At 43.7% G+C, this 72,089-nt stretch overlaps 2 long non-coding RNA genes across 2 annotated transcripts; one reads left to right on the forward strand and one right to left on the reverse strand.

Moving 5' to 3' along the window:
• Positions 1-27,219: 27,219 nt before the first annotated feature.
• On the reverse strand, positions 27,220-34,800 carry LOC117082578. The gene is made up of 3 exons (XR_004436683.1): positions 34,058-34,800; positions 33,100-33,201; positions 27,220-27,589 (listed from the first exon to the last, which is right to left on the reverse strand). It is a non-coding gene; the product is annotated as an uncharacterized LOC117082578 (long non-coding RNA).
• Positions 34,801-36,625: 1,825 nt separating this feature from the next.
• LOC117082355 lies at positions 36,626-48,306 on the forward strand. The gene is made up of 3 exons (XR_004436563.1): positions 36,626-36,717; positions 47,443-47,889; positions 48,021-48,306. It is a non-coding gene; the product is annotated as an uncharacterized LOC117082355 (long non-coding RNA).
• Positions 48,307-72,089: the final 23,783 nt, after the last annotated feature.

Genomic DNA, 72,089 nt, shown 5'->3' on the forward strand with positions numbered 1-72,089 from the left:
TAGAAGGATCAGCAGGGCTGTGAAGACACCTGCTTGAGGTCTTGAGGGGGACCACACAGGGGTCGGTGATAAGGGCAGAATTAGAACCCTTACGGTGATCACACAGCACACACCAACATAGTCTCCCAGTTGCTCACTCCAGACACCCTGGGAGATCTCTGTGGTCTGCTTTCTCTTCTCCTTCATATCAAACCCAACCAACCTCTGTCAGTTCCTTTTCCCCAGTGCATCCGCCTTTGGTTTTCTTCCCTTCATGCTGGTGTCACCGCATAGCCAGCTGGCGGCACAGCTTCCCAGTTGCCTGCATGGCCCTGGGTCTCCACTCCAGCAGGCTGTATGAGCTTTCAACACTCATACATGGCCTGGATTGTGTCATCCCCCACTAAACTCTTCAATAACTTCCTGTTGAACTTGGAAGAACGTCCAGATTGCTTCCCATGGGGCTTGCATCCATGTTCTAGCGTGTCCCACCCCTACTGGCCCCCACACTCCAGCCACTCTGTTCTGGGACACTCAGCATGCCCCCACCTGGGCTCTGTGCTTGTTCTTCCCTCTGCCAGGGTCACATGCCTCCCAGATCTTGCGTGGATGGTTCCTTGTCATTCAGGATAAGGGCTGGTGGGTCTTGATGCCTGCTGTGTGCATGCATGCGTGTGCACCTGTGTGCAAGCCTGTGGGATTGGAGTGGGCAAGAGAAGCACAAGGAATGGTGGGGCTGGAGGAGACAGCCCAGGCTGGGAATGAGAACACACAGCAGATATCTGGTGAAAAGGAAGCCATGCTGAAAGGCAAGCTGTGTGGTTGGATGGACTTGGATTCCAGCCCTCATTTCAGCCCTAAATGGCTGTGGGACCTCAGCCAAATTACTTTCTCCCCCAAGCCTCAGTTTCTCTATCTGGAATAATGAGATCCTCATCACAGCAATCCTTCAGGGCCATTGTGAAGGCAGCAATAACTTAGGTGAAGGATCGCAGGCAGTGCCTGGCACAGCATCAGGACTTAATAAATAGTAATGTTTTAATTTTAAGTAGAAATCAATGTAACAGAGATAATTGAGCTGGGGCACAGAAGACTAGCATTCATGCTTCTGACTATTGTGTGACCTTAGGTAGCCAGCTGCCCCTCTCTGACTTCCGCCATCACCAACAACCCACAATTTGGAGGGAATGGGTATGTTTTTTTCCCACTGAATCTTTCTGGCAAGTGGGACCAGAACAGCTCTCAGTATCACAAGAGGACCACAGAAGATTCATAATAGGGTTCTAGACTTAGGCTGGGAGATTCGACAGTCTCTGTGGTGAAGACACACATGATAAGAAGTATTATTTAGGGGATATTCACTATGAATCGTGCATGGTGCCAGGAGTTTTATACATAGATATAAAGTCTGTCCTGCTGTTTAGGGGTGCTCATCCTCATTTTACCAATGAGCAAAATGCCAAGACTGGTGATTTGCCAAAAGCCATTAGGATAGCAATTGGAAGCATTGCTAACTGACTTTAAGATTTAAAGTCTATTTTCTTTACAGAAACCACAATATAGAAGTGTCCTCTAAAGCTTTCTTTTTTTTTTTCCTCTCAATTCTTTTGGGAATATATGAAGCTTGCTTGCTGATATGGTAGCCTCTAGCCAGGTGTGGCTGGTCACATTATAGTAATTAAAATGTAATGAGAGAACAAATTCAGTTGCTCTGTCTTACCAGCTGCATCTCAAGTGCTCAATAGCCACGTAGCTAGTGGCTGCCATATTGGTAGGTGAGGAAATGCAACAATTCCATCGCCACAGCAAGGCTTATTGGACAATGCTGCCCCAAAGATAAGAGAGCATCATGCTCTGTCTATGCAAGGCCAGGTCCTTGACTGGGGACTTTAATGAATGGCACAGGTGGTTGCACACCACTGGATGTAGATTATGGTACTCAGGGGCAAGCAAAGCTCACCATAGGACAGGGAGATGAGTTTGCCTTTAGAGGTACAGGAATGTCTCCTTTCCCAAGCTACCTACTGCTCTGGTCTTACGTGTTCTCTGGAGTTCTGGAGTAGCACTGTGTTAAACTGCTTGCTTCTCAGAGTGTGGCTCACCAACAAATAGCATCAACAAACCTGGAAGTTCATTAGAAATGCAGAATCTCATGTCCCACTCCAGATCTGCTGAATCATAATCTGCATTTTAATGAAATTCCCTACGTGACTCATGTGCCCATTGCATTTGAGAAGCAGAGGGCTACACCACACTCTGCAATGTTTACTATGGCATTTAGTGTCAGCTCTTCCAGGAGATGTCTTCTAAGCTCTATGAAGTCTGTGTATTTAGAACCATCCAGTCGGCCACAAGGCTCTGGTGGGGAAGCGTTTTCTTTAGAGTGTAACACAGGTCATTGTTTATTTCTTTTAGATTGTACATATCTAAGGTCAAAACTAGAGCCTTAGAGAAAATCTAGCCCCAAGTGTTCATCTCAGAGATGGAGAAACTGAACCTCAGAAAAGAAAAACAGCTTATCCAAGATCATACAGCAGTGCTGGAGCCTACACCACGTGACATGGTACAGCATTTCAGTGACACATCATACTGGACAAGAGAAAAGCACAGTGGTATAGTGGGAGGACCTGGAACTGATGTCCGTTAATACCAAATGTGGGGAGTGTCTATTATTGTCCCAACCCTGTCCAAGAAAGTGCTACTGGTCACCATTGTTGCCATTTACAGGGCACTCACTGTGTACCAGGCACTTTCCTGGGTGTTTGCGCTTGTTATTTCATTGCATCCTCATGGCAGTTCTCTGATGTAGTCATTGCTACTTTCTCCTCTTTAAAGACGAGGAAACTGTGGTATAGCAAAGTTAAGGAGCTCACCCAACATCACACAGATAGCAGACAGTGGAGCCAGAATTCAAACCCAGGACATCAGGCTCCAGAGCCCATGCTCCTCCCTCCCCTATACAATGTAGAGAATTCACAGGTGAAGCAGTTCCCTGGACACATGAGGCTGCACAAGGCAAGGGAAAGGCTACTGTGGACACTCAGTCATCTACCCCAGATGTCCCACTCGGAAGGAAAGATGGAATCCCCAAAACGCTCATTTTAGAACACATGCTGTTAGGAAGTAACATGTAGAATCATTGGCTTTAGAACTTTGATTTTAGAACGTGAAATAAATTGTGGTGAGATGAAAGGATTAGTTATCATCTTAACACCAGAGGCAAAAGTTTATCTTAGGGAAAGAACCGTGTTTGTTAAAAAAAAAAAAGAAAGTAATAAATTGCTTGATTGAAGAAGGTAAAACCTTAAGAGCAAGAGTGGGAAAGAGAGGAAGAAACAAAAAGAAGCTAAACAGGTGCACAGGAAAAGGATGATCAGACATTTGAATGTTGGGCAGAGAAGAGAGGCGAGAAGAAACAAAGATGAGAGGAGGCAAAGCAATATATTTCCAGAAAAGATCAAGGCACTCTTTTAAAAGCAGTATCTAATATTTGATTTTTTTTTCTTGCATTAGTTTGATATCCTGACATCCTGTGCCCTTTTTTTCCTCTTAATTTCAGTCATGTCTGCTTTGTGCCCAAGGGGGCGTGTGTGTGTGTGTGTGTGTGTACACACATACATGCCCATGTGCATGTACACACTGATATGTATCAAGTATCAAGGGAGGGAGTTTAATTTCTCTCTAGATGGCAATATCCATGCCGAGTCTAATTAAAGGGAAGCAAAATCTTCCATGCGGATATGACTAACAAAAATATTGGCCACCAGTGGTGAGCATTTGTTGTTTTTGCCTGCCCATTCATTGAATAATTCTTCCAAGAAATATTTACTGAGCAACTATTATGTGGTAAGTAACAGATGAGGTCAGAGCAGGACAAAAGGTGGGGGGCAGGTGGTATAGGGCTGTGTGTAGTTTCACCAAGACTTGTTCCTGGGTGAACTGAAGAACTACTGCTGCATTTTGAGCAGAGGAGGGAGCTGATTCTGCAGTTGTCAAGGCTCTTTCTGAATCCTAGGATGATAATAGATTGTGAGGAAGGTGAGGGTGGTAGCAAACGGACCAATTAGGAGACTGCTTCTATAGTTCTAGCAACCCTTGAAGATGAGTTGGATGGGAGCAGCAGTAGAGACAGTGAGGATTTCTGTTATGAAATGTGAAGGAGGCAGTTGGCATAGAGGTCTGGAATTTAGGGAGAAAAGTTCAGGTGGAAATATGAATTTGGGAATCATCAACCTATAGATGGAATCTAAAGCCCTAAGACAAAGGCCTTTCTCAATTCCATCTCTGAGATTTTCAAGGTAACGAGAGTAGATTGAGGATAAGAGAGACCAAGGACAGAGTTCTGGAGGATTTCATTCAGTCTTTTGTTCACACCTCTCAACTGAAGCCACTTTGTTAAGGTCACCAATGATCTCGCTAAATCCAAAGGCCCTTTCTCAGTACTCATAGTATTTGGCCCATGTTTGAATTAAGTTTTTTTCATATGTGAACCAAAGAATCATGATTAATACACCCTTCCTTCAGAATTCCTAGAGATATTAAGATAAATGCATGGGACACTGTATGTGTGAAAAAATTTCTGCCAAATTTATTTGGATCTCAAAGGACAGCAGGCCACCTCATCTGATTTCAGGGATACAAGCAAATCATATATCTTAGAATATACACTGGGGAGAATTAGGCTATAACATTATGAAGTATTGAGCCTAGATGATGCAAAGGAATTCTTGAGATTGCTGTGTTTTATTAATTTCAAAATTCAGTATTCATTGCTGGTATATAAGACAGCAATTGACTTTTGCATATTGACCTTGTGTCCTGTGACTTTACCTTGCTCACTTATTTGTTCAGGGAGTTTTTTTGTAGCTCATTTGGGATATTCTACAGACAATCATGTCATCTGTGAATAAAGGCAGTTTAATTTCTTCCATTCCAATGTGTCTACCTCTCATTTCTTTTTCTTGTCTTATTAAATCAGATAGACAAGTACAGTAAATAAATAATAAATCAGATTATTATCGTGTCTTATTAAACCAGGTAGGATCAGTACAATAAATAAATAAACCAGTACAATATTGAGTAGGACTGCTGACAAAGAACATTCTTATCTTGTTCCAAATCTTAAGAAGAAAGTGTACATTATTAAATATGATGTTTGCTATAGGTTTTTTATAGATATTCTTTACGAAGTTTAGAAATTTTTGCCAATATTTCTAGTTTGCTGGAGTTATAGTTTCTAGTTTGCTATGAGTTTTTTTTTTTAAATCATGAATGTGTGTTAACTTTTGTAAAATCCTTTTTGTATCAATTAATATGCTATAAATGGTCTTCTTTAGCCTGTTGATGTGGTTAATAAATTACATGGAATGGTATTTTAAATACTGAAGCAGCCTTGCATACTTGAATTACTTGGTAGTGGCATGTACTTCTTTTATACATTGTTGGCTCTGATTTGCTAATACTATGTGGACTTCTACGCAGAATGTTTGTGAAACATATTGGTCTGTAGTTTTCTTTACATATAACGTATTTATCTGGTTTTGGTACTGGAGCAGTGCTAGCCTGTAGAATGAGTTAGGAAGTGTTCCATCTGCTTTTAGTTTCAGGAAGAGATTGTAGACAATTGGTATTACTTCTTCATTAAGTGTTTGGTAGAATTAACCAGTAAAACCCTCTGGGCTTGGAGCTTACTCATTTGGAAAGATTTAATTTCTTTAATAAATAGAGGGCTCTTCAGGTTATCTGTTTCTCTTTATGTGCATTTTGGTAATTTATGTCTTTAAACAATTTGCCGATTTCATCTAAGTTATTAAATTTATGGGCATAGAGGTGTTTTTGAAATTGTTCCTATTATCCTTTTAATGTCCATGGGATCAGTAGTGATAGACCTTCTTTCATTTCTCATGTTGGTAATTCGTGTCTTCTGTCTTTTATTCTCAATTAGCCTGGCTATAGGTTTATTAATATTACCGATATTTTCAAAGAAACAGCTTTTGGTTTTGTTGATTTTCTTTATTGCTTTTCTGTCTTCAATTTTATTGATTCTTGCTCTAGTATTTATTATGTCATTTCTTCTGCTTACTTTAGGTTAAATTTGCTCTTTCTCTAGTTTTATAAGGCGGAAGCTTAGATTATTCATTTCAGATCTTTTTTCTTTTCTAATATATGCATTTAATGCCATTTATTTCACTCTAAGCAGTGCTTTCACTGCATTCCACAAATTTTGGTAAGTTGTATTTTCATTTTTATTTAGTTGAAAATATGCCTTAAGTTTCTCTTGAGAATTCTTCATTGACACATGGATTATTTACAACTGAATTGTTTGATTTCTAAATACATGAGGATGAGTCCACTGGTTTTTGGGATGCACTGTGCAGATTTCTAGAGTTCTCTAGAGCTGCCTTAGGGTTGCTGGGAGGTGGAGAAGATGCTGAAGGCTAGAGGAACAGGTCAGGCTGTGGCACTTCTGCCTTCACCTTGCTGCATGCGGAAATTCACAGTATCGACGTGTTTCGTTAATTGGCTAGGTTATACTGTGGTGTGCTGGTAAGAACCTGCTGGTTAGCACAGCAGAGACTTATTCCTGACTCCTGCCACTGGTCAATAGAGGGTTGTAGGGAGGCTCTGCTCCATGTGGTCACTTTGGAACTCAGGCTGACAGCATTGTTACCATCTGGAAGCTGCAGCATCTGGAGCATGTGGGGACCATGCTCCATGACCATGGTAGGGGAAGAAACAGCTGGAGGGGGCTCGCACACTGGCTATTCTAGCACTTAGTCCAGAACAACTGTCACACCCACAGATATCAGAGTCCTTTGGCCAGAAGTAGTCATGTGGTACTACCTAACTGCAAAGGAGCTGTCAAATGTAGAGGATTAGATGGAGTTTTCAGTAAACTCTACTGTCTCAACCACAATTGGTGTTCTCCCTAAGACTTCTTTGAAATACAGTTTTGCTGCTAAGATATCCACTCCCCTTGCTGAGCAGACAAGAGTGCTTTTTCAACATTCATTTCCAAGGAATAGATGAACCATGAGCATTTCACAACCCTTTGACCTTGTCTCAGGTCACATTCTCTCCATGTATATCACTCAGCATGTATTAGCTGGAATTCTGGACTCCTCAGTGTGGGACTTTAACAGGTAAGAAGGGTGAATAAGCTTCAAGCGCATGTGTGTTAGAAACTTTATAAAACTCCTTTTCTGTCACGTGCAGACAGTTAGAGAAAGAAAATGTGCAAAAAATACTTTGGTGATTGCCAAGACTGAAAAGATTTGAGAGTAATTCCAATTCACATATATTTATTGCTCCACTGTTTTGCCAGGTATAGGAATATTTGTAAAAATGAAGAAAGTAACAGGAAGAATTGCTCAAGTTAGACTAAGATGCAGGATTCTGAATGCAAGCAAATGACAAGACAGTAGACAGTGGCTGCTGGCCATTACTGTGTATTATTATTATTATTATTATTATTATTATTAGTTTGAGGCAGAGTCTTGCTCTGTCGCCCAGGCTGGAGTGCAGTGGCGTGATCTTGGCTCACTGCAAGCTCTGCCTCCCGGGTTCATGCCATTCTCCTGCCTCAGGCTCCCAAGTAGCTGGGACTACAGGTGCCTGCCACCACACCCGGCTAATTTTTTTGTATTTTCAGTAGAGACGGGGTTTCACCATGTCAGCCAGGATGATCGCGATCTCCTGACCTCGTGATCTGCCCACCTAGGCCTCCAAAAGTGCTGGGATTAGAGTCGTGAGCCACTGTGCCCGGCCACTATGTATTATTAAGTGTAGCTGTTGAGGCATTTTCCCTCATGGGGGAAACATGTGTGGTGTATGCAGGCTTTCATTTTTGCCTGTTCTGATCTCTTCTCTCTCTCTTTCTCTTCCTCTTTTGCTCTCTCTCTCTCTATAGTTTATCTGTGTGTCTCTCTGTGTGTAGGGGGGGTGCCAACCCCCTGTGCAGTCAAAAATGTGCATATAATTTTTACTCCCACACAGCTTAACTCCTAATAGTCTACTGTCAACCAGAAGTCTTACCAATAATATAAACAGTTGATTAGCACATATTTTGCATTTTATTTGTATTATAGACTGTATTCTTACAATAAAGTAAACTTTAAAAAAGAAAATGTTATTAAGAAAATCATGGCCAGGTGCGGTGGCTTACACCTGTAATTCCAGCACTTTGGGAGACTGACGCAGGTGGATCACCGGAGGTCAGGAGTTCGAGACCAGCCTGACCAATATGGTGAAACCCTGTCTCTACTAAAAAAAAATACAAAAAATTAGCCAGGCCTGGTGGCATGCACCTGTAGTCCCAGCAAATCGGGAGGCTGAGACAGGAGAATGGCTTGAATCTGGGAAGTGGAGATTGCAGTGAGCCGAGATCGCGCCACTGCACTCCAGCCTGGGACACAGAGCAGGACTCCATCTCAAAAAAAAAAAAAAAAGTCCTAAGCAAGAGAAAATATATTAGCCGATTCAACATGAAGACAACGAGGACAAAAACCTTTATGATGATCCACTTCCACTAAATGAGTTGCAAAGAGGAGGGGCTTGTCTTCCTGTCTCAGGGGTAGCAGAGGTGGGAGAAAATCCATGTATAAGTGAACCTGCACAGTTCAACCCTATGTTGTCCAAGGGTCAACTGTATTTATACTAATATGTTCATGATATCTAGTTTAGTTTTTATTGAAAGAGTAATTCAAATAGTCCTAAAAAGTATGTGATCAAAAGTAGGCCTCCCTTTTATGCCTGGTCCCCAAGTCCTCCTCCCTAGAGGCAACAATTCTCATAAACTTCTTGGATGTACTTTCAGAAATAATCTATGAATGTGCTTACCAAAATAAATAGCACTACTTACTAAAACAAATAGCATTTTTCTTCAATACCAGCAACAAACAATGAAACAAAATGATAGAAAATATTATAATTTTCACAATAGCCATGAAAACTACAAAATGCCTAAAATTTGGCCTAAAAATATTGCAGGATGACTTTATGGAGAAAAAGTTTACAACCCTAGTGGAGTGCACAAGTGAACGTACACAATTCTATATGTGAGCCATATTCATGGATTGAACAGCTTTATAGCTATGTCAATGCTCCTCAAATAAATCCATGCATTCAGTGCAATTCCAAATAAAAAGTACTCATCACAAATTTGTGAGAAACTTAGTAATATTACTCTAAAATTTATGTGGAAGAGTATCATTATACAAAGAACTAAGTTTTGAGCAATTTTGAATACTAAAAACAAAGAGGCAGAATTTATCCTACCATGTAGTAGGTACATTACAATGCTATGGTAACAGGAAGCAAAAAGGTAGTGACATATTATAGAACAGAGGAGTGAACAGAACAGAGGGCTCAGAAATAGACCCATGTATATGAAATTATACATGATAAAACTGTTTACAAATTAGAGGGCAGATTTTTGTTTATTGGAGGACTGTGGGGAAAATTATTTATTATGTGAGTAAAACCAAAATTGGATCTCTATCTCACAGCATGAACAAAGGTGAGTTCAAAATGAATTAAAAACTTAAATGCAAAAGATAAAATATAAATATAAGTGGATGAAGAGACAGGCAAATATCTTTGTGTCTTTTGAGGAAGAGGAAGATGTTCTGAACAAGACTGAAAAAGCACAAGCCCCAAGGGAAAAATAATCCGTGGATCTCATCAGATCGAAATCAAGGATTTCTACTCAGTAAAGGTCACCATAGACAAAATTAACAAAACCTGAGAAGTAATCAATAGCAAGACTGTACAAGGAAATTTTTGCCTATGAGTGAGAAAAAGATAGGAAATACAAGAGGGAATAATGGCCAAAGACTGTGAGTAGGCAGAGCACAAAAGGAGAAACCCAGGGGACAAAGAATTGTGGATCACTCTGCAATGGAGCAATACACATTTGACCAACGTGCGACTTCATTCACATTAGCTGGCCAAAAAGTCAAAAGTTGGTGAACACAAAATTTGACCCAAAATGTAGAAAACCGGGAATGCTTATCCACTGTTCTTGGGAAGTATAGATGGTCTGCTTGTACATACGAAAATTCGGTGATGATTAGATACTCCATGATCCAGAATCTACTCTCATCTTTCTATCAATCCTAGAAGCCATTCACTGAATCATGTTTGTGGGAGTAGAGAGATAGCGGCTATTTAGGGGTCTATGCCGGGGCCTTGAGTAGACTTATTAGAAAATGCTATGCAGCCACGTATGTTTATTGCGGCACTATTCACAATAGCAAAGACTTGGAATCAACCCAAATGTCCATCAGTGACAGACTGGATTAAGAAAATGTGGCTCATATACACCATGGAATACTATGCAGCCATAAAAAAGGATGAGTTTTTGTCCTTTGTAGGCACATGGATGCAACTGGAAACCATCATTCTCAGCAAACTATTGCAAGAACAGAAAACCAAACACCGCATGTTCTCACTCATAGGTGGGAACTGAACAATGAGATCACTTGGACTCGGGAAGGGGAACATCACACACCGGGGCCTATTATGGGGAGGGGGGAGGGAGGAGGGATGGCACTGGGAGTTATACCTGATGTAAATGACGAGTTGATGGGTGCTGATGAGTTGATGGGTGCAGCACACCAACATGGCACAAGTATACATATGTAACAAACCTGCGCGTTATGCACATGTACCCTAGAACTTAAAGTATAATAATAATTAAAAAAAATACAAAAGGAAAAAAATACAAAAGAAAAAAAAAGAAAGAAAGAAAATGCTGTGCAGCAGTTAGAAGCAAGAAAAAAAAAAAAAAAGGACATGGAGAAACGTGATCCCAAACAAAATCATGTTGAATGAATAAAAATCATAGAATGAGATATGTAATATGCTTTTATGTAAATTTAAAGCCCATACAATCACAAAATTTACTATATAAAGAAGAGTGATACATCAGACACATTAGAAGTGTTCCTACCATGGGAGGAGGAAAGGGACCGAGAACCATGCATGGTGAAGAATAAACAAAACAAGAGAAGGCAGAATGGGAGAGTCTCCCTGGAATGGTCAGGTATGATCAACTCCAGCCTCTGTCCTAAGGAATAAGAAATCAATAAATAGATCAAGAATTCATTTTATTCCTTAAATTTTACCACAAAGTTGAGTTGTACTTTGTTGACACATTATATTTCATGGACAATTGAACCTTCTTTAATTTTTGAGTTTGCAGTTTTCTTTTTAAATTTAGGAAACTTTTTTCCAGGTGTCACATGTTTTCTTGTGCCGTTTGAAGACATGCTAGGATTCAGGCACTGAGCCTATACCATTAGAAAGCCTAATTGTATACATAGTGTCAGATTTCATGGTAATATTACAATATATTCCAATATATCCAGTAGTCAGATTTTGCTGGATATTTGGATTGTTTACAGTGTTCTTTTTTCTTATAAACAATGTTGTAATGAACATCATTGATATTCATCTTTGCACTGATGATGTATATCAGCAGGTTAAATTGCTAAAAGGAGCATTGCCAAGGTGATATTTATATATTTACTTGAAAAGAAACTGACAAATTACCCTTGTACCAATTTATACTCTCACCCTTGCGAACATTAGGTATTATAAAACTTTTTAATTTTTACTGTTAATTAATGAAATATTTTATTCATTATTTAGATTTTTATTTACTTAGAAATGGCTTTGCATAATTTTTTCATATTGTCACAATCCATTCATATTATCATGGTTGGTCTTTTTCTTATTAATTTACCAGTATACTTTATTTATTAAGAATGTTAATTCTTTTTCATATGTTCTACAAATTTAAAGCTAGTTAGATACATGTTTATCTCTATCTTTGTGTGCTGTGTCTAATTGCGATTTTTGCAATAACTTGATGGCAAAAACAGCAATTACTTTTGCACCAACCTAATATATCTAAATCACTTATTTTTATTGTATAACTTTTGTGGTTTTATTTTTAGTTTAATTTAGTCTACCTGGAATTTACTTTGGAGTAAGAAGTAACATAGGGACAAAGAGCTTAATTTTTTCCCCTATATTTAGTCAATTGTCCTAACATTATTTATTGAATCACCCATATTTTCCCATTAATTTAAGATATCACCTTTGTCATACACTAAATATACTAAATTATTTGGAAGCTTTTTAAAAAATTAGAACTTTTTCCCATTGATTTGGATATTGTTAATATGCCAATATATAATACTTAGTCATTCTAGATTTATGGGATAATTGGAATCACTCCTTCTTAGCACTCCTATTTTCATAATTTTTGTGCTGCAAAGTTTCTTGTAAGTTTATTTTGCATATATAATGTAGAATCATATTGTCTAGCTTTAGAAAAAGTGAGAAGGGCATCTGTGCAAGGGGATGGCCTGCCATGGGGAAGCAGAGCACAGGCCAGGAGAGGAGCACGTCCATGCAGGGAGGAGGCTGTGGCCAGAACGAGAGATTGGCTACATACAGGTCAAATAAGTAAATCTCTTAAGTATAATGGAAACCAGGTTTCTGGCTGTGAGAGAAGAAAATTGCAACTATGGAAAAGGAGAAAACCAGAATGGATTTTGTGATACTGGATAGGAACAGAAAGTTTTGTGGTGAACTCACGGTTAAGTGGTTAAGTACAAATGTATAAATGTAAGTGTGTATATGTGCATGTATGTGAGATGAGTATATTCTAGCTCTGCTCACTGAAAGAGCCTGGGCGTCGTGACACCCCAGTGGCAATGAGCACACCTAGCAGCAGTTCTTGGCTTCTACATAGCATCTGTATTATGCACCAACATAATAGTTTCCTGTTGTTGCTGTAACAAATCACCACACACTAAGTGAGTTGAAACAACTAATTTATTATCTCACAGTTATGGAGGTTAAAAATCCAAAATGGGCCCCACAGCGTTAAAAATCAAGATATTGGTAGAGGTAGGGAACATCAGTTCAACCTGGAGGTTCTAGCCATGAAAGAAATGGATTTTCTAGCCAGGAAAGAAAATACATTTTCTTTCCTTATTCCAGCTTCTAGAGGCCACCACATTCCTTGGCTTGTGGTCCCTTCCATCTTCACTGCCTACAGAGGCCTCACTCTGATGTCTGCTTTCTTCCTCACATCTCTGATTGACTTTCTAGGCTCCTTCTTTCACTGATAAGGACTCTTCTGGTAACACTGAGCCCATCTGGGTAATCCAGAATAAACTACCCATTTCAAGATAAACTCCTCTTAACTTAATAACATCTGCAAAGTCCCTTTGCCATGTAAGATAACATATTCACAGGTTCTGATGACTAGGATGTGGACGTCTTTGGAGGCTGTTATTCTGCCCACCATTGCCTTCTCCATTAAAGGGGCCTAGGAGCAATGGCTGATTCTAGGGCTGAAACATCTTGCTGTGCCAGAAAATAAGAAAGGATTCAAAGAATGAAAGAGGCCTTTCTAAAGGACACAAAAGCCAAAGACCAGATCAAGAGCAAGATACATAATGACAGTTACAAATTCCAAGTTAGAACAAAATAGGAATCCAGGAGTTCATATGGATATAAATAAATTAATGAATAAATTTCGAGCTTCAGGATGGGCGCTGGTCACCAGAAAGACCAAGGCATGATTTGAGAGTTGAAACTTTCAAACCTTCCAGGAGAAGCAAGGAGGGACAGATAGGGCCCAATTACCAATGGTCAATGATGTTATCAGTCATGCCTCTGTAATGGAATCTTTACAGAAACCCCTTAATGAGAGGGCTAGAGAGCTTCTGAATTGGTGAACACATGGAGGTGCTGGGAGGGTTGCTTACTTGGAGAAGGCCTGGAAGCTCCGTGTCACTGTCTATCTTCATACTTTGCCCTATGCATGTCTTCTCATTTGGCTGTTTCTGAGTTACACCCTTTATAATAACTGGAATACATAAGTAAAGGGTTTTCCTGAATTCCGTAAGTCATTCTAGTGAATGATCGCATTGGGACCAGATATGTCGTGGAAATCTCTGAATTTATAGCTGTCTGTCAAAACTACAGGAGACCCAGGGCTTGCAACTGGTGTTTGCAGTGGGGGCAGTCTTGTGGGACTAAGTCCTTAATCCCTGGGGTCTTTACTAACCCTGGGTAGTTTGTATGAGAAATGAATTGAATTGTTGGACATCCAGCTGGTGTCAGAGAATCAGAGAGTTGATGGTTGGGAAAGACACCCCATATATGCTGTCAAGAGAGTTGACTGAGGAGAAGCACTCTCACCTGGAGAACTAACTATTCCCAAGAAACAAGGGTAAATTAGAGGTAGACCAAATCATACCACAGCTGAAATCCTGCCTTTACCCTGGATTGGAGTAAAAAATCAGTCACTACTTTATTGATCATTGGAAGAAGGGTGAGTTCTCTCAGGCAAAACTAATCTATTGTATGAGAAGTCAAAAGAAGGGTCACTCTTGAGGAGAGGACTGTGGTAGTTAAAAGGGGCACAAGACAAACTCATGGGGCTGCCAGTCATGATGAGTTTGGAACTGGGTGCTAGGTACACAGATGTGTTCAGTATGTGAAAAATCATCAAGCAGACATTGACAATCTGTACCTTTTTTCCATAAGTATATTATACTTTCAAAAAGAAGTATACATTTAAAAAATTCCAAGTTTCGGTTCTGCTAAGATGGAGTAGCCCCATTCCTCCCAGGCTGTCCTTCTTACAGCTAAAGAACAACTGCCATAAGCACAGTAAACAAGCACAGGAAGACCCAGACGGGTGGGAAGAGGAAGGGTCCTTAGCACCTGAGGAGCAGCCTGGTAGTGAGTTCCTCAGGTTTCCTTGTAGCCTCCCATATGTCCCAGCCAGGGTGCTGCAGAAGCTTCCAATCCAGAACTTCCAACAGGCACAGAAAAAAATAAAAGGCTCCAAGAAAACCTATTACCCCAGGAATAGGACCAGGACAGGAGCGACCTGAGAAGAGAAAACCTTGTTGGCAATACACGCCTTACTCCAGCTGAATGCCAGTGGAAACAGCTCACCCACCCACACCCTGGGTTTTAGCAGGACAGAGCCAGAAATTGAGCCTGCACCTTCCTTCTTATGTCCCCCTCCACATCACTGAAGCAGACGTGCTTTAATTTCTCCCTCAGGGAGATGCCAAGTGGAGAGGTAACCTTCCATTTTCCCCAGTGGAACTAAGCAGTGCTCTCGCTTCCTGCCAAGCTAGTGCTAGCTGGGCTGAGTAGGAAGCCCATCATCGATTCTCTGCCCAGTGGAAGCAGTCAGTGCTCTAGCTCTTGACCAGCATAGCATCAGTAGGTTCCACTGGGGAGCTGATCCTCCACCCACAACAAGGGGGTATGAGGTGGTACAAGGGGAAATAGCCAACACCTCACTTTTCTCCTATCCTGGAGTAGTATGTCCTGGAGAGGTGCTGAGCCTCCAGCCCCACCTAGCATCATGAGAGGAAATGACGTCGGGTGGGCAGGGCTAGATGGCACTTCAGTGGCTTCCTTTCCCTTCCCTGCTATCATGGTGTCAGCAGGACCCGATGGGTAGCTGAGCTTCCTCCCACAACCTGCAGCAATAAAAGAGTGTGAGTCAGCCCTATGCTTTGGCCCTCCTTGTGGCATCAAAGCCCCACAGGAAGCTGAATATAACACCCACACAGCCCTCTGTTACACCTCAAAGGGAATTGTATTATTTCGTCCTTAATTCCTGAAGAATGATGAAAAAAATTAATTGAGATAAAGAGTCTTATAACATAATGTCCAAAATGTCCAGCATACAATAAAAAATTACTCAGGAAAACTATACCATGCATAAGAATAGACAATCAACACTGAGATGAATCACATGTTAGAATTATCTGCCAAGGACTTTAAAGCAGCCATCATAAAGATTATGAATTCCCTTAAAGCAAATAAAAAAAGTTGAAACTCTCGGCAGAGAAATAGAACTTATAAAAAAAGAACCAAATGAAAATTATAGAAATGAAAAATACAATAACACTAAAAATTCTAGCTGGATGGGTGCAATAGTACAGCAGAAATGACAGAACATAGAATTAGAGAACTTGAAGACACATCAATAGAATTTACCCAACCTGGTAAACAGAGAGAAAGTAGACTGAGCAATTTAACAGAGTCTCAGGATCTGGGCAACAATAACAGAAGAATTAACATGTGTATAATTGGAGTTCTAGAAAGAGGAAGCAGAGACTGGGCCCCAACAACACTGAAAAAGTAAAAACTGAAAACTTCCTAAATTTGGCAAAAGATATAAACCTACAGATTCAAGAAGCAGAGTGAATCCCAAATAGGATAAAGCCAAAGAAATTCATGACAGACACATCATAATTAAACTTGTGAAAACTAAAGATAAAAAAAATCTTAAAAGTATCGAGAAGCAACACATTATCTCTAGGAAACACCAGTTTAAACAACAGAGAATGTCCTCATCAGAAATCACAGAGGCAAGGAGGAAGTATCACAACATTTTTCAAAAACTGTAAGAAAATAATTGTCAACTGCAAATTATATAGGCAAAGAAAATATTCTTCAGGAATTAAGGGGGAAATAATAAAATTCTCAAATGAGGGAAAAGCAAGAGAACTTTTGTCAGCAAACTTACCCTTAAGAATGGTTTAAGAAATTGCTCTAAATAGGAAGTGATAACATAACAAGTGTTGGAACTTCAGAAAAGAAAAACAAACAATGTAATGAGTAAAGATAACAGATGATCCCCCTTCTCATGAGTTTCTTAAATAATATGTGATGGTTGAAGCAAAAATTATAACACCATCTAATGCGGTGCTCAATGTATGTAGGGAAAATACTTACAAAAATAGTAGGAATGGTAAATAAACCAAAATGTAAGTAAGATTTCTAAACTTCACTCATGTAGTAAAATGTCAATATTAGTAGACAGTGATAAACCATGCATGTATATTGAAATACCTAGAGCAACCACTAAAACAATTATACACAGCCATATACTAAAAATCACTAAAACAAATCAAGATGGAGTTCTAAAAAATATTTAACCCACAAGAAGGTGAGAAAGTGAAAGAGAGAAATGAGAAGCATAGGAAATGGACAGAAAACAAATTAATAAAATAGCAGACTTAAGCTCTAATGTATCTACAGTTACCCTAAATGTAAATGGTCTAAATAGACCAGATAAAAGAAAGAGATTGAAATTGGCAGAGTAGATTTAGAAAATGAGCAAAGAGTTCTTGCCTACGAGAAATTTGTTGCAAATACAAAAACACAGATAAGCTGCAAGTAAAAGGGTTGAAAAATTATACCATAAAAAAATTTATTGAAAGGCAGGACTGGCTCTACTAATATCAGATAAATTAACTTGAAAGCAAGAAAATGCATTACAGACAGACGGACATTAAATAATAATAAAATGATCAATCTATCAGGAAGACACAACAGTCATAAAAGTGTATGCACCAAACAAGAGAGCTTCAAAATACAGAGACAAAAACTGATAAAGCTTAAAGGAGAAATAGATAAATCCACAATTATAGTTGGGGACTTCAACATCCCAAGCTCAGCAAGTGATAGAACTACTACACAAAAAATCAACAATGATATAAAAACACTCAACACAATCAGTCAACAGGATTTTATGGACATACATAAAATACTCCACCCAACAACAGAAAAATAAACATTTATTTCAAATGCCCATGGCATCTTCACTAAGATAGACCATATCCTGGGACATAAAACAAACCTCAACAAATTTAAAATAATTAAAATTATACAATATGATTTCTGATTATAATGGACTCTAATGAGAAATCAGTAAGAGACAGATAATTTTTAAAGTCTTTAAACAGTTGGAAATTAAACCACAAACTTCTAAATAACCCATGAGTCAAAGAGGAAGTCTCAAAAGAAGTTTTAAAAATATATGGAATGGAATTGAAAATAAAGCATATCAAAGGCTGTGGGATGCAGCTAAAGCAGGGTTTAGAGAGAGATTTTATATCACAGAAATGCTTAAATTATACAAAAAAAAAAAAACCTCAAGTAAATAGTCTAAGTTCCCACTTCAAGAAGTGAGAATAAAATAGAAATATAAACTAACTGAAAGCAAGCAGAAGGAAATAAAAATCAGAACAGAAAGCAATGAAACTGAAAATATAAAAACAGTAGAAAGAAATCAATAAAACCAAAAGCTAGTCTTCTAAAAAAAATAATAAAATTGATAAACCTTTAGGCATACTGATAAGCCATAAATCACCAATACAGAAAAAAACAGGGGCTATCACCACAAATACTGCAACCATTAAAACTATGAGGACATATAAATTCACACTGATAAATTTGTTCACTTTGAATAACCGATTCCTCTGAAACTACAAACTGATACACTGAGCCAAGAAGAAATAAATAATACAAATAGTCCTACAACCATTAAAAAAATTAAATATGGCTGGGTGCGGTGGCTCACTCCTGTAATCCCAGCACTTTGGGAGGCCGAGGCAGGCAGATCACTTGAGGTCAGGAGTTTGAGACAAGCCTGGTCAACATGGTGAAACCCTATCTCTACTAAAAATACAAAAATTAGCCAGCCCTGGTGGCGGGGCCCTGTAATGAGAGCTACTAGAGAGGCTGAGGCAGGAGAAACACTTGAGCCCAGGAGGCGGAGATTGCAGTGAGCTGAGATTGTGCTACTGCACTCCAGCCGGGCAACAGAGCAAGACTCTATTTCAAACGAAATAATAAATAATAAATAATAAAATAAAAAATTAAATATATAACCTAAAATCTCCTAAAATATATCTCCAGGTCCGGATGCCTTCACTGGTGAATTCTGCCAAATATTTAAGTAGAAGAGGAGAGAACACTTTTCATTGTATCAGACTAATATATTACCCAGAAAAAGAGAGTACATTGAGAAGTACAGACCAATATCTCTCATGAACGTAGACCCCAAAATTTGTGACAAAATGTTAACAAATTAGGCTGGTGCAGTGACTCATGCCTGTAATCCCAGCACTTTGGGAGGCAGAGGCTGGCGGATCACTTGAGGCCAGGAGTTCAAGACCAGCGTGGCCAACATGATGAAACCCTGTCTCTACTAAAAATACAAAAGTTAACCAGGTGTGGTGGTGCATGCCTGTAATCCCAGCTTCTTGGGAGGCTGAGGCACGAGAATTGCTTGAACCCAGGAGGCTGAGGTTATAGTGAACCAAGATCATGCCACTGCACTTCAGCATGGGCAACAGAGTGAGACTCCATCTCAAAAAAAAAAAAGAAAGAAAGAAAAGTTAGCAAATTAAGTCTTAAAAAGTATACATAGAAGTGAATAACATAATCAAGTGAGGTTTATTTTAGGTGTGTAAGGCTGGTTCAATACTTAAAGATCAATCAGTGTAAGCCATCATAAAAACAGGCTGAAGAATAAAATCAGATGATCGTATCAGTTGATATAAAGTAATTTATAAAAATCTAACATTCATTCATGACAAATTAAAAACTCAGGGGTGGAGAAGTAAAGCAGGAAGAAAGGACAACTTTCTCAACTTGATAAAGAGCATTTACAAAAACCTCCAGCTAAAATCATACTTAGCAGTGAAGGCTTGAATCATTTCCCTCTAATATTAAGAGAAAGGGAGAAGTAGTTAATATATGCTCTCACCACTCTTATTCAACATATTACTGGAAGTCCTACTCATTGCAATAAAGCAAGAAAAAGAAATAAAAGACAGAAAGAAAACTGTCCCTAATTGTAGATATATGATAATTTACATATAAAATCCTAAGAAATGTAAAAACAAAAAACAAAAACAGAAACAAAAGACAAAACACCAAAACCTGCTAGAGATAAGTGAGTTCAAAAGGTCCTAGGCTGCAAAATGAACACACAAAATCAGTCACTTTTTTGCCTACTAGCAATGGACATCTGAAAACCAAAATTTAAAACACAATACTATTTATAATTACTTCCAAAAAATGAAATACTTAGGTGTAAACTTAATAAAACATGTACAGGATCTGTATACTCAAAATTACAATGTGCCACTAAAAGTTGTTAAGTTAAAGAAGGCTTAATTAAATGAAGAGACATATTGTTTTCTCTCTACTTAATTAATGAACATTTATTGAAAGACATGAACATACATTTCACTGAAGAGTATGTGTAAATTGCAAATAAGCCGATGGAAAGAGTTTCAATGTCATTAGCCATTAGGGAAATGCATGTTAAAACCAAAATGAGCGATCACTGTACACCTATCAGAAGGCTCAAATAAAAATAGTGAAACACCAAAGACTGATGAGGACACAGAAAAACTAGATCACTCCTGCATTGCTGGTGGGAGTGAAAAACGGAAAACAACTTGACAATTTCTCACAAAATTAAATGTTCAACTATCATAATACCCAGAAATTGCTCTCTTGGGCATTTATTCCAGAGAAATGAAAATGTGTTTACACAAAAACTGCATATAAATGTTCTTCACAGCTTTATTCATAATAGCCAAAAACTAGACACAGCTCATGTATTCCTTCATGGGTTAAATGAAGTTTGATACATATAATATAATATAATTAATATAACATTGGTAATATAATAAAGCAATAGATTATTGACACATGCAACAACATGGATGAATCTCCAGGGAATTGCACTGCGTGAGAAAATACAATCCCAAATAGTTACGTATGGCATGATTCCATTTATATAACACTATTGAGATAACAGAATTATAGAAATGGAGAAAGGATTAGTGGTTTCAGGGGTTAATGTGGGAATGGGGGCAAAGAAGAGTAGGTTTGCCTGTAAAAGGGCAGCAAGAAGGATCTTTATAGTGATGAAAATGCTCTATATTGTTTTGATTGTATCTTGATTGTAGCACTGTTAATATCCTGATTGTGATACTGTACTAGATTTTGCAAGATGTTACTATGGTGGAAAACTGGGTAAAGGGTATAGGGAATCCTTCTGTATTATATTTCTACAACTGCAGGCAAGCCCACTGTTATCTCAAGAAGTTTAATTTAAAAATAAGTAATAACACAGGAATAAAATGATTAATGTTACAAAGTTTAAAAATTTCCTATGAAACTTCTGGATTTGGTACTCTGGAGAGTGGAATAATAGCTCTTTGACATTTTCCCAATTTATTCTCTGATAATTAGTCTCATTATATTTTCTAACTCTAACTCTATAAATTATACTTACATAGCAAATTACTCATTTCACACAGGTTTTCAGGTTTATTTTTAGTGTTGACTTCATCTCTTATGGTTTGTTTATTTTTCTTTGTGATTATGTCTGCATTTTCATTACTCCTTTTGTGTATTTGTGATTTCACCAATTCTTTTCTTTATTACTCTGCCTAGTTTTATTTTTTTCAAAAAAACCAAAGATTTGGGGTTTTTCAGTTTTTTTGTTTTTTTTAATAGAAAATAAGATTTTGGGTTTTTCCCCCAAAGGATCTGCTTTTGAATGTACTAATTCCTCTGTCTCTTATTTTATAATTAATTTACTTCTGCTCTTATCCTTACTAATTCCTTCCTTCTGCTTTTCTTATGTTTAATATATTGTTCTTTGTGTACTTTTCAATTGAATTATTTTCATTTGTTCCTACTTAATGAAATAAACTAAGGCTGTGAAGTTTCTTCCGCGCACTGCCTTAGCTGTACCCATGAGTAATCACAGGCAGTGTTCTTATTGTTGCTGTTTCCTGGATGTTCACTGTTAATTTTTTTGTTTGGACCACAGGTGCTGACATGTGGCGTAGCCATACCACATGATTGATCCATGCATGGAGCTTTTCTATTCTTTATTTATTTGTTGGTTGTTTGCTTTTAATACTAAACAAAAGGCTGTGAACCTACCACACAATGAGTCACTAGAACTCCAGTAGAAACTCGAGTCTATCTTGGGGATCCTGTCTTACTCCAGTCCCCTGTTGCTTTTCACCTCATTTGAGCTCATTAGAAATCTTGTGCTGATGCTTTACTTCCCCAACCCTGTTTTAAAAACAATTTGAGGTAAAATTCATATACCCTACAGTTCACCAATTTAAAGTGTACAATTCAATGATTTTCATACATTCACAACCAGTTGTGCAACCATCACCAACATCTAATTTTAGACCAATTTGGAGAATATTGTCATATTAACTGTATTATGTCTGCCAGTCCACGAACATGAGATTTCTCCCCATTTACATTTTTTTCAACAATGTCTTAAAGTTTCAGTTGGTAAGTCTTGCACATCTTTTGTTTAATTTATTGTTAGATATTTTCTTTCTGGTGGAATTGTAAATGGAATTATTTTCCTAATCTCATTTTTAGATTGTTTATTGCTAGTTTAAAGAGATATTATTGATTCTTGTATTGATCTTGTATCCTACAATTTTTCTAGAGTCATTTATTAATTCTAATAGATTGTTACCGGCTTCTTTAGGATTTTTTCTCTACAAGATCATGTCATCTGCATATGGAGATAGTTTTACTTCTTCCTTTCCAATCTGGATGCCTTTTTTTTTCTTGCTTAATTGCTCTGGCTTGCACTTCCAGTACAACATTGAAATTTATTTTATTTTATTTTATTTATTTTTTTAGACAGTCTCACTCTGTTCCCCAGACTGGAGTGCAGTGGCACAATCTTGGTTCACTGCAACCTCCACCTCCCAGGTTCAAGTGATTCTCTTGCCTCAGCCTCCCAAGTAGCTGGATTACAGGAGCACACCACCACACCCTGCTAATTTTTGTATTTTTTTGTAGAGATGGTTTTTCACCATGTTTGCCAGGCTGGTCTTGAACTCTTGGCCTCAAGCGGTCTGCCTGCCTCAGCCTCCCAAAGTGCTAGAATTACAGGTGTGAGCCACTGCGCCTGGCTTCCAGTGTTGAAGTGTTGAAAGTATACATCCTTGTCTTGTTTCTAATCTTGAGTCTTAAGTCTTTCACCATTAAGTATAATTTGAGCTGTCCCACGTCTGTTTTGAATGTAGTTTTGTTGCATCTGTCATTATTCTTCTAAAACTTATTTTTTTAGCATTTGCTTTTAATAATTTTAATAAAAATTTATTATGTTTCTATCAGTATATCATCTAGTACTTACTTTCTCCACTCAAGATGACATTTTGTAGATATGGCTGTATTGTTAGATGTGACCATGGTTTATTCATTTTGACTGTTACATAATATTTCATTGTATAAACATGCTACAACTTACTTAGCCTTTATTTTGTTTATGGATATCTTGATTGTTTTTATGGTTTTGCTATTATAAAGAATGCTTCCATGAATATACTCACCAATTCTCCCTTAGTACATTTGCAAGAATATCTCTTGGAATGACATTGAAGCATAAACTTGCTATGAGAATTGTATTAGTCCATTCTCCTGCTGCTATCAAAGACATAACCAAGACTGGGTAATTTATAAAGGAAAGACGTTTAATTGAATCACAGTTCAGCATGGCTGGGGAGGCCTCAGGAAACTTACAATCATGGCAGAAGGGGAAATAAACATATCCTTCTTTACATGGCAGCAGCGAGGAGAAGTGCAAAACAAAAGTGGGGAAAGTCCCTTATAAAACCATCAGATGTCTTGAGAACTCACTCTCTATCATGAGAACAGCAGCATAAGGGTAACAGCACTCATGATTCAATTACCTCCCACTGGGTCCTTATGGGACCTACAACTCAAGATGAGATTTGGGTGACAACACAGTCAAACCATATTCCAGCACTTTGGGAGGCCAAGGCGGGCAGATCACGAGGTCAGGAGTTCAAGACCAGCATGGTCAACATGGCAAAACCCTGTTACTATTTAAAATACAAAAATTAGCCAGGCCTGGTGGTGGGCGCCTGTAATCCCAGCTACTTGGGAGGCTGAGGCAGAATTGCTTGAACCTGGGAGGCAGAGGTTGCAGTGAGCCAAGATTGCACCACTGCACTCCAGCCTGGAATGTCCAATTTTGTAGGATAATGCCAAGTGGTTATCATGGCCCTACAAATTTGTATTTCCACTGGTAACATATAAAAGACTTTGTTGATCCATAATCTCTCCATTCTTTTACATAGACTGTCTCTGATTTTTGCCCCTACAATGAGTATACACCAGTATCATAACTTGGGGCTTGGTTTGCATTTCCCTAATGACACAATGGGGCTGAGCATCTCATCATAGATGGGTTTCATTCAACATTGGTTGTTTCCTCTGGGGAGTGTTAGTTTCCCTGCACTTCTAAGCTGCACACATGTGTGGACCCTGAGAGCTCCCACTTGTACCAGTGGAGCCCAGGAGTGGAGGGAAAAAATGCACATGATTGTTGCATGCAGGTGCCATTGCCTTGAAGTTAGTCCAAGCCCTAGGGAGCTATCTATCCCAGCGTGGTAGAAATCAGGGGTAAGGATGAGAAGATTTAATTGAGAAATAAGAGGTATCTTCTACAAGCCTATATTTGTTGTTTCCCTCTTTGATTCAAAAATAAGAATTTTTTAAAAAAATAATAGAGTTTATCCTATTATATTTAATGATAAAAACAGCATAGATTTGGTTTCAGTTCTATCACACTTTACATTATGCATTTTTGTTTTAATGCTTCCTTTAAAAATCCTGTATTCATGGTCCATATTTTCATAGTTTGCTTTATGTATTGGTTTTCCCTCTAATAAGAAGGTTTATGGAGTATTTTTAGTTCCTTTAGTGGTTGCCTTGTAACTACATACAATATTCTTTTATGTCTTATTTATTGAATTATGACTAAAGAGACGCTCACCAAGAACAAAGGGAAGTCAGTTTACTTCCTCTACCTCACTTTCTCCAATGTCTTATTTAGGTATATTATAATTTATTCTTTTATATTTTAAATACTATTCTTCTCCATTGATTGCTTGATTTCTCGGCTTCTTATATGTTGATTTCCTTCTTCAATGTTAGTATTTGTTGATACTTACCTTGCTTGGAACTCAAGCCACAGTTTTGATATAAGAGCGAATGTATTTCTTCAATTCTGGAGGACCATCAGCTGATAACTCTTCAAATAACTTCAAATAACTCTTCTCTCCACCTTCTCTATTTCTACCTTGAGAACTTCTGTTAGACATAGTTGGAAACCCTTGTTCTGGGTTCCACTTGCCTCTACTGCTTGGTTGTTTTTTACTCCGAGGTCATGTTCAGAAGGTACTGTTTTCCACCTGTGAGGTGCAGGTTTCACATTCACCTCTGCCACAGCTAGAAAGGTTTCCCTACCCAGGCGGGTTTTATTGTAATTATTTTCTTTGGGGTCTCATACCTGGGTCCCTGTGAGTAGCATGGCTTTAGAGACCTCTGATGTTTTGACTATTTTTATGGCTTTGCTATTATGAAGAGTGCTTCCATGAATATACTCACCACTTCTCCCTGTGTACATTTGTAGTACAGATTTAGAGTCCAGGTTTCTCTCTGATGTCTCCTCTCTCACTCATGGCCTGGGGAGGTAGGCCCACTTTTGTGAGTGGTGGGTGGTCGTTTTCTGTTTTCATTTTACTGAAGGGACAGCTTTTCCAGGCTCCTGCCTCTAAGCAGAAAGATCACTGCTATCCACTTTTGTGCTCAGGGCCTGTTGTGTAGGCCCCCTGTTCCTCGTGGATACTAAACCAGGAGCATTTTATCCAGCTCTTGTACCTCTGTGGGCCTTTGGTGTTAGCTCCTGCTCACTGCTCTGGCTTTGAGAGTTTTGCTTGTTTGTTTCTGGCATGGGAGAGTGTTTCCTTTCTGCTTTTGAGTTCACCAATGTGGTCATAAATCTGCTTGGGTTATATGTTAGCCGGCAACTCACCATGTTTGTGGTGGGCATGATGGTATTGGTGGAGGTGGGGAGGGTGCTTCCCCAGCAGCTTAGTGCTGCAGGGACAGCAGAGTGGATGGTGATTCTGGCTGGAGAGGCTGCCCTTGGGCCTGAGCAGCTAGCAAGACTGCTGAATTGCACGAGTCCAGGAGAAGAGAGGCCTGGGAGGATAATCCCAAGGAACAGAGGTGAGCAGCATGATAGCACTGGGGGACTTCAGAGGCATGTGGCCAAGAGGACTTCTGTGGGGGGTGGCTAATACTCAAACCCAAGTGACCCAGCAGACTGGGCTGTCCTTGCCATGGCATTCAGGAACAGCCCTGGTATGTCCAACTGCCTTCTTTGAAAATATTTTGGGGAAATAAATGAAAAGGGTCTATCTTCCACATTAGAGGCCATCCAAAATGCAAAGATAAAAGTAGGGATACTGACAATTTTTCAGAAACAAGAAACTGAAACAAGAAATGACCTTGAATGCCAACTCTCAAGAATTTTCAGAAATCTTGGAGAGGACATTGAACCTCCTACAGGGTGGAAGGTAGGTTTGAGCTAATTTTACTACTCAAGGGGTGGGTGACCCAGATGACCTCTAGGTTATGAATAACTGTCACATCCCTTTCCTTGTTTAGTATACATGGCAGTGCTGTGAACAAATTACATTATCCCTATCTTCTGCAGCAGTGCTTCTCAACCAGGGATGATTTTGTTCCTCATGCGATATTTGGCAATATATGGAGGCATTTTTGATTGTCACAACTAGGGAGAGGTGAGAATGTTACTGGCACCTGGTGGATAGAGGCCAGGGATGTTGCTAAACATCTTACAAGTCACAGAACAGCCTCTCACAGCAAGGCATTATCTGGCCCCAAGTGTTAATAGTGCCCATGTTGAGAAACCCTTATCTAGGTTCAGGTAACTATGGCTCAGTCTTCAAATAACCTGTGTTAAGTCGCAAAGCTAGAACATTTGCAAGAATAATTATAGCTCCCTTTAGTTAACTGCTGTTTCTGTGCAGGGAATTGTTCTAAGTATGTTCTGAGTACTGCTACTATCACTCTGTTGCACAGATGTGGAAACCAAGAAGCAGAAAGAGTCAGTGTCACCAGGTACCACACAGGTGCATGGGTCAAACTGGAACACACACCCAGCAGAAGTCTTCAGAGGCTGTGCTCCCACCCACTGGGCTGCACTTCTCAGAAGGGCTTGAATGTGAGTCTAGGTTTTCTGCTCTGTCCTAAGCTCTATTCTGTACCTCACCTCCATTTACAAGTTTACAGCTCAAGACATAGGCTCAGAACACATAAAGCTCTGCATCAACTCAAACACGGGCAAAAAGTTTTTTTGAATGTAATGAAAGGGGAACTTTGTGTCTTTCTGTCTTCCCTAGGGGAACCCTTGAGCCCCATGGCAGATGTCACAGACTAGCTTGCTCAGCAATATCTTAGCCTCCTGGAGGCAGTGAGGTCCTGCAGCTAGCACCTGGGATAACAGCATCCATCTAATCTCCAGGTTATAGCAGAAACAATGCAGTTCTTGGAAACAGCAGTTGGGTCCCCCAGCTTTCTGATTATGGTGGAGGGAGCAGCTTCTCTGGCAAGCAAGTTTGGCAGTGACATTCTGGGACTCGTTCTTGGAAGCTGAGCCTGCAGCCTCCTCCCCCAGCCCTTCCATGGGGTCATAATCCCCTAATTCCCTGCATTGAATCTCTTTCTGGTGAAGCCAGCCAGCGTGGTGTCTGTGACCTGCTGCTGCACACGGACTGATACGTGGCCCAATGAGGAAAGGGAATTAAGGCCATTGGAGAAGATTCCTCTTCAGGGGCGGGTTGCTAGGCAGGAATCTGGGATCCTGGGGAAAGCAAGGAATGCCATCAGTGTTTTCCTCTTGAGAGCCACAGAGGAAAGGATGTGGAGATAGGCATGGGTGATCGGGGTTTCTAATGGCACGTGATACATGCACATTGGCTATTCTGTGCCCCTTCCTTAGACTCAGGCATCCCCATCAGTCCCAGTCTCATCTCTGACATTCTGTGGCATCGAGTCTCCAATAACCAAGGGAGCTTGTCGATAGTAGAGATGCAGGCTGAGATTTAGAGCAGAGCCCTCTTTAAATGTCACCATGCAGTGCTTTCCTGTTTAAAGGGAGATTGACAGCCACAAGCAACCTAATGAGATTGCCGCTCTGCCCCTTCTCTTAGCAGATAGAGAATCTCGCAGGAAAGCAAGAGGTGCCTCGGGGAAAAGAGGCAGGAGCAAGTGGTACCGTTTACCAACTAGTCCCAGGTCTGCACTCGACAGGAGGCAATTTATTCACGCCAACACTTCTGAAGAAAGTGGCACTTGAGCTGGGGGGCCCTAGTGAAGCTTCCTGATGGCTCCCCAGGAGAAGGGGTGGACCTCTATGGTGTTCCTTGCAGGCTACCTCCCTTTCTCTCTGGCCCACTGTGGCTCTGAGAGAATGACCAGTAGAAAGAGTGGCTGCTGAAAGGGTAGAAAGATCTCAGGACTGGGGCAGGGACCTGGTTCTAGTCTTTGCTCTATCGCTGGCTTGCTGTGTGATCTGGGGCAGCCCATTCATCTCTATGGGCCTGTGTTACCTTTACAAAGTAAGGAAAATGGGTAAAGGGCAGGACATATCTGCTTTGTTTAACCCTTTATTCCCAGCACCTGGAAGAGTGCCTGGCACATAGCAAGTCTTCAATCGGTGTTAGTGGAAAGAATGAAATGGAATCTGCAGCAATGGGAAGACAGGGGGATGATTTTAAGCACAAAGGAAGGCCAAGTTCTGGCAGTTGCTTTTTTAGATAAACCATGTGGAGGATGAGATTGAGATACTAGAGCCAGGACAACTAGTAAGGAAGCTCCTGCAGGGAAATCTATTTAAAACGAGACAGTGAGCTGAGTGCTATGGGATTTGCAGGTTGGGGTTTACACCTTGCAAATACTTTTGCATACTTTGGTGCATACACACACATTACCTGATGCCATCTTTACAAAGGTCTGGAGAAGTAGAGAGGGCAGGGATTGGTACTCAGCTTTTCCAGACATGGAAATTAAGATCCAGAGTCGTAGAGTGCCTTGTGCAAGCATGAAACTGAAAAGTGGCAGACTCAAGACTCAGACTGGGACGTGAGAAGACACTGAACATCACTAGTCACCAAGGAAATGCAAGTCAAAACCACAGTGAAACACTCCCTATAGAATGATTCAAATTAAAAATACTGACTATGTGCCATATTGGCAAGAATGTGTAGGAACTGGAGCTCTCATACACTGCTTTTGGGGATGTAGAATGGTACAACCACTTTGGAAAACAGACTGGCAGTTTCTTACAGATTTAAACATCCATGTACCACGTGATCCAGAAATGTCATTCTGTATATTTACCCAAGAAAAATTAAAATGTGTGTTCACACAAAGCCTTGTGTGTAAATGTTCATATAGCCACTTTAGTTTTAAAAATCCAAAGAGCAATAAACAACCTGGTTGTCTATCAACAGGTGAATGAATAAACAAATTGTGGTATGGCTGCACAATAGAATATTACTCAGCAATTAAAAAGAGTGCATATAGTCAGTCCATAAGGAGGAATCTCAGAAATAGAATTCTGAGCCTACCTAAGAAACCAGGCCCCAATGAATAGAAGCAATATCCTATGATTCCATGTACATGAAACCAGAAAAGTCCAATCTAATCCATAGTGACAGAAAGCAGAGTATGGTTGTCTGGGGCCAGAGGTGGAGAGAGAGATTGAATGCAAGGGGGAAGGAGGGAGCTTCAGGGAGAGAGATGCAGGAAATGTTCTGAATTCTAATTGTAGTGGGAGGTGCATAGGTGTTTACCTTTATTTGAGCTTGTCAAAGTATGCTTTTTGTGGTTCGTCATATTAAAATGATAAAACTTGACTTAAGAAAGCAACTGACTCCTCCTCCAGGGCCTTTGTGGCTTATCCTGGTTCCCTCAGAATCAGGAAGATATACAAGGCCCATGGCCACTCACCTAACCAGGGCCAGAGAGCCTGACCCAGGGCACCTGCAGGGCTCTCCCTGAGGATGAGAACTGCTGAGCCAGAGGGCATCAAGGCTGCTTCCTTAGCCCGTTCCTATTTACACTGCCACATCCACATGTCCACCTTGGTGGGGAGGCCTTGCAGAATGGAATAGCTGTGCCATCTACTCAGAGACAGCACTCTGGCTCCAGGCTCAGAGATGGCCACCTGTCCCTGAAATAACCTGGTGGTATTTAAGGGGTGGCTGGCCCTTGCTCCAGGAAGGCCCCATCAACACAGAAACAGGCAACATAGACCACTGCCCCCATTAACCTTGGCTCCTGAAGGCTTGAGGCCAGAGGTCCAAAGTTAGCCCTGGGGTCTGTAGTCCTTGTAAAACTCAGAACATGTACCCCAAAGCACCAGCCTTTGGGAATTCTGGGCACCCTTCCCTCTCTCCTGCCTCAAGTAAATGCCCTTGCAAGGAAAGTTGCAGTTACCAACATTCACACTGAGCAGTGCTTGGTATCTGAAAGGAAATGCTCCATACTCAATGAGAAGGAAAGTTCCAGGAAGAAAGGGGAGAGCATCAGAGCACCCACTGGTGGGGAGTGAGGTCACTGGGGTAGGAAAAGGCTAAGGTATGGGCTGGCACTGAGGTTCGAGGTGAGGCCAGGGTCTGTTAGTAGGCTGCCTGGATCTTGCAGCTCCTCTGCTTAAAGCTGCTCTGCATCCTTTGACCTGTGCCTAGAGGACAGAAGTGTCTCCCCTCTCCAGGGTCTAAGGCTTGTCAGGATCTAGCTGCAGCTGCCCTCTGCCACTCTTGTTCACATTGCATTTGCTCTTTCCTGCCTCCCTGACTCGACCCATGCTGTCCCTTCCAACTGAAAATACCCTTCCCTCATTTCTCCATGTGGCAATTCTAATTTACATTCCAGTCTCCACTCCAGAGACTTCTGAGAAGCCTTCCCTGATCCTCCTGGCAGAATTAATTGTTCCCTCCTCTGTGCTCAGAGAATACTTGGCTTGCTCTGCCATTTATTTCTGGGTTTGTTTTCATGACAACCTCCTTTCACGAGGGCAGACCCTGTGATTTTTTAAGCTCTTATCCTGAGCACTTGTACAGACTGGACACCCAGGCAATGCCTGTGAAGGCAATGAGTGCCCTCAGTCTTCCATGGGCATCTCTGTGGACACCGGCATGCTGGGCAGACCAGGCCCTGTCTGCATGTGGGCAGCTGAACCCTAGCACTGGAGCAGGACCCTGGGTTTTAGTCCTATAAGCCAAACTGCACAGCCAAAAACGGGCAGTCTTGGAAGCAGGAACCCGCTCTGCTAAGCCTCTGATATTTACCAGACTGACAGTTTCCCAGCCAAAGCAGCCCAGAGACAGGGAATAACTGGAGAAAGTGGGTCATCTTGACTCTTATTCAAGGCACCAGGGGAGCCCTGGGGTTTAGCCGTGGCAGTGATGGAGACTGATCCTGTCATTTGCTTGCATCCAAATGAAAGGGATTAGTGACTGCACCAATATATTAATTTTCTGTGCAACACAGGGCAAGGGCAGCCAGTGGAGACTTAAAAACTCTATGTGTGCACATGCATGTACGTGCATGCATGTGTGTGTATTATAAATACATATATACTGTCTATGCCCACGTCACACGTACAATGTTCAAGTGAAAATATCCACACATATCTGACAGGATGGAGAAAAGGCTTTAAGAGCTTTAGAGCTGAAAGTCTCCAGTTTGAGTCCCAGCATTCACTCAGGACCCCTACCCTCCATGACCCTCAGTTTCCTCATCTGGAATACAGACATGGTGACTGTCCTCACTGGGAGGCTGTACAGACCAAAGTGTCAGTGAGCATGACAGTGAAGGGAACGGCTATAAGCATCCATGGTGATCTTCAGAAGCAGTTTCTGCTTCCACAGTTGGATTTCCCAGCATGGATGACATTCAGGTCTCAGCTCATGCTCAAGGTCCACTTGCAAATCACACAACTGCAACACCCAAAGGGAGCCAGGGGTGACACTACCCTTGAAGGCGACAGATGCACCTATGCATCACAGAGCTAGCTCTAGCACATTCTGTGACCTTGGACAACAATCTTCCCCCATCTTGTCCTCAGTTTCCCCACCTGTATAATGATAGCTTTGGCTACCTCTTCATTCTTCATATCTTAGAGCCCTTTTGAAGCAGGGAGCGAGGTAAAGCTCTGGGTGCGTGCCTGGGCAAGGACAGACATAGCAGGGCAGGCTCAGTGGACAAGGGAATGGCCCCAAAGCTGGGACAAAGTCAGATTGCCAAAGGCATCACTTTTATTTCATCCTTCACTAATATTCTATTCTTTGGCCTCACAGCCGCCACCTCCTCCTCCCAGTTACAGAAGAAGCCACTTTAAAATTAGGTTTTCCTCTTAACTTAGAAACTAAGCCCCATTGTGTGGTCCATGACAACCTCCTTTATGAATGAAACCAGCTCATAATGAGGCCCTTTCCCAGCATCGAGAGCCAAGCCCACGCCCTCCCTCCTCTGCTTGGCCAACGGCAATGGCGGCACAGCCTCATTATTCATTTCTCCTGCTCCATGGAAGGGAGGGGGAGAGGAAAAGGATCATTTTCTCATTTCACAGACGGGCAAGGGCCTCCCTGCCACAGCTCTATGGCTCCCAGCATTTGAGGGCTACTCATTACCTCTGCCTTAGAAAGTCCTTACTGCAAGATGGGACTTCAAGCCCCTTTCCCGTGTTATCCTCTGCCATACCCCCTTGCTCCTCTGCACCTAGGTGGGAGAAAATGTCCATGCTTCCCAGGCAGATTCTTCTTTATGGCCTAGAAAACCCCTCTAAATAATTCTAGGCTCAGCTTCAACATTGCCTCTCCAGTGTGCATAAGTGGCTCAATCCCTGTCCTGGCCCTCCCCCTTGGGTACCGTTTGCAGGGCACATCTAACTACGTAGTTGCTCATTTAACTCTCTCCTGCCGTGCATGTGGGAGCTCTGTCAGAGCAAGGCCCCTGCCTCATCCCTCCTCATTCCCCAGTCCCAGCACATGCTCTGGACTTAGAAAAGCCCCAGAGAATGTTTGTTGATGAGAGAGTCCTTATGGTATCAGTGAGAACTGAATACTGTGAGACTTCCCATGTCCCAGGAGCAAGTGCAGGGGCCTGGCTTCATTCTTCAAGGATGTCTTTAAAGAGGTCCATAGGTCTATGTTGCCCCCAACCCTAAAATTGAACCTATTCCCAGACACCCTCTTGAGTCTCTCTTGATTGGGACAGGATGGGATCTGTCCTAGTCTGTTCAGGTTACTATAACAAAATACTCTAGACTAGGTGGCTTATAGACAATAGAAAGTTATTACTCACAGTTCTGGAGGCTGGAAGTTCAAGATTAAGGTGTTGGCAGTTGCGATGTCTAATGACAGCCCACTTTCTTGTTCATAGACATTCATAGACGGCACCTTGTAGCTATGACATGGCAGAAGGGGCAAATAGTACCCTCAGGCCTCTCTTATAAGGGCACTAGTCACATTCATGAGGGCTCCACTCTCATGACCTAGTCACTTTCCAAAGGCCCCACCTCCTAACACTATTGCACTGGAGATTAGGGATCGACATATACATTTTGGGGAAGCACCAACATTCAAATCGTAGTAGGACCTCAGCTCAGTTTCATCTGGGATTCCTCTTGGGCCCCACCTCCTATCCTTTTCCTCCAACTTTTAACCCAGAGACAGAGAGATGAAGAGAGGCCAAGAAACTGAGAGAGGGAGGGAAAAAATACAAAGAAGAGAGATATAGGATAAGACAAAGACAGAAATGAAGACACAAAAAGACAGAGGGAGAAAAAGAATAGAAGGAAAGGGAGAGTGAGGAGATAGAGACAGAAAAGGAAAGAATGCCATTTGGTAGGAGGAGAGGGAAGAGCAGACCCCTGGGCCGGGGTGGCCTTGCAGCTGCAGAGGGGAGCCCGCCAGCCTGGCAGACAGCTTCTGCCTCCTGCACAGGGCCCAGAAAGAGGCAGTAGCAGCTGGGCTGGGCATGTGGCTGTCTCTGCTGAGCCCAAGCCTTGTGCCTGACCTTAGCCCAGCTGCTCAAATCCTCCTGCCCTCCTGCCTGCTGCTGCCTGGCCCCCTGCACTCCCAAGACCCAGAGGCTGGGGAGTGGAGAGTGGAGCCCGCCTTCTTGATCAGCTCTGCCAGAGAGGCAGGAGCCCCGTCACATGCCACCAGCAGGGCCCAGCCAGAAACCCATGTTATTTGGCTTGGGGATGGGACATGTGTTTTTTTGTGGCAGTGGATCTCCTTTCCAGTTAGAAACTTACTGCGGGTAGGGGAGTATTGAAATCAGCTGAATTTCTTGAACTCAGCATACAGGAAGAACAGTACCTCGCGTTGGTGTGGTGCTTTTCAGGTTTTGAGGCACCTCCGCTGATGCTATTTCTGAGATGCACTTTCCATAATATCTCCACCCAGTGGGTGTCACCCCAGCAACAAGTGGGATCCTGGGAGGGTAAGCGACTATTCCAGGCATAGTCAGCCTCTAAGTGGCAGAGCCAGGACCTGAATCCAGGTTTGGAAGTGCTGAACTTCACATACACTGCTACCCTGACTCTGTGGTCCAGCTCTGGCTGGTTAGTTGGCGGCAAACTGTAGGTGGGCTGCAGGAATGAGGGTAGAAGGTGTTCGACTGGGGTATAAGGTCAGCGTCCTTTTGTTCCTATTTTGTGGAGACCACAGTCATAAATTTAGGGATGCAGGGTGAGTCAGCCCACATAATGTTTAAAGCAATGAAGGGCTTTTCAATTTTCTTCCCCTGAAGGCCTACCCATTCTTTGTGCTTTACCGCACTTAATTGGGATCAGAGCCCAGAAGCTTGCTGGGTGGCTGGGGAAAGATGGAGCCCAGGGACCTAAAACATGGTCAGAAATAATCGACATGTAATGAGATCAGGGAAACATTTCCCCAAGTTCCTTTCAGGACAAAAGCTGAGCTCTCCATGGGTCTGAATGGAGGTGGAATGACCCAACAGGAGGAACAGGGAGGGTATTTGCAGGAGGGGACCAGGAAGGAGAAGAAGGCAGGGATGGAGGAACTAGAGCTTGGGGTGTTTGGTGGACTGTGAGGTTAGTGATGTGACCCTGTCCTTCCCACAGTGACCTCAGCACAGTTACATTTATGACATATGAGCTGCTGAGGGCACCAGGTTGGTCTGGGGATGTCTGCTGATTCTTCTGGGAGTGGGAAAATGTCAAGGCTGGGGATCTCTGGAGGATTACATGTCTTGGAGTTGGGGGTTACAAGTGTGCCTGAGTACTCAGGGCCCAAAAGCCCTGGCTGACATCTGGGTTATTGATACATGAAAAATATGGGCAGGATGCAGAGCTGGAGGCAACTGGAAATGTACTGGAGGGTGAATGAATCAGGATCCAAGAGAGCCTGCCAGGCTGAAGCGGGGCTAAGTCTGCTATGTTGAAATTTACTTGGCACAGGTCAAGATGGCTCATGAGGCTGACACAAGATCATCCCTCCCTTTCCAGAAGCCTCTAAATACCTGATGAAGAAAAAGCAAGGGAAGGAGGAGAGGAAGAGGGAGAGAGGATTGAAGCCACACAGGCAATGAGGCACCAGAGCAATATGTGTGTTAGGAGCTGGGCAGAAGTGGGAGTTGAGAAGGTCTCTGGCCCTATAACCGGGTTCCCCAGAGAGAGTTGGCAGTCAAGGAAGGACTTAAGGTCATCCACAGTTGGAAGCCAGAGCCTCTCTGCCTGTGGGAGATGGAATGATTGGCCCCTATTATTTAGCCTTCTCTGCACTGACATGCCTGCCATGGCCTCATTGTGGGCGGAATATTTTTCCATGCCCCTTCACTTTGGGCTCAGCTGTGTAACTGGCTTTGGACAACATGCTAGATGCCTGAAGAAAGATCCAGAAAGATGGCCAGAGCCTGAAACCAGGCTAAGTCTGTAACGATGAAGTTTAATTGGGACTGGAGACTTCTGGCCAACATGGTGGACAAAGCTCACCTGTGCTGGGCGGCGGCAGTGAGCCCATCCGAGGCTGGGTCTCTCTTGGGCCCACTTGCTCTCTCAAGTCTCTGCCAACATCTTGAAAGGTACATGCCTGGCTAGCCTGCTCATCCAAGGAGGATGAGACACAGGTAACAGAGCTACCCAGGCCAACCATGGATGGGTATTCAACCATCCCGGTTTTCCCGGAACCAAGGCGTATCCTGGGAGTTGGGACTTTCAGTACTCAAACTAAGAAAGTTCTGGGCAAACCGGGAAAAGCGGGTTGCCCTACCCACACACCTGCAGTTAGAAGCATGGCTAATCCAGTTCCACAATCTGGGAGGGCCACCAAGCCACCATGGCCTATGCTGGCCAGCACAGTGTTTATTATTGTATTTACTCAGATTTTTGTGGTTGTTACATAGCAATGTTGTGGTAGTAGCCAATAGACACCTGGCCCATGAGCCCAGAGTCACTGTCAGAAGTGAGCTGACTACACTGATGGATCCCAGAGTGTGGTTGAAAAATAAATAAATAAAATTCACTTCTTAACAGATGTAGTAAACCAGTGGCTCTCCATCCTAATGGCATATTAGAATTGCCTTGGAAGCATAAAAAAAAAGACCTGACACCCACAAAATAGACTCCCCAGAGAGTCTATTCAAGTCTTCCGGAATGGGGTCTTGGCATCAGAGATTGTACCAAAAGTCCATCAGGTGATCCTAATGTGTAGACAGATTTGAAAGCCGATGGGTTGAATAGTAGGTGAGACAGAGTTGAAAGAACAGTGATGTTTAATTTGGCAAATGTAAGTGTCAACACCTGACCCAACACATACGAACCCCACCCCCTGACCCAGAAGGGCAGATGCAGCGTGGGAACAGTTCCTGTGAAGACGACTCTGAGGTCTGGGTGGACCCAGGATCCTTTGTGTTGTCAGCGTTCTGCAGCTCTAAAGAGTGCTTAGGAGAGAGGTGAGAGTCCTGCCCTGCATACCTGAGAGAGAGTTGCATTCTGGAACCTCTACTCTAAGAGCTACATGGGCAGTGGGAGGTATCTAGGCCAGTGCTTCCCACACTTCATGTGGCCAGGAAACATTTGGGGATCTTGTTTGTTGTTGTTGTTTGTTTTTGTTTGTTTTAGAGATAGGGTCTCACTCTGTAGCCCAGGCTGGAATGCAGTGACACAATCATGGCTCACGTTGCAACCTTAACCTCCTCAGCCTCTCGAGTAGCTGGAACTATACAGGTACACGCCATCACACTCTGCTAATTTTTAATTTTTTTGTGTGTTGACTACATCTTGCTGTGTTGCCCAGGCTAGTCTTGAATTTTTGGACTTTTAAGCAATCCTCCTGCCTCAGCCTCCCAAAGCCCTGGAATTACAGACATGAGAACCACACTGGGCCCTGGGGATCTTAAGATGTAGATAATGATTCAGGAGGTCTGGGGTAGGCCTGATACTCTGCATTTCTACACGATCGCAGGTGATATCCACGCTGCCAGAGCATTCTTTGAGGAGCAAGGGGGCTGGAGGTGAGGAGAGGGGACACTGAGTTACGTGAAGAAAGCTGATAGCCTTGGACTGTTCATGCCCTGGTGGAGAAGATTCACAAGGAGCCTCCCATTCTAGAAGGGCTATCATGGGGTAGAGGAATTTAGCACGGCCCAAAGGGAAGATCTGGAGCAGAGAGGGGACATCCCACTTAGATACTGAGGCAAAGCCCACGATGGAATAACTACCATGGGAGGTAGTGAGCTGCCCATCACAGCAGGGCTTTAGCCAGAGGTTCGATGACTGCTTGGTGAGAGGGCCATGGAGAGGCTCCAAGTGGCGGCCATCTATGCGGTCTTCAAGGGCTCTTCTTGCCTCAGAGTTATTACTTTTGGGGCGTTTTTACTTCTGAAAGAAATGATTCAGAATAAGTGGAGAACACTGGGGGTGGTGATGCAAAGGACCCACCAGAGGACCTCCCTCCTGAGCACACAGAAAACTCATGCCCTGTTGGGCAGCCAGGCAGCCTCAACCATGCAGATTGCCTCTCTGGGTTCGCTCTCTGGTTAGGACAAACTGTGGTCTTTTCAGAGTGGACATCACATCCCTGGTCAGCAGAAGTTATCTACTTGGCTAAACCACTTAGCTGTGGACAAGCAAATTCCAGATTCTAGAAAAATCAGATTAATTGACATTTGTGCCCAGTGTTTACGCTGGTAGCAGGATTGTGGTCTCATGACAATAATTGCTACTGTGCAAGTCCTGTCCTTCTTCAGTCCTCAGTTTCCTACTCTGTACCATGGAATTGGTGTGGACAGTCCCTCTAGCTCACTTTTTACAGCCCTGTGGAAAATATCTTCAGTCGTAAAAGGCACTGTTTAGCATTCAGACCTCAACAGAAGAGTGAAAATTTGGCTGATTCGGAGGAAACAAGAGGTCAGTGTGACCTTTCTCTGCTTCTCTATGGGAAGGAGTTTATAACCATGGTGCCAGGGGAAGGGGGTTGCAGATGCAGCCAGCCTGTGCTGGGCACTTCTGCTGCCTTGGGCTTTGAGTCAAGCAGAGCAATTTAGCCCCTGAGGGTCAGGTCCATCTGGAGCTCCAGACAGCGCTCTTCCTTGCTTCTCCTGCCACACTTTCCTCTGGTCCAGGCCCAAGCCTGCTCAGACCTCAGCAATGAGGTACAGCAGGGAGGGGAGGCAATGTGGGTGGGGGGCGGCTGAGAGCTACAGCTCACTATCCGGGAGGAGGGGGAGAGGGAGGGCACAGAGCCTCCAAGTCCTATGTCCAAAATGCAGAATGAAGAGCAAAGGCTTGGTGCTGACTTGGTTGCTAGGGAATCAGATGGTGTATTTGCAGGATGCACTGAGTCATGCTAAGGTAACTAGACTCCGTAGCTTAATACAATAGAGTTTTATTTCTGGCTTACATGCCAGTCCCTGCAGGAGCTGGTAAAGGGCTCTGCTCCAGGTACTGTCTCAGAGATCCAGCCTAGTGAGACCCCCATCATCTAGTGATGCTGCCATTACAAAGAGTGGCTCACCAAGGAAGGGGGAGAGACTGTGTTAAAAGCATGCCTGTCCTTACACACCCTACACTCGGGTGACACAGATCACCACCAAATAGCCAATAGTCACTGACTATCAGGGGCAGGAATGTCTTCTACATGCCTCTAAAGGAGAGGAAAACTGGATTTGTGCCACGAAGGGACACCCATAATCCCTGCCATGTAGAGAGACTTTCCACTGCCAGGCAGCGTGTAGAGCACCCTCTGTGAACGATCTCATTTACTTCTCAGCTAGAGATTCGTGTTATTACACCTGTTTTCCCGATAGACAGACTAAGACCCTGAAATGTGATTTCCTAACATCATACAGCCGAGATGTGCCAGAGATGAAATTTGAACTCCATTCTACCTTATTCTGTTCAAGCCTAGGTTCTCCAACATTAAATTCCCACTTAAGGGAGGTGTCAGGTTCCTGACAATTTGGGAGAGTCCCTGAGCCTGCAAGAGACACAGCTACTCACTGAGTTTGGTTTCCAGGTGGGACCTCAATCCCCTTCACCCCAGAAAACAGAATTCGAGAGTTTCTGTAGTCAAGGAAATCCTATACGGAGGAAGCCCTACCTTTTGGGCAAGGCTGGGTAAGTTGGACTTACCAGCATGGGTAAGTTGGACTCAGAAGTCCCAGACTCATTTCTGCCAGGCTGTCAGGTTTGATGTTGAGGGTCCCTCACAGCCCCACCCGTTGGGCAGAACTGTGGATGTATCTCCTGCCCTGCGTTCAGCTGATGCAGGCATGGGGTCCCAGTGGGAATTTTGGCTGGGAAGGGCTGGCGATGGCACGGCAGCAGCAGACAGCTCTCTAAAGAAGGAATCTTTGGTCAGAGAATTTTGGGTCCAGTGAGAGCGGCTCCCATAGTCCCTCCCCTTGCACACAGGGCCCTGTAGCCACCACGAGAACTCCCGAAGCTCCCTGTGCCTAGAGCCCAACTGCGTCTAGAGTTCCACAGCTGTGCCTGCTGGAAAAGCAAGTTGAAGCCTGTTTCTGCATTTCGGAGCATTGCTGTCAAAAAAAAAAAAAAAAAAAAAGAGCCGGGAAAAAGCAAATCCTATTGAAACCCAGGCAGAGATGGAGTAAACAGTGCCTTTTACGGCTGAAGATACTAAAAGGCCACTTGGTAACACGACAACAGGCCTCTTCCAGCCTTCCCCCTGCTGTTGGCCGGGCATCCTCGCCTGCCTCACTTCACCTTGGTGCTTGTAGTTTTAAGGTGCTTCTGACGACTTTATGCTCACAGTTTGGCAAGCACCACTCTGCATGGGTCTCAGAGCATGTCAGGGGTCATCTCCAAAGAGCAGCCATATTTCGTGTGTGTGTGTACGTTGCTGTATTGGAAACTGCTGGCTGTAGAGGCCCTATTAAAAACAAATGCCCTGTGTTTTCAGTCTCTCTCACCTGCCAAGAGGCTTTCTTGATGGCGCTGGCCCAGAAAACCATGGCAGATGAGGATTAGATTAGAATAAATTGATTTAGAAGTGACATGATGCTCCTTGGGAGAGGTTTAAATATTTCATACATGTGTATGACACAGATTTCAGCTGGGCCCTGCAGAAAGAAAGAGGGAAATGGAAATCTCATACCCAGATTCAGTGCAGCCTTGGACTTAGGCTGGTCTCCTAGGCTGCTGCATAACTCTCTCTGCCTCAGCTACCTTAGCTATATCTGGGGACAGTGGATGTTTCGCACTAACCTACCATGTTTTTGAAGTCCCCCAAATTGGTGAGCCTGAACTAGAGCCCCCTTTAAGAGTTTCCTGGAGTGTTGGGCAGTGCCTAGGGTCGGAGGGAGGGGTGGGGCACCCAGGAGGGTACTGAAGCTACCTGGGGTTCATATACCAAATGCTCTGAGATCCAAAATCTCCAAGTCCCCAAGACAAAGCATTAGCCATCTCTCCTGCCCCATCCCATTCACATGCTCACAGATGGGGCCCACCCTTAGCATTCTTCTCTTAGCTGCTCGGATCCTCCTCCAAGTACTGATATTCCTGTGACACAAAGGGGATTTTTCCGGGGCCCACAACCCCCAGGCCAGTCACTGCCCCAACAATCTCCCATGGAAGTTACTTAATGTGGGGAGACCACAGTGGTTTGCATATTGAGCTTAGAAACCACAGGTCACCTGGGATGATACCTTGGCCTGTGTTTGCACTGATAGGCCCAAAAGAAGAGGATATAAAGAGGAATTAGGGATCATCTGTAGTCCCTGGAATAACTGGGTAAAATGTCTTCTGGGAGGAGGTTGGGGGGCTTCTCCCTGAACCTCAATAAATGTCTTTTATTGACATTGGGGCCCAGAGAAGAGCAGAGAGGGGTTCCTGCAAGCTGATGAACCAGGAAGGCTTCTTAGCAAAAAGGGAATGTCAGGGCAAGAGCTCTGGTCTTAGTGGAACCTACACATACAGTTCCTGGAAGGAGGAAACAGCCAGAGAAAAGAAGGACTTGATTATTTATTGCCTTGGAGAAAATTCTTCTCCAGGAACAAGTCTCTTAGAGTGTGTGAGGTCTCTTTGTGAAGTTTTGCTCCTTTAGGGCAAAGAATTTTAATGCAGTTTTTGAATGTCTGGCAAATGAATTAATGAGAAAGGATAGGGGATGATCCTTGGGATAATGTGTGGGGCTGCAGGCCTCTCTGGACCTTTCCAGAGATCCCGATCCTGCTGACGGCATCCTGAGCAGGTCCTCATCGCCACTGTCATCTGCTTCCCTCACCAGCCTTTAGTCCGGTCTCCCATGAGGCACAGATTGTGGAAACTCTCCCACCACAGACAGGTTAGGCGAGCCCCTTGCTGAGAGGTTGGAGGGGCTAGCAGAAGGGAGATTTGCTCATGGTTGGAAAATGCACGCACGTGCTTGGGGAATTCCTGCCCATGGCTAGGGGGATGCTGGAGATGAGAGGGCTTTTCATTGATTTCAGCAAATACTGAGAACTTCCAATGTGCCGGGTGGTCCTGGGCACTGAGAATGTAGCATCTGACAGGATAGAGCTCTTGTTTTGGGAATGGGGAGAAGATAGAGAAAAGAAAACAATTAAACAAACACATGAAGATTATTTCAAGCATTGTAAGCACTACAAGGGTAGTAAAATAGAGTGACATCTGAGAGAGAGGATGAGTGGGGGTCTAGCTTTTCATGGGTGGCCAAAGGTATTCTTTGAGGAGATACATGGAACAGAGGAGGGACAAGAGAAAACACAGAAAGGCATGAGGAGACTGCTGTTACTGTCCAGCGGGGATGCTGGTGGCTTGGACCAGGAGGGTGGCAGAGGAGATGACAAAAGTGGACATATATGGAACATAGTTTAGAAGTGTAACTGACAAGATTGATTAGTAGACAGGATATAGTGAGTACTAAAATGAGAGAAGTGAAACGTTTCACAAACAATAATTCTATGTATTTATTTATTTCCTGCCTTTTCCATTAATGATTTGCAGCTTCTTACAAAAGAACACAGAAAATCAAATCAAATCTTTTATCTCAAGAATCAGAACCAAAGGAAAAAAGTGCACGAATAGCCCCACCCTAGGGATCAACAGAGTTACCATAGGGAGTTTCAAATTTGACTCTGAGTTTCTTACCAGGTGGGGAAAAAAGGAAAGATTATATAGTCAAGATAATATTTTCTCAAAAAACAGCAGAGTCTCTTAGCACTGAAGTCTGTATAATTTTTCCCAGGTGGACATTTGACAAAGAACTCTGCTTGCAGTGCAGGGTGGGATGTTAAAACATGCTGGTGGCACCTGCGTTATGACATTGTACCTAATTTTCGTGAGAGATGTTGGTACCGCTAAAATGCAGCAGAGTGGGGAAAGGCATTATGGGAGCCTTATTATCGTTCATGGAAGAGGGAATGCTAAACTGTGCCTAAAGACCAGAGGATAGAAACATAACTAAATGAAATGCTAAAAAAAATAAAGACTGGAAAATGGAAACTGCCTTGGGTACGTCAAAAAATCACGTGTATTTTCCCTATATTAGCTTTGACTGTTCTACAGACAAAGTTTATTTTTTTCTGATTGAAAAAATTAGTATATACATACACATCAGAAACACAATTGAAAAATACTGAAAAGAATAAATAAAATAAAAATCTCTCCCACAGAGATAACCATCATTCCATGTTTTATGTATTTCTTGTGAACCCTATGAACTCACACACATGCACACACATACATACATTTGTGTGATGAATTTATGCTACATTTCCTTTCTTCTTGGTTGTACATTCTTTGTATTTTAATGTTTTCAAAATCAGGATGCTACTTATAGTTGATTTAATGTTTTCCTTTTTTTCTGAAATATTATTAAGTCAATGATACCTCTTGATATCAATGTCATTACAATGGAGGAAATGTGGTATATAGCCACAATCTCAGAGTTCCTTGTGCATATATAATTTGGCCTCCTGCTACTTCCATTTAGCATTTGATCATGAATATTGTCACATGCCTTGAAATATTTTCTAAAGATGTTATTTTTTACTGGCTATATATATCTATCATAGGATGTCCCAAAATGGACTTAATCCTTTCTTACTGAAGAACAATTTCTCAACCACATACCAATAAGAGAGAATACTCACACATAGCTTGAAGTGAAACTATACAGCTCCATGTTACCCCTGAAAAAGGGGGTGTCCATGTGTCCAGGTGACATTTGACACAGCAATGAACCAATGGTGCAGTGGTCTTGTCTGTTCCACTGCTTGAGCTGTGGCCAGAGCATGCTGTTTAACCTCACTGGGCCTGGGTTTCCTCCTGTTTAGCATAAGAAGCCTTGCTGGAGTTCTTTTTGTTTGATGGATGCTAATACTAAACCTTGGTTCCCCAGCCAGGCTATAGGAAGCCAGTGGCTCTGAGGTTTGAGTTATGTCATTGTGAGGAATTACATGGACCTATCTTGATGCTTCCAGGCCCTGGGGGATGCTGTGTCCCCAAGACGAAGGGCTTGTCACTACCCTGGCACTCAGTTCCCAGCCTCCTCTCAGAAACTCTGCAAATTGTAATGCAGCTCTGTGGGCAGAGCTGCTAATACTCACCCTCATCCTTATGTAAGGTTCAGCATTTTAGGCCAAATGGAGTTTCCTGATGAAAATATCTTCCCCAGAAAAGCCAGAGCTTGACATGCGACAGAACAACCAGCGGCTACTGGGATTCCCATATTGTGCCTGGCTACAGCTGTGGGCAGGTTACCAACCCCATTGGGATTTTCATCTCAGGCCCGGAGGATGTTAGAGGTGGAAAGGGATTTGGAGGTCAGAGATGTTGCATTACTTAACTTTCCTCTTTGTATAAAATAAGCACTTCTCAAATATTTGTTGAATGATGAGTAACTGAAAATGCTCAGTGTGGCTGCCAAGAAAGGTACCTGAGGAAATCAAAGGGCTTTGATGTTGGGGAAGAATATGATCTACACAGGTATGTTTGTCTTGAACATCCTGTGATTCTATGAATTGCATATAAGAGGAAGGAGGGAGGAAGCAGTTTTCTCCTCAGCCCCTGCCACCTAGTGCTTGGGAAAGTCAGTTAACCCCCTGGGGACTCAGTCAACAAATGCATTCATGCAGCAGCATGATTCACTGAGTGCTGCGGTGAATCAGGCACAGATCTAGGATCTCTAGGGTCACCAGGGACCAAGGATTCCTGCCTTGTGGAATGAAGAGAGGAGAATTACGGATGACTCCAAGTTTCCTCACCTAGAAATAGGACTGTGGACTCAAGGTTTCCCAGGCAGATTCAAGATTGGGGAAGCTTCCCTGGAAATGAAGGTGTGGAACAGACTTCCCCTCCCCACTGCCCCCCAAAATGCCAACGTATTATGACAAACCACTGGAGTGAATATTAATGAACTGCAGGTGGAGCCTTTAAGGATGGCTTTGTTCCCTTGGATTTTATATTCATATATGTTTTTGAGGATCCATTTTTTTTTTTTTTTTTTTTTTTTTTGGTGACGGAGTCTTACTCTATCACTCAAGCTGGAGTGCAGTGGCACAATCTCAGCTCACTGCTAGCTCCACCTCCTGGGTTCACACCATTCTCCTGCTTCAGCCTCTCGAGTAGCTGGGACTACAGGCGCCTGCCACCCAGCCTGGCTTATTTTTTATTTTTTATTTTTTTTTGTATTTTTAGTAGAGACAGGGTTTCACCATATTAGCTAGGATGGTCTCAATCTCCTGACCTCGTGATCTGCCAGCCTCAGCCTCCCAAAGTGCTGGGATTACAGGTGTGAGCCACCACACCTGGCCTGAAGATCAATGTTTTTGTAGCTTCTAATCTCATCTCCTGGAATCTCCTTGGGGCCCCTCAAATGAGTGTTGTTGAAAGCTGATGACAGGAGAAGAGTTTGGGGGGCTATAAAGCACTAGGACCCCATCTCCCTTTGACTTTTGGTGTGACCTCAACCCATCCTCCTCCACTTTGGGACTGAAACTTTCTCATCTGCAAGGGCTGCCAGTCAGGCTGGCTCTCAAGGGGCCCACACTCAAGGATTCTAGGGTTTTGGTCCAGTCATTTCCAGTGTCAAATCCCTTTTGTTTATAAAGTCTACAGAGAAGCTTTCGGCCGCTGAGCCATTGGTGTTGATCCCTCATCCTTCACACACTTAGTGAACACTCTAGAAGACTTTGCCCTTTCCCCTACACCAAATAGCAAGGAGAAAATGTTTTATTGGTAGTGGTGGTGACACTGACCAATTACCTTCCCTTTGCCCAGTCCTTGGGTTTACAAGGCATGTTTCCATCCACTGTCTCCTTCGAGTTTTACAAATACCCTTGAAGGAGGGAAGAACAGGGCATATTTTGTCCATTTTGTAGGTGAGGGATTTTAGGATCAGAAAGGTTAAGGACACGTTCAAGTAGGAGTAAATGGTAGAGTGAGGCATCCAATCCCTGACTCGAGACCCCCTTCTGCTCACCTTGCAGCCAGAGGCAGATAACCCATGTCTATTATTAGGTGAAAGGGAGGTAAGCAAAGCCCTGTGGGGAAAGGCAGGAGGTTTGAGTTGAGGAGAGAGGAAGTGGGAGTCCTGGTCAGATGTAAACCTAGAAAAGCCAGTGCTGTAGTGCCAGGCACAGTAGGGGGCATTTCCTTTGGAGGCATGCTCTTCTCTCCTGCCCTTTATAATTGTGCTTCTGCTGAACTTCTGCAAGACATCTGACATTACTTATCTTTCTTTCCTTCCTTCCTTCCTTCCTTCCTTCCTTCCTTCCTTCCTTTCTTCTCCCTCCCTCCCTCCCTCCTTCCTTCCCTCCTTCCCTCCCTCCCTCCTTCCTTCCTTCCTTCCTTTCTTTCTTCCTTCCTTCCTTCCTTCTTTCCTTCCTTTCTTCCTTTCTTCTTTCTTTCTTTCCTTTCTTTCTTTTTTTTAAGATGGAGTCTCGCTCTTGTTGCTCAGGCTGGAGTACAGTGGCATGGTCTCAGCTCACTGCAACCTCCGCCTCCCGGGATCAAGTGATTCTTCTGCCTCAGCCTCCCAAGTAGCTGGGATTACAGCACCCGCCACCACACTGGCTAATTTTTGTGTTTTTAGTAGAGACGGGGTTTCATCATGTTGGCCAGGCTGGTCTCAAACTCCTGACCTCAGGTGATCTGCCCACCTCGGCCTCCCAGAGTGCTGGGATTATAGGTGTGAGCCACAGTGCCTGGCCTGATGTTACTTTTCGTGGTTACCAGGTGGACAAAACAGAGGAATGTGTCTAAATCCTAGTTAAATAGATTTGTGATAGGTGGAACAATTCCACTTGCTGTTTAGTGGCTAGGAGTCAACAGGGAAGGAGGTGTCTAGTGGCCTGCCACTGGGCCCATCCTCAGCTGTATCACTACACCATCCCCTAGGAAGGTGGGTGATGGTGCACGTGGCAGGCTGACAAAGGTCATTCGAAGTTGACATGAAGCTGGGCAAAGCTGAGGCTGTTTGGAATGACAAGGGTAGGATTCAAATGATCACATGATGGGCTGACTCAACCAAAAATAAATACAAGGTTCTGCTTGAGGATCCCCCAAACCTATACTTGAATAGGAGGGGAGCTATGCACATATGAATCCCCAGCATCATTTGTGGAGGAAAAAAGGAGGCATTTAAATTTCAGTTTCTAGTATACAAGAAATGACCTGTGGAACTGTCAGGAAAAGCTATCAGCAGCATGAATTACATTCACAGAGGTAGATGTTTTGTCAGAGGTAGGTGATGATCTTAGTTTATTTTGTGCATATTCATGGAAGTGGGATTACTGAGTTAAAGATTATGGCTATTTTTATAACTATTAGTATGTAGTGCCAGATTGACTTCCAGCTGGTATGTACCCATTTTCCTGCTCACCAGCAATATACAAAGGATGTTCCTTTCACTGCATTCACACCAACATTAAATGTTATTCTTTTAAAATGTAAGTAAAAAAAAGTCATCTTTTAATTTGCATTTGTTTATTAACAGCAAGGATAAATTTCGTTTTAAGTATACTGGTTATTTGTGCTGCTTTTATGAATCATAAGTTCATGTTATTTTCCAGTTTTCTTTTGGAGTTTTCACCTTTTTCTTAATGATTCCAGTGAGCTCTTTACAGATATTAACTCTTCTCCATCACATTTGACGAGAATATTTCAAAGGGAAATATTTTCTGCAATTTCTCTTTTTCTCTCTCTGGATCCAGGTTCCTGAATGCCTCAGTCTCAACTCGCATGAAATGTCCCGTGAAATTCCTGGAGAGGCTTCCAGGCCATATGCTCACAGCTCCGGTGCTCACATGTCAGAAACGATGCGGCTCATCCTTCCCTGCCTCTGCCACCATACGCGTGTGCCCCTAATCTGACCAGCAGATTGGCAGCTGGGGGAAGGACATGCCCACGGCTGGCAGAAGGCTGCCTGGCAAATCTTGACGCCCTGGAAGAGAGAAGATGGCAATGGAGATTTACTTTCTAAGAATGCATTCCTTTGTTCTGAAAGAAAACAATGGATTTGGTGTTTTCTTGAAATTGGGGCATTTAAATGTATCTCTAAATCAAACTGAGATTCTATTTTCCACATGAGAGTGTGGAGCAAGATGAAAGTGTCCTTGTGTTGGACCTGCAACATCATGCGGCAGAGAGCTCAGGCTCAGGTGATGGTCTGTCACTTACCTCTCCTGTCGCTGTGGACAGGCCATCTCACCTGCCTGTCTTCCATTTCTTTAGCTGGCCACTTGGATACCAATGGGGTTGTGCTTACTATGCTTAAATATTGCTTTTACAGGGGAAGTTTGATGACTTTGTCTACTCCCGTACTCCTCAGATGCCGGAAACAACAGGCTGTGTGTACCCCTGTGGACCAGCTAGATTCTTGAGCTGATTTTCCTGATCTGTTTGCCAGGAAAATGGTATACCCAGCAGTTTTGGCAATTCCAGAATCCTTGGTGGCCAGGCAAGAATAGTGTCTCTCCAGTCACCCAGATGTCCCTATGCAGCTCTCTACATCAGGGTTTGGCCATGGGCCAAATCCAGCCACCACCTGTTTTTGTAAATAAAAGTGTATTGGCACACAACCCGCATATTTGTTTATGTAATGTCTAGGGTTCCTTTTGTGCTACAACAGCAGTGTTGAGTAGTTGCAAGAGAGTCTGAATGGCCTGCAAAGCCTGAAATACTTACTCTCTGGTCCTTTACAGAAAAAGTTTGCCAACTCCTGCTCTAGATTGATGGTTACAAAGTCTGGCAGGATACAGTCACAGGGCCATGGTAAAGCTGGGAAAACAAGGACTGGGAGTCCAGCTTTCAACAAAGCCAAATCTATTCAATCTTGAGACTGCCCTTTGTGCCAAGGTTAGATCCATCCTTCCTTTCCCATTAAAATATCTTGACTTTTATGAAAATAAAGAGGATGATAGACTTGCAGTTTTATTTTTAATGTCCTTACTTGACCAGTTAAAAAGTTGGCCACTCTATGTAGAGCCCCAAAATAATTTGAAAATGTTATCCACCTGTGTAATACCCAAATCAGGAACCACTAATAGTCTACCTTGAATTGTCCTTTGGAAGGCTTCCATTCAACTCATCTCTTTCCATTTCGCTACTTGTAACCATGCTTTTGCCAGCAGCATCTTGATTTATGCATTCATTCATTCATTTGTATACTCATTCATACATTTACCTAGCAAGATAAGGGCTAAAGACTGTGTCAGAGGATCTCACATTTTCTGATCTCAGGACCCATTTTATTCCTAAAAATTACTGAGAGCCCAAAGAGCTTTTGCTTATGTAGGTTATATCTATCAATATGAAAAACTAATACTGAGAAACATTAAAAAGATTTATTTAATAATGCAATTAGCAATAGCAATAAAAACCTACTATACATTAGCACAAATATTTTTAATTCAAAGTAACTATTTTTCAAAACAGAAAAAAATTAATGAGAAAGATGGTATTGACCTTTTTGCAAATCTCTTTAGCATCTAGCTTAATAAAAGACAGCTAAATGTTTATATCTGCTTCTGCATCCAATCTGTTGCAAATTGTTGTTGAAGTTTGTGGAAAGAATCCAGACTCATTCAGATTTGTAGTTGGAAAAGAAAGTAGTATTGCCTTTTCAGATAACTGTGGCTATTCTCTTTTGATACTACACCAAAACTCAGCATGTGGCAGTCTCTTAGTTTAGTTGTGATATGAAATCTGAAACTATATCAATGAACTTTTGGTACCTGATTTACTTTAAATTCCATGTTTCTGTCTTGTGCTTTAAATGGACCTTTTATCCATGCACAATTTTGGAGTATGATGCATTGGTCATTTAGAAAATATTGATTCACCAGCCAGAGATGTTTTGAAGTATTGACCCATTTAACTATATAACATCCAAGAAATCAAATTAATTTTTATTACCCCTGATCTCATCAGAAAATCCTGTAAGTATTGGGAAACACTCAAGCTCATGTTGCTGAATGAGTTGTCCAAAACCCTGTTTCCTGGGGACACTTCAGTTTTAGTTTTGGTAACCACACCATCAGCTATTTTTCTTGAAACAAGAGACTCTCTGCATTCAATTTTGAGAAAGTGTCATCTACCAGATACTGAATAATCAGAGTAATCTTAATTTGCCTATCAGACATGTTTTCAAGTAAAAATGATGTTCCACCTGGGCATGGTGGCTCACACCTGTAATCCCAGCATTTTGAGAGGCCAAAGTGGGCAGATCACTTGAGGTCAGGAGCTGGAGACCAGCCTGGCCAACATGGTGAAACCCTGTCTCTACTAAAGACACAAAAATTAGCCAGGCATGGTGGTACATGCCTGTAATACCAGCTACTTGGGAGGCTGAGGCAGGAGAATCGCTTGAACCTGGGAGGCAGAGATTGCGGTGAGCCAAGATCGCACCACTGCACTTGCACTGCAACCTGGGTGACAGAGTGAGTAAGACCCCGTCTCTAAATAAATAAATGATGTTTGAGTTAACCATTGTACTGCAGGAGGAGCAGAAGAGCTAGACACAGACTCCCTATTTTGTTACACAAAATATTAAAAAGCTGTCTACCCATGGGCTGAGACTTAAATTAATTTAATATGTTGCTCTGCTTAATCAAAGACGTTGTTTAGTACCTTCTTAAAGACTGAGTGCAAAAGAGTATGATGACTACTAGTCCAGTCCAGGCCTGCTGCTTTGATTCTTGCTGAGGCACCAGCAATTTACCGCAGCCACTGTCCTAGCATCGTCAATGCATTGCAGCAACACCACCAGAGCCAGCAGCAAATCGTATCTCAGTAACACTGTGGAGAGGCTTTCACCTTGTGGACTTTTTGAAAGGGTCTGGGGGACCCTTGGAAGTGCATGGACCACACTTTGAGAAGCACCGTGTTGGACACAATCAGGGATGCTAGGTAAATCAGATTCAATCCTTGGCACCAACTTATTCACCATCTGATGGTGCAGGTTGACACTTGACAACTCAAATCTAAGTCGGAATGGAAAAACACTATAGGACATTATTTTTTATTGTGGTAGGATATGTATAACATGAAACTTACCATTTAAACCACTTTCAAGTGTACAATTCAGTGGCATTAAGTAAATTCACGTTGTTATGTAACCATCATCACTGTCTATCTCCAGAACATTTTTTTGTCTGCCTAATCAGAAACTCTGAACCCATGAAACGATAACTCTTCCTTCTCTCCTCTCCCCAGCCCCTGGTAACCACCATTCTATTTGCTATCTTTATGAATTTGACTACTCTGGGTACCTCACATACATAGAATCATATAAGATATGACTTTCTGTGACTGGTTTATTTCACTTAGCCTGATGTCTTCAAGGTTCTTCCATGAGGAATTTATTTCCGTTTTCCTTTTCTTTTCTTTCCCTTTTTTTTCTTTTCTCTTTCTTTCTTTCTTTCTTTCTTTCTTTCTTTCTTTTCTTTCCCTTTTTTTTCTTTTCTCTTTCTTTCTTTCTTTCCTTCTTTCTTTCTTTCTTTCTTTTCTTTTTTTTTTGAGATAGGGTCTTGCTCAGTTGCCCAGGCTGAAGTACAGTGTCATAAACATGGCTCACTGCAGCCTGAAAAACCTGGGCTCAAGACATCCTCTCTCCTCAGCCTCCAAGTAGCTGAGACTACGGTACACAACACCACTCCCGGCTACTTTTTTATTTAATTTTTTGAGACAAGGTCTCACTGTGTTGCCCAGGCTGGTCTTGAACCTTTTGCCTCAAGTGAACCTCCTGCCTTCACCTCACAAAGTGCTGAGATTACGGGCCTGAGCCACTCTGGGCAGAATGTCCTTCCTTTTAAGTCCTGGGCAACACAGCAAGACCCCATCTCAAAAAAAAAAAAAAAAAAAAGAAAAGAAAGAAAAAAAGAAAAGAAAAAAGAAAAGAAAAAAAAAGAAAAGAAAAGAAAGAAAGAAAGAAAGAAAAAGAAAAGAAAGAAAACAAAGAAAAAAAAGAAAAAAGAAAAGAAAAGGAAAATGGAAGGAAATTCCTCATGGATGAACCTTGAAGACACCAGGCTATGTGAAATAAACCAGTCACAGAAAACCATATCTTATATGATTCTACATATGTGAGGTACCCAGAGTAGTCAAATTGGATGAATATACTACGTGTTATTCATTCATTCATGAATATTTGGATTTGTTTCTACCTTTTGACTATTATGAATCAAGATGTTAAATTTTGCAAACCTGGCTTAGTCCTCCAGTCAGCTCCTGATCATTCTTTCTTTCCTTGGCAAAAAGTCACGGGATGACTCCAAGCAGGGCCCCCTTTGCATTCAGCCTGACCGTCTCTCAGCCCATGTAGGTCCATGTTAGTCAAAAATTCCAGTATTCTCTAACACATGCTGCTCGGACCTGACACCCCTGCATTGCGTTTCCTTGTTGTTTGGTCTGCGTACTATCTATACCAGAGTAGATTCAGCAAACAGCTCCTCTCCTTTGGTTTCATTTCGACAAGTCTTTATTGATCGTGCATTATTTGCTCATCAAACAGATCTGTAGTTTCAAACACTTACAGTCCTGGAGTCAGCTCCACGTTTGCCTGTTAAATCTGTATTTGCACACGTTGGAGTTGGCAGCTCAGCTCAATAAAGACAAAAAGGTCTACGTGCTGGATGTAGGTATCTTGGGGAGAGTTTACAAAGCACAGGGATTTTTTTAGACTAGCTGAATGTGGCCTTACCTACCAAAGCCTCCCTAAACCGTGTTTATCCATCATTTAGATATTTTATTACTAGATTTATCATTTCATCCAGGATTTCGGCTATTGTGCTGCAGCGTCCTGTAAATTGAGCACTAAATGAGAATTGGGTAAATTAGACTTTCAGCAAGGAGAGTTAGTTGTATGTTCTGTGAAACATGCAGGAAGAGAAATTATATTATGTTCTGTCCTCCTTGTATGTCTCACCGAAGCTCCAGGAAAGAAGCTGCCAGCCGGCACTCACCTTTTAATTTTGAAACAGCCCTTGACTCACCATCATTCATTGGCACATGTGTCTCATTCACACACACTTGCCCTTCTGACTAGAAAAGTCCCTCCTGTTTTCACAGTGGAAAACAAGCACTTGAGACCTACTAATAATAGGGAAAATGAAATATCTGCCTCATGTTTCACTGTTTATAAAGCCCTTCCAAATAGGTTATTTCATGCCATCCTCACAATAGACTTGCCATTAATGATGTAAAGTGATATGTACATGCTCGGTCCAGTGTCTGGTATCCAGAGGGAATTCTGAGTGGGTGGTTGTTAGGGAGGCATTATCATCCCCATTTATAGATGTGGCTCAGAGAGGGTAGGCCCATTAACCACAGCCACACAGCTTATAAAGAGTCATTTCCTAAACTGTAAATTTATCTCGTGGGTGTCACGTTTAGTGTGTGTGTGTGTGTATATATATATAACGTTTTGTACATCCATGTGTGTGTGTGTATTGCTGTGAACAGTAGATACATAATCATACCTTCCCCATATACGTATATATATGCCACGTTTTGTATGTGTGTGTGTGTGTATATTGCTGTGAACAGTAGATACATAATCGTACCTTCCCATATATATGTCGTGTTTTGTATATGTGAGTGTGTGTGTGTGTGTGTGTGTATTGCTGTGAACAGTAGATACATAATCATACCTTCCCCAGGACCTGCCCAGACATCAAAATAATCTGATATACTAACTGCTTTTCTTCCTTTTTTAACACGAGCCTAACACCAATGAAAGGACAAGGGGGAGGAGGAAAGGGTAGGAAAGCAGACATGAATGAAGAATTCTCTAGGTGTGTGGTGGTCACACACTTTACATAAGTTAATGCTTAGAACGAACTACAGGAGTATTATTTCACTGTTTTATAAGCAAAGCAAATGAGGATTGGGAAGGTTAGAAAACTTAATATCACAGAGCTAATAAGAGAAGGAACTGGGATCCCAAACCAGATGTGTTTGATTTCAAAATTCATGTCCTGTCTGCCATCACACAAGCTAAACTGATGGGCTTGAGTTACCAAAGCTGGGTCAAGAAAGCAGCAGCTCTTCAAGGACATTTGGTCCAATGGCCTTACCCTGGACTGTGTGGATGTGAGAGGCTCCGGGCATCTTCATGTGTTTTATGAAATTATGCATGCATAGGAGTGTGCCCAAGTGCACATACTCCATGGAAGGGTTCAAAGTAATCATAAGAAACCAAAGTAAAATTTGAGACTCACTGATTTATTCCAACACTAGTTTGTAAAGGGAGAAACAGGTGCCCAGGGAGGTGAAAGGTGTTGCCAAGTTGTGGCTGTTAGTGATAGATCTGGGACCCCATCTTCAGTGTCCTGACTCCCAGGCCACCCTCAATGCCCTCCCTTCCTCTGCCCGAGAGCTGGAAAAGCACAGAGGGCAAAGGTCAGGATTTTAAGAGTTACCTATTTGGAACTGGACTGGCCAGATGTCCTTGTCGGACCTGCACCTGAGTGGCCTCAGAAAGTTCTAAGGTGAGCAACCGGGGCCTGAGAAGGGGAGAACAAAGCATCCACTGGCCTCTTATCCAGGCTCAAAGAGGCTTCCATTTGAAGTATGAGAAAGGGTCGGAGCTTTGCTTTGTCTGAAAGGGCAGCCTCTGAGCTCTGTATCTCCGAGGTTTATAATTTCAGCTTGTTTCTCCTCCCACTCCGCCATGCTGGTCATTACGGCAGAAAGAGCACTTGATGGAAGAAAGACAGGTTTGTCTTTGCAAGAACAATTTCTCTGTTGTCTGTTGAATGCCACCCAATATGATAAGTGAAATGTCGATACTTCAGACAGACTCCACTGGTCTGGGTATTTATTCACTTGCCTTAGTTATCAGCAAGTTCAGCCAGCTGGCCAAGAAGCAGGTTTTAACTTCTTTGACAAGTAAGGACTCGCTGGGACGTGGTAATGGATCTTCCAGTGTCATCGTTGTGCAGTCCTTTGGATTTCTCCCAGCTTGTCTCCACTCTGGCTCAGGTTTGGTCCTGGGAGGAAGGTAGAGCAAGTGGGGAGGGCAAAGTGAAGGTAAGGTCCAGGCAAGGTGACCCCGGGTCCCCCAACTGCTGACTCAACGCCTTATACCAAGTGATGTGCACTCAGCTACCAAGTCCATCTAGGGACGCTGGTTGTCAACCACTAAATCAGTCTATAGCAGTGGTTTTACCTCCACGGGGACAGTTTTGCTGTGTGTGGAGACATTTGTCACAAGTAGGGGGTGCAGCTGTCATCTGGTGCAGCAGTACCCAATCTTTTTGGTACCAGGGCCAGGTTTTGTGGAAGACAATTTTTCCACGGGGTCAGGGTTGCAGGGATGGTTTCAGGATGAAACTGCTCCACCTCAGATCATCAGGCATTAGATTCTCATAAGGCACTTGCAACCTGGATCCCTCACACGCACAGTTCACAGTAGGGTTTGCGTTCCTGTGTGAATCTGATGGGAGGCGGAGCTCAGGCGGTAATGCTCTCCTGCTGCTCACCTCCTGCTGTCAAGCCCGGTTCCTAACAGGCCAAGGACCAGTACCAGTCTGCAACCCCACGGGTTAGGAACCCTTGATCTAGCAGATAGAGAGCAGGTATACTGATAAACATCCTACAACGCACAGAACAGTGCCCACAGTAAAGAATTATCTAGTCCAAAATATTGATAGTGCCGAGGTTGAGAAACCCTGGCATGGGAGCGCTGGCTGCACCAAGGCATCAAGGAAACCCAGCATCCACTGGTCATCTGCCATGTTGGTTACTAACGAGATACCCACAGCAAAGGACTATCCAGTGAAAATGCCAGTAGTGTCAAGGTGAACTGAACTTAGGGTGAAATCCCAAGGTGAAATCTGAACTTAGGACGTTTGGATTCTAAGCACCCAGCTCCAGTCAACTTAAGTATCAAAGGGAACGTATCAGAAGGAGAGAACAGGGGGAAGAACTGATGTGGCAGACTTCTCAGAGAGCAGGAGAGGGGCAGCTCCAGTGTGGGGTGTGCAGAGACCTAAGGGCAATCTCCTCCAAGTGCCACTGCCAGGTCAGCCAGTTTCTGCCTGTTTACCATCAGCAAAGGGATCTGAATGTCTTGGGAGAATGCTGGGATTGGCTGGGTTGAGGCTTGGGTGCTGGAGAGGTCAGGAAACCTTCAGATCTGCATGCCAGGGGTAGGGGGCTGGCCCCAGAAAGGAGCCAGAGGTGCTCAGATCAGAAGGGGGCTGGAGGTTGGCTGTGCAGAACCAACACAGGCCCCTGCAGCTATCGTGTCCTATTAGCACAGCATAGGAAAGGCCTCGGGCTCTGTGTCATGTGACTCTACTCAGAGGATCCAGGCAGGGCAGAGATTGTTAGGAAACACTTGGAGAATTGAAGCAGAGACACCCGAAGTGGCAAAATGTGCTAGGATCAATCTTGAAGAACACGCAGGCACTTGGTAGGGTGGCCTTTCATTTCCTGTTTTTCAACAGACTGTTTTCCAGTTCATGTTTTAATCTGACAGACATTTACTGGCTTCCTCTGGTATCAACGAGTTGTGCCAGAACACCGAGCCTCATCTGGGGCTGGCCTTGCCTGTGAAGAGCTTACAGTCTAATGAGGGAGGGAGAGAGAGAGAGAAGCAGGAAAGAAAAAAAAAGGAGCGGGAGAAATGGGAGTGAGAAGAAAGACAGCAAAGGGGGTAGTGCCAACGGAGTATGTGTGCTGTGCTGGGGGCATGGGAGAGCTGATGAGGCTGGTCAGCTGGTCATGGAATGCTGGGATTCCGCTTGGAGCATGGTGATTCTTCTTACTGTGGACTCACTCCCTTAGCAGCAAAAGAGGAAGACAGCCATGAGGACCTGTGAAGAAAGTGCTGCTGTTGCCAAAGATGTTTCGGTGTCTCTAGAGCAGCATTCTGGGATGGGTGTTGTCCTGCTCTTCCCACACGTCCAGTGTCGGGAGGCTGCTCCCCTGTGACCCTCCAGACCCTGAGGAGAGGCCACAGCAGTGTTGGCGGGAGAGTCCCTGCATCTGTTCCTTTTATTTGGTCTGTTAAAGAAAAAGGCCCGTTGAGGGTGTGCAGGAGATCCAATCCACCAGTCACAGGGCAATTATTTATTATGAGCCTTGAATACTTTCCCGATTGTATAAGGTTTTATTGTGTTTTTATATGGAGGGCAGACTTGGGGAGTCATTTTGGCAGCTGAAGGAGGAGGGAAAAGAGCTTTCTGGGATCATTCTGGGAGTTAAAAGTTCACCTCTAGCTGGAGGTTCAGGGGCTAAGTGAGATTCTGGGGGCTTGACCAGAAACCTTGAATTCCATTAGTGCTTAACCCTCTATGGGAAGTTACAAGGAAAGGTATTTTCCCTTTTCTCCCATCATGAATGAGATTTCCCCTCTAAATAGCTCAACTGTTGAGCTCCAAGAGAAAAGGGGTGCAATGTGATCTGGCTGGGGCAAGGACGCTGGCTTCCTCTGTGTGAGCCACTCCCTCCCCCTCCACTGCACCCTTGGTGGCCTGGCTACCTCCAGCACCTCACGGTCCCACTTGGTGGAAAGCAGAGGTCTGGCTTGACCAGCTCTGAGTGCCTCAGTCCTGCGGGTCTGAATCATGGTGGCTCCTCGGCCAGCCTATGAACCCACCACCAGAAACACTGCCATCAGACGCGTTTCGCTTTTGAATTGGTTTTGAACTACATCAAGGACCCAATTCAGAGAAGAGCCTTTTTCCCAACACACAAACACACACATGTGCATACTAGCTTGAATTCCACCCATCCTTCAAGGCTCAGGCCTTCCCTTTCCCATGAAGCTGACAATCACCACCCCCAGCTTCTGCTTCTTCTCCCCTTGTTCCCCCCTCCTCCTCCTCTGTCTTCTCCTCCTCTTCTTCCTTCATCACCACTATTTACTGAGTGCAAACCATGTAGCAGGCAATAGGCTAAGTACTTTAAAAATACGATTAATATCTTCATTAATCCCCGAAAAAACCTCATTATTGCCTGTACTTTATGCATAAACAGCATAGGGCTCAGAGAGGTTTTGCTGCTCATCCAGGGTCACACAGGTAGCAAGTAATAGCACCAACCCCTGAACCCAAGTAAGAGTGATGCACAAGCCATCTCGGCCTCCAGGCTAGACTCCAGTGACCTGCACCTCCGCTGGTTCCCACTCCCTGGAACCCTCTCTGGATGTCTTGCATGTAGTCTGGTGCTGCTAGAGGCCACACTCTCCCCTGAGCAGGCTGCTTGGCCGCAGCAGAAAGTACATGGGAATCCCTGTTTCTTCATCTGGCTCTAGGGTTACTTTATGTGTGACCTTGGGCAAATTATGCTCTGCTTCAGCTTTCTGGACTGGAAAATGGAAATAAAAATACTTACCTTGCAGGGTTGCCTGTGGTGCTCAATGACCTATTACATTTGAAAGTTCTTGATAAATGAGAGATATAAAATATCATTATTTTTATTACGTCCTGTCTCCAGTGCCACTAGGCAGGGTCACAAGCTCCTTGGGGGCAGACCCTGTGCAAGCGCCTCATTATTCCCACAGAGCTTCTGGCCAGTGCTGAATACATAAATGACACTCAAAACAAAGAGATTGACCTAATAAAAGCACCTTGTTTATAAATGTGCTTTCTCTATAATATTGCCAAATTGCCCTCCATAGGGCCTGTGCCACTTTTTACCCGGAGCAGGGGCAATGAATGAGCTCTACTGTTTCTGTACACTTCCCTAACACCATGTGATAACCAACATTGGGATTTTTGCCAATCCTATAGGTAAAAATGAGCATCTCAGCATGATTTAAATGTGCATTTATCTTATTATGAATTAGGTGAAGCAGAGTTTCATACATTTAATAGCCACTGGAATATCCCTTCATATAAATGGCTGTCAGCTGTATTGCACTGTTGGTCTTGTTTCTTCCTCATTGATCTGTAGGATACGTATTTGAGGGATCAAGGACATATCATTTGCAAATATTCTTTCCTAGTTTGTCATTTGTTTTTAACTTTATGTATGCTGTAACTCGTTCGAGAACATCAGCAAAGAGAAGCCAGCCCATAAGACCTGGTGGAAATTTAGGAGAGTCCGTGTGAGCTCACAATGTGCTTCCCGTGCTGAGTATGTGTCTGTGTGCCAAGAGAAATACAGAGATGCAGGATAAATGAGGTGAAAACTTTTTTTTTTACAGATATATATGTTAATTAACTTACACTATAGTAAAACAATTATGGATACAATATGGTATAGAATTCAACATTTGTATAAACTTTTTAAGTAAAGCATTGAAATGTCAAAGAAATGTCATACTTGCATCTGGTTGCTTGGGACCTCCCTGAGACACTCTTTTAGGGGTTTTTCAGTGAGAAAGTTTGAAAAGTGCTGCCCTCATGGGAATCAGTAAGCCCAAGTTCTTTTTTTTTTTTTTTTTTTTTTTTTTGAGACGGAGTCTCGCTCTGTCGCCCAGGCTGGAGTGCAGTGGCCGGATCTCAGCTCATTGCAAGCTCCGCCTCCGGGTTTACGCCATTCTCTCGCCTCAGCCTCCCGAGTAGCTGGGACTACAGGCGCCCGCCATCTCGCCCGGCTAATTTTTTGTATTTTTTTAGTAGAGACGGGGTTTCACAGTGTTAGCCAGGATGGTCTCGATCTCCTGACCTCGTGATCCGCCCGTCTCGGCCTCCCAAAGTGCTGGGATTACAGGCTTGAGCCACCGCGCCCGGCCAGCCCAAGTTCTTATCTCAGTTCTGCACTAAATTAGCTGTGTGACTTGGATAATCCTGGTGGGTGCCATAAACATCATAAACTTCAGTGGTGTCATAAACATCCTAAGCCAGAATAGCAGGTCTGTGGGCAGGGGTTGCTATTTACTGCTGAATCTTCAGTGCCTGGGACACATACCTGGCACATAGTAGAGGCTCAATAAATAGATGTCAAATACAAATAAAGCAACATGCTCAAAGTGCACTTTGTAACTGTCGCCAAAGGGACAGTTTTCGGTTCTGTCAGCATCTAAAGGGCTGGCCTACTCTATGTAGGACTCTGGGATACCAAGGTGAGTGAGGCAGGTCCCTGTCCTTCCCCTTGTCCAGAGGAAGCAGACACATGCACTCTGGTGTGAAGATGCTGCAGGGACTTCCTGGCTTCATGCCCCTCCCCACTCCATTCTTGCCTGGGTGTTGTAGGACACCGAGGCCGAGGCTAAGACTGTCAGCTTTGCCATGTGTATCGAAGATCACTTTATTCATTCCTCTGCTATCTCAAACCTGTACTCTCATTTTGTGGGGGATCTGGGGTGTTCCAGACCCTGTGAGACTATCAGCAAAGGCGGTCTTCTCACATCTTGGTGGTCCTGACCCCTCTCATGTACCCTGCCCTAAAGACACATGATCTGGGCTGTTTATGGGGTGTGGGCTGTGAGATGTGGGTGGTAGCTCCTGGACCATCGGCAGGCAGTAAAGTCTGCAGTGCAGGCCTGTTTTCCAGCTACAGCTGCCACATCAAAAGGCCAAACTCCCTGCAAACTTTGCCTTAATTAAAAAGTTACGGTAATCCTCAGGATAGCGGCTGGTTGGACACCCCTGGAGACAAAAGTGCTCTCTGTGGTCACAGACCAGGCCCTTCCACCCACCCCAGGCACTATTAAAAGTAAGGCCACACTGTGGGCAGCACAGGCTCTGGTGAAATAGGAACGGAAAGACCCTCTTCTTTCTCCACACTCATAATTTGCTTTGGAGGGCTCTAGAGCCAAACATTTGAAAAGGGGCTCTGGCTTCTTGGACAGATTTCTTATTCTCATGTGTCCCTATGCTTTGGGGTCTTTCTCAGCTGTGTTTTCAAATGCCTCAAGCCCACAGAGGCAAGTGTTAGAGAGCTAGGGCTTGTGGAACACCCAAGTCCTATTCCCTATCTGTAGTCAGCGTGGTAATTCACATTTTCATTTTTCCCGTGGACAAAATGAGCCCTGGCAATGGAAAGGGGCTTGCCCACAGCTAGCTACCTAGTATACTGAAGGCCAGCACCCTGCTCATGGTCCTAACTGAATCAGCCCACTGTTATGAAAGTTGCAGATATAGCGATGTTCACTGGACTATCCATTTGCTCCTCCACATTCCCCAGACCCCTTATACATAGGCAGGGTCATGTGACTGGTCAGTGAAATGTCAACCAGAGTGAAATACATCCCTTCTGCTGCTGCAGGGAAAAGCAGATACTGGATTCTCCAGCCTCTCTCTCTCACTGCCAGGACCGATGATGACAGTGTTCCACGTAGTAAAGTCTTCGTGGGTTTGGGGCCTGCATAAGTGCCCCTCTCTGCTACTTGTAGTGAACTCACATTACACGTTTTTGCTGTGCTAAGCCACAGAGCTTTATTTCTTGCAGCACAGCAACCAACCTAACCTAACCTAAGCAATATGCTATTTAATAAATTAGCCAATGAGCACTTGGTATTTACTGACTCACTTGTTCATGAGGGCCCCAAAGAGTCCATAGATAACCAAGGAGAAGTTGAATAAAGGAAGATTTCAGCTCAAACATAAAAAAATACTTTTCACAGAGTCATGTGGAGATGAATGTGCTGCTTCAGGATGTGGTGCCATCTCTGCTTTTGTACAGATTTGTAGCTGAGGCCGTATGGCTTTTTGCAGGAGGATGGTGGAGTCCAATCCAATGGAGTGGGGTGAAGATTTATCTCCTTGTGCTCAGGGACCCCTCTCCCAGCAATTCACAAACATGTGAATTCCAAAGAGACTCCATCTCTGCAGGATGACTCTTCCAAATATTCTCCCCTGGGCAGATTTTTTTTTTTCAAGTGTTCTGTATGGCAGACCAGCAAGTTAGAAAAGCAAGGCAGGGTGTCAGCTCCATATGCCCCTTGGCTGGCATCTTTGTTCAGTGCAGAAACCATGCAACTGTACACAGCAGCACTAGATACTGGGCACTATCTCAGCGCTTTATATATGCCATTTCATTTTTAAACTTTCTACAATAGTCCAGCAGGATGGGCACTATTATCCCCATTTAACAAAATGAGAAAACCAAGGCTCAAAACATTTAAGTAAATTGCCTGAAGTCACATAGCTAGTCAACAGCAGAATTGTAGTTCAAATCTGTTCTATTTGCTTCCATGCCCAATGCCCTTTCTATTACTCTACAGCTGCCCCCATTCAAGCTGGGAGTCTAAGTCCAAGTTCACACTATGGGCAAAGACAGAGCTCAGGCCAAGGGTACTGGCATCCTAAGCTCAGAACACCTGCTCCACAGTCCTACCGAGAAAAGTGAAATTTCCACAGTTGTGATAAACAGGAACTATTTACAATGCTCTGAGTCTTGCCTTAACGGAAATATTTAAGATAGTGTCGAAACAAAATCTATTATTTCATTTACGAAGACATTCCTAGGGGCTGCGGAGGGATGCAATGGAATATTTGCTTCTATAACCAACTAGCATTCTTGTATTTCAGTCCCCAAGTGTCTCTGAGGATCTAGGCCCTGAATGTAAAATAAAACATACTTAATTTTCTCAAATACCACTAGTTAGGAAAAAAGCAAAAGAAAAGCAGAGTAATTTCCTTTCTCATCTCCTGCCGCAGGTGATTGGATTGCAGGATTGCATGGAGGGAGAAGTGATTTTGTTTCTTGGATAGTGAAATTAAGTGAGCACTTCCCAATTTATTCCTAAAAACACGGAGACACTGCGTTTATGTTCCTGAAATGAGAAATCAGTAGAAACACAACTGGATAAAGAAAGGGAAATTAAAAAGAAAATCACCAATCATTTGATTATATGACAACACGTGAACACTCACATACTTGATTGTACTTTGCAAGTCTGTAGAAAGGAGGATCATTTAAGAAAAAAAAAAAAAGACGCTGGTTTCAGCATGTTTTTTGTAAGGATGGGCTATGGCAGCTGGAAAGCTAAGTGTCCTGAAACAATGGATGGCCCTCACATTTGTGCAAGGTCTTCAGAGTTTACAAAGCACTTTCAGATGTGTTGTATTTCTCCTTCATGTCCTGGCTCATGCCAGGCTCTCTAGCACCCCTTTCAACCCAACTTCCCTGTTCCTGCTCCATGCTTTCTGTACCTGGAAGGCCAAACTGCCAGATGTCTCACCCCTAGCTATACCATGTGCAGAGGCGCCTACCTACACAGGAATCTACACTGCTGTTTCTCAGCCCCATGCCTTCCTCACCTTTAACACTTCCATCACCTCTGGTGCCACCTCCTGCAGCCTTCCCTGAGTGCTCCCAGCCTTGCCTGGCCATCCTTCTTCCCTGTTCTCCCATGTCCTCTGTTTCTCTCAGTCCATGCAGTCACCGGGATCTGAATGTTGACCTTGCTCCTCTCTCAGCTGAGTGTCCCCTGTAGAGCATAGAACAACCTCTTTCTAGGTGGACACTGGACCCAACACAGAGCATGGCTTAGTCTGTACCCAAGAATTACTGGGCAAGTGAATCCCCTGAGGGTGTCATTGTCCCTATTATATTGACCAAGAAGCTGAGGGTCCTGAGGGCTGGGTGATATGTTCTATGTCCCCAGTGAGTTAGAGGTGGTGCCTAGGCTAAAGTCCAAGTTGGGTAACTCCCGGCATTCCTGTTTGCTATGGAACGTTGGATCCCTCATGTAACACAGAGACTGGGGTGTATTTGAGGTCATGCCTCTTGGTGCTGGGGCTTCCTTTCTCCCTTAGAAGCAGAGTTTTCTTGAAGTTAAAAAGCCACGTGATGTGGCCCCACTGCCCAGTGTTCTCTGTATTGGCGGGGAAGTACAGGGTAAGAGTCTCCACTCTATCAATGCTTATAGACTTCAGAGTGAAGAGATTAATCAGGACCAGATTAAAGGAAATACAGTTAAAGGAATAAAGTTATGTCAACTCCTTTAATTAACATGTGCTTTTTTAGTCTCAAGTATACAGACACTTTCTATTTAAAAAATAAGATGAAATTATGAAAGGGGATAAAATAAAAGTCAAAAGATATGCTTTAAGGAGGAACTAAATAAATCAGTAAGAGCTGCCTGTGGTGGCAAAAGGAAACACAAAAGAGTGAAAAAAATGTACAGCTCGAATGAGGATTTGACTATTTACAGCTGCCAGAGGCTGCCACTGAATGGCTGGTCAGCAGCATGGCTGGCCTTCCTCCCTGCAGGACATTCTTGTATAAATCCAACAAAGTCTTGGTGCAACTCACTTGTCCTGAATGCCTACTGTCTGCATGCCCCTGAAGACACAAACGGCCCCAGAAAAATGACAATAAAACATAATTAAGAAACACCAGGACAATCTTCACTGCACAGTGGGAGTCCAGAAGGAATGATCATCGCTGTCTAGAGGAACTTGTTCCCAGAGCAAACAGACACCTGAGCAACCCAAATGGGTGAGGGTGACAGGTGGAGAGGTGGGGGAAAGGTCTCCAGCAGAAGCAGCTGCACAGGAACAGGCAGCAAAGCCCAGAGCTAGGAAAAGGTGTGAGTCATACATTTGCAGATCTGTAAGAAGTTTGTTATAGCTGGAAGGAAAGGCTTTAAAAAATGGTGTTGATGCTTAGTCCTGTTTATTGAACACTTTACATCCTGGGACCAGAACTAATGCACCATTCACTGGCCTCATCATCACAACAACAAATGAGGTTGCCACTGTTACTAACCCCATTTTAACAATAAGATTAAGTCACTGAGGTGAAGTAACTTGCCCAAGATCACAAGGTTGGTGTGCACCCAGGCCCATGTCCATCTCTGTAAAGCCATGTTCTAGATAGTAAAATGTCTCCCATGGTGTATCAGTCACCCATGGCTATGTAACAAATTACCTCAAAACTCAGCAGCTTAAAACAGCAGTTTTAAGGTCAGAAAACAGTTTAAGGTCAGAGTCTGGAATCTGGGAAGGGCCTTGCTGGGTGGTTCTGGGTCAGGCTCTCCCACAAAGTTGCAGTCAAGAAGTTGGCTGAGGCTGCAGGCATTCAAAAGCTTAATGCGGCTGGGGCACTGTACATCCTAGTTCACTTGGTGGCTGTTGGCAGAAGGCACCTATTCTGCATGATGTGGGCTCTCCATCATGCTTCTGACCTGGCAGTGTGCTCCTCCAGAACAAATGGCCGAAGACAGCAAGCACGACCAAGACACCAATGTCTTTTATACCCCACCCTTGGAGTGACATACCACACTTCTGCTCGATGCAATCAGTCACACAAACCAACTGTGGTACAGATCTGGGGCTGAATGCTAAAAGGCAGGGATCCTGAAGGCCCCTAAGAGGTTGCTTCCCATGCCTGGGCATCCTAAACTATTTAGACTTTCTGTTCCTGTAAGAAGTGGGTAAGGGGGGACTGGGATCTGAAGTTTCGGTTCCTCTAGCGGGAATTCCAGGGGCAGAATGTATTATGAAATGCATGTAGAGAGGCTCAGCTCAGTGAGAAGTTCAGCTGGTCTTTCCATCTGAACACCATGTGCAGCAGAATGGCCCTTCCCCTCCCTGATGGCCCCTTGCCTGTGCAGCAAGGCTGTCAAAAGATCTCTTTGCACACAGTAGGTGCTCTGTGTTGTGCTGACTGAGTTGAATACGGCTTCAGCTGCATGAATTTGCAGTCATGTCAGAATTCCCTCAGACCCATGTGCCCACTTCCTCAGAGCAGCTCATATTTACCCTCTGAGATGATCACTGACACAGCCAGTGACTGCCCTTCTGAGCAGGGGCTCCCTGCAGATCCACAGCAAGCTGGGTGGGCATGAGCAGGCTGCTCTGAAAAGCTTGGCTTCCCTTTCTGAGGATTTTATCAGTATATAAAAATAAACAGAGTTGGCTGACTCCTTGATGTCTCAGGGTTGCATTTTAATTGCTGCTTCTTCCGAGAAGACAGGCCAGTCCCACTTCCTGGTAGACACCCGCACTCACAGGAACAGAACTGAACTCTGGGTGTTGGGGCCAGAGCATCCCAGAGTGTGACTGACTGGTTTGCAATTAGCACTTCATTAGAGGGACACCTCTGGTTCACAGGACCAAGACTGGCTCCCAGAGCCTGCACAGGGATGAATATCTCCCCCCTGCCCACAGAGTGATCTTTCCAGAACCTGCCTCTAGCCACACTACTTCTTTTAAAGTTCTTCTTACCCTTCCCTGCCTTAAGGACCAAGTTCAGACTCTCAGCCTGGCTTACAAGGACTGCCACAATCTGGCCTCTGCCTGCTCCTCAGCCTCATCCATGTCTCCACTCCAACTCCCCAGCCCTGTTTCCTTCATTTTCTACTGCAGTCAGATTCAACTACTCGTAGTCGGTAGATGATCGATGCTGTTTTTCACCTCATCTCTGCCTTGAGTGCCCTTCCCTTCCTAAATAACATCTATTCCTGCTTCAGAATTAATCTTCCCCCTACTGTCTGTCATCTGAGAAGCTGTCCATTAGCCACCCTGAGCTGAATTATAGTCTTTTCTTCTTGCTTCCCCAGCAGTGGGATGGTGGTGCTGAGCCCTGAACCCTGACTGCTTCCTAGAAGTCCTCAGCAGCATCCCCACCCCCAAGGAACCCCCTCACCCATGTTCGGGAGAGCTGCCCTGTGAAGCTGGTCATGTGGGATGTCACCCCAGGAGGGAGGAGGGGCCTGCCCAGCACAGCCTGTAGCAGCTCAGGCAAACACAGTGCACCTCACTTGTCTGCATCACCATGGCCCCTAGGAGTGAGCATGAACTTCCACAACCTTTGCTGACAAGCAGGAGTTCTGCCCAACACAGCCATGATGCCTCAACATCCAGGGAGATCCTACCTTGTATCAGCACAGGACTCCTGGGTTTAATGATGCTTGGCCCTGGCTTCTTTCAAGACTTCAGTCTTCATTTGTGCATCTGTAGGGAGCAGGGAGCATGGAGGGAACAGCAAGGGCTAGGGATTGGGTTCCAAGTCAAATTCCAGCATCGCAACAGGAAGCCTGGTCTTCAGCCAGTTCATTCAACTCGGGACTTCAGTGTCCTCACTGGTCCAGTACAGGCAACATTCCCCCTGGGCTGCTGTGGGTAACAGGAAAAAAACATGGGGTGCCGCCCATGACTTTGGGAGATGTATCTGGGGGTGAGATTCTGGAGAGCTTTAAGCCCTGGGCGATTTGGGTCTTGAAGGCATGCTGTGGACCTGGAACAGCACTAGTCCTGCATGGCACCGGGACCCTGCCCCTCACCATGAACCTGAACCATCTCCCCGGGAGATGAGTTCTCACCAGCCAGGGCTGCAGGGGCGGGGGCAGAAAGCAGGAGCAGCCCGTAACAGCTCAGTAGACGACGGCTTCTGGGATCCTTTTTCACCAGGATCTGAGGCCTGTTTACATGGGTCCCCCCCGTGGTCTCTACTGCTTAGTATGCCTTTTGAAAATGATGCTCAGTGGGATGGTGTGTGCACATTTGTAATTCCAAAGAGCCGACTGGTTTTTCACAATCTGTGCTTGCTAATTTCTCAGTCACAGGAAGGGAAATAGCAAAAAGTCCCCAATACTGCTTGTTGAGTGGATTCCCTAATAGCATTATGTAGTGCTTCCTATTCACAAAGCACTTTTATCCCTCTCAATGAGGAAGGCAGACCTATTGCTATAAGCCCAGGGCAAACCCGACATCCACAGAGGAGAAATGACTTATCCAAGGTGGCACAGCGGCAATGAGAAAGAAGGGCATGCACAGCAGCTCCCCATTTCTCCTGCCGGCTAAGCACATGCTCCTTCATAGCAACCTCTGACATAGAAAGAAGGAGAGATGAAGCAAGAAGTTCCCAGAATGAAGGCTGTTTCCCCTAAGAGGTGGGCATCCTGCCACAAGAAATGGCTCATCGGGAAACACTGAGTGAAAACCCACATTCAGAGCAAGCCTTCCCAGTAACTGAGATCCAGCCTGAGGTTTCCAGGAGCTGAGCCTCAGACGGAATGAGGGCGGGTTCAGCGCTGAGCCAACCCTTTGAAACTGAGCCTGTGGGTGAAGTCAGGTCAATACATTCACAGGCGTTTCGGGCACTATCGACGTCTGGGGTGGGAAACCCACCCGAAAGCTGTTGAAATACAGGGGCCAGCACTGGTTTTGCAGAACAGTGGCTCTTTGAGTGGAAGGTGTTCGAGAATTAAGTTTCCCCAGTGTTCCCAGGGCTCAGACTATAAGCCAAGGGGGGCCGGGGCCCCCAGTGCCTGATGGAGCCGCTGATAGGTCCCTGCTGGCTAAAAGTGATGACATTGGCAAGAAACTGATCTTTCTGGGGAGCAGAAACTCAAGAGCACTCAAGTGCAGAACACAAGGCAAGTTGTGTTACCTGCCACAAAGCCCCAGCTTTCAGGACCAAGGGAGGGGGAGAGAGGGACCACTTGGTATTGGGTATCAGGAGACCCAGACCAGACCCTGAAGGAGGAAACGGCTGAAGCGAGACCTCTTATCTTGTCTTGACTCCTCCTTCTTCATATAATAGGAACGTGCTTAGGCCAGAGGCAAGAGAGCATGTAATCCACTACCTCCCTCTGTGTCATAGACAGGAAAATTGAGATCCTATGGCATCAGGAGCCTTGTTCTTGGGTAACAGAGTGTCAGACATGGGACTAGGAAGCAGGCCTCCAGATTCCCCATCCACTGCTGGTCTGGACTTGGAAAACAAACAAAACTCAAAGCCTCCAGCCCTTTGTCACCATGCAGCAATCCACAGCAACAGCACACCTCCATCTGGCCTCCTTCATACTTTTTTTGTGAGCCCACAGAGTGCTGTTCCCTGCTGTAAGCTGATGTTTGCACACAAATTTCTGGCCAAAGTAGTTTTTGTTTAAAAGCTAAGTCAGTTTGTGCAAAAGCACACCCTGCCTGGCATGGCTTCCTTAGCACATCCCCACTGCTAGTCAATGCCTGGTTGAATTGTGAAGACCAAGGATACCCAATGTGGGTGTCACCTGTGCACTACTGGAGATAACCCCGGGGCAGGGTAGTTGCTGACCTGGGCTCCAGCATCTCAGGTGCCAAATGCAGCTTAGATCCAACAGGGCTGAGACAGACACAAAGAGATGCAATCCTGAAGCATGGTGGTATTTTAACCAATACGCTGCACACTGGATGGCTTATAAATAGCAGAAATGTATTTCTCACAGTCTTGGAGCTAGAAGTCTGAGATGAGCGTGCCGCCATCATCGGGTTATGGTGAGGGCCCTCTTCCTGGTTGCAGACAACTGACTTCTAGTCATATCCTCACATGGGGTCCCTTTTATAAGGGCACTGATTTTATTCATGGAGGCTCCACCTTCATGACCAAATTACCTCCCAAAGGCCCTGCCTCCTAATCCCATTACACTGAGTGGTAAGGTTTCAACATACAAATTTTGGAAGGACACCAGCATTCAGTCCATAACAGGTGGTCCACGGGGAGGCTTGAGTTGGCTAAGGGTGGGCAGGAAGCTGCTGGAGTTGCAGGGAAGACTTTACCCATATTCCTGCATGGGCATTTGTCTAGGAAGGGCATCCCTGGCATTTGTCTGGGAAGGATGCCCTGTCTGCATCCTCCTTAGGTGTCTCACAGTGACCTGGTCCCACATAGCCCAGTCGGAGCTCAAACACCTTCTTCTGACTTCAAAAACGTCAGTGTTAAGAGTTTTTGTTATGCCTAGGTGACCTTGGCTGCTAAAAGCTCAGTATTATTGTTTTCTATCAACTGTGTACTTTTCATAGGATGTCATTTCTGTTTTGTGCTACAGCAATGAAGATGATGGGCTGCAGTGGAACCGTGAGGGCAGGGGTTACAGAAAAGAGGTTTAAATTCTCTTGGCTTTTTTTAAAAAAGCTTTTCTTATTGAAGTGCAACCTAGAAAACAAGTCCCCATTGGAGAGTGCCATGAAACTTCCTGTGTAACGCACTCAAACGTCCCTTGGCAACTGGGAGCTGAGGAACCTGATAAGGTACAAGCTACAGATATGCCTGGGAGGTTGTGAGAGTAGCAACATTTTGTCCTCACTCCAAGTCTCAGTCCTTTAAGAAAGGACTTAGAATTTTAAAATAAAATAATGATTAGATTGGAATCATTGAACACCAGATCTAAGAAAAAAACTTCAGTTTTCTCCATATGAAATGAGACTTTAGGACTTGCCCACAGAGGTGATGTGGAAACCCAATCATTTTGACTCCAAGTCAAATGCCTACAAAGCATCCCTGAGAACTGGGCCTTGAAAATTGTAACTACTCATATTCTTGTTGGAATAATCACTCTTTGGGAATGGCATCATGGAATCAATCCCATAACTGAAATATTAAAACTTCCCATTTTCTTGGCTAGATTTTGTTGTTATTTCACCAGAGGAAGCCCCAAATGCAACCTCTTTGTATAAATGTCTTTCCCAGGGACCAGGGTAAAGGTATTTTTTTTTAAAGCGCTTGACTGCAAAGCACCTTAGAGGCATAGCGAATCAGTACTTTGGAGTACCTGAAAGACCACCTAGGCAAGTCTTTCCATTTTGTTGCAGGGCTTTCTGAGGCCCAGAGAAGAAAAGAGGCTCAAACAGATCAACCGTATCCATCTGATTGTCCCTTTCAGAAAGTTGAAATAAGGGTGAAAAAGAGAAGTTTCTAGCTATGATGGGCACTGGGGTTTGAAGTTCACACAGCCTTAGGGAGCTGGGTGGCAGTTATTTTATTTTATCTTTAATTTTTTTGCTAGGATATAACCTGATAAGTAAGTCAGTCCTCAGAGGGTGGGGAGTGGAGCAGGTGAGCAGATGGCATTTCTTGCCCTGGCTTTCCTGCGATGCTTTAGACCCTGTTTTATTCAAGGGAACTGAGTTAGTTCATTGAAATCTAAAAGAGCCCCAACCAGAACAAGGGGATTCAGGTATGCACAGGAGCTGGAGTGTACGACCTCTGAGAATCCTTTAATCAGAACAGCTCTGATCTTAGGAGTCTTAGGTTTCAGGGCCAATTGCAGTTAGTGAGACCCAAGCTAAGGCACCTCATGCCAATTCCACTGGAGTTAAAGGTGGCCTCTGGAAAAGGGTCTTTTGAGCTCCTTGCTATGCATAAGATGGTCCATAGACCAGCAGCATTGGCATCAGCTGGAAGCTTGCTAGAGATGTAGAACCTCAGCCCTACCCACATCCCCTGAATCAGAATCTGCATTTTTGCAAGTTCCCCAGTAATTCCTATGGGCATTAAATTTAAGAAATGCTGGTTAGGAAATAGCATTTTTTGGACAGTAAGTAAAAGGTGGAGTGGAGCCATGGGGAGCTGGTGGTAATACCACCTCACCTCCAGAAGAAACTCTTCCCTTGGCCTTGGGAAAACCACGGCCATACTCAGAATGACTGCTTTCTCATCTGAAAATGAGGGGATTGGACTGGATGATCTTTATTCTCTACCCTTGCAGGCATTTCTCCTATGAGCTGAAAGGGGGGAGTCCTGCTCAGCTGAAGATCAGAGAGCTTCTTGCTGTGTAAAACACTCCCTAATCAGCCTTATGTCAAGTCCCCCGCCCCCCGACTAACCACAGTGACAAGTCTCAAGAGTGCACCTTGTCAGGCTGTGAATAAAGTTCAGGCAGTTTGGTTAATTACCCTGACACCGACTAGAGTTAGCTATCCAGCAGCTCAGGAACTCGTCTTAATGATTATAGGAACACACACGCCGCAGCTTCGGGCATAACCTGCCCCTTTGCAGCCTACAGCCTGGTTTTGGAACCACAAGTTCAAGCAGAACATTCCCAAGGGCATTAGGGGTCTAGGGAGGCATCAGGAGGTCCCCATTTCCCATTCCAACATGGGTATGAAGTCATATTCCCAATGTGCCATAGTGAAGCCTGGTAAGCATAATAGCCATCTCAGTTTCTCTCTGATGCCCCTGCTTGGAACCTGCCTGTGGTACTCCACTGCTGTCAAGAAAAAGCCATGCAGGATGTGTACCTCCTAATTCTCCACCCACATCTCCATTAATCCCTACCTCAAACCTTCTGCCCTGGCCCCAGAGAGCTATTCTTGGGTCTTCACACGAGCCATGTGCTTTCTTCTGTTGCACATGTTGCCTCTGCTCAAAGCAACCTTCTCTGCTCTTGATCATTATCCTTACCCATCCTTCAGATTTTAATATCTATATCACTTCTCCCAGGAAGTTTTCATGACCCTCATGACCAGGTTGAGTGCCTATCTTTCTATAGAGTCGTATGCTACATCATTCATGCCAGGTATAACACTGCATTTTAAGACAACTTCCTCCAGCCGTAGTGAGCTGTGGGCTGGCAGTTTTCATGCCCGACTTATGTAACATCTAAGCCTCATGAGGACAGGGATTGTTTTCTGTGTCATTTGACAACTGTATCCAGAGTGCTCAGTACATCGCCTGGGACATATAAGATGCTCAGTAAATGCCTAAGGAAGGGAGAAGGGAAGAAAGGAAGAAGGAATGGATGGAAAGAGGA

Source organism: Trachypithecus francoisi, unplaced genomic scaffold (assembly GCF_009764315.1).
Source record: "Trachypithecus francoisi isolate TF-2019V2 unplaced genomic scaffold, Tfra_2.0 Lachesis_group9, whole genome shotgun sequence".
Taxonomy (NCBI): domain Eukaryota; kingdom Metazoa; phylum Chordata; class Mammalia; order Primates; family Cercopithecidae; genus Trachypithecus; species Trachypithecus francoisi.